At 39.1% G+C, this 72,089-nt stretch overlaps 1 protein-coding gene and 1 long non-coding RNA gene across 5 annotated transcripts; one reads left to right on the top strand and one right to left on the bottom strand.

Annotated features, from left to right (window-relative positions):
* Positions 1–38,758: 38,758 nt before the first annotated feature.
* On the bottom strand, positions 38,759–71,659 carry Ranbp16 (Ran-binding protein 16). 3 transcript variants are annotated; one of them, XM_064683918.1, is made up of 13 exons: positions 71,501–71,658; positions 70,468–70,863; positions 70,178–70,407; positions 41,580–41,679; positions 41,311–41,526; positions 41,111–41,257; positions 40,375–41,054; positions 40,028–40,320; positions 39,818–39,971; positions 39,326–39,731; positions 39,120–39,258; positions 38,987–39,064; positions 38,759–38,928 (listed from the first exon to the last, which is right to left on the bottom strand). In XM_064683918.1, exons 1-13 carry the CDS (start codon positions 71,501–71,503, stop codon positions 38,774–38,776), a joined length of 2,997 nt encoding a protein of 998 aa, XP_064539988.1. In that variant the 5' UTR covers positions 71,504–71,658; the 3' UTR covers positions 38,759–38,773. The 3 variants fall into 3 exon arrangements, with proteins under 3 accessions (XP_064539988.1, XP_064539997.1, XP_064540005.1); XM_064683927.1 differs by lacking the exons at positions 41,311–41,526; positions 41,580–41,679; positions 70,178–70,407; positions 70,468–70,863; positions 71,501–71,658 and having other exon boundaries at positions 40,375–41,031; positions 41,111–41,251; XM_064683935.1 differs by lacking the exons at positions 38,759–38,928; positions 38,987–39,064; positions 39,120–39,258; ... (1 more) ...; positions 39,818–39,971; positions 40,028–40,320 and having other exon boundaries at positions 40,890–41,031; positions 71,501–71,659.
* On the top strand, positions 41,711–64,227 carry LOC135429600 (uncharacterized). 2 transcript variants are annotated; one of them, XR_010436430.1, is made up of 5 exons: positions 41,711–42,156; positions 61,557–62,151; positions 63,442–63,507; positions 63,575–64,022; positions 64,088–64,227. It is a non-coding gene; the product is annotated as an uncharacterized LOC135429600 (long non-coding RNA). The 2 variants fall into 2 exon arrangements; XR_010436431.1 differs by lacking the exon at positions 41,711–42,156 and adding an exon at positions 61,197–61,275.
* Positions 71,660–72,089: the final 430 nt, after the last annotated feature.

Genomic DNA, 72,089 nt, shown 5'->3' with positions numbered 1-72,089 from the left:
AGGCCAGTATCAGCTTACTCGGGATTGCTCAATGCAATACTCATGTAAGAAAGAAGATTCATACAGTGGTGGAGTCGCGAGTCAATTGCAGTGAGTTCTCGTTAGATTTGTGGATTTTGAAGACCATTTCTGGTTACCAGCCTGACCATACGGTCAATGTCAGTGGTTGGAAAATCCCTGAGAACTTGCAATTGGCTGATCCATATTTTCATAAGCCACAAAAGATCGACATGCTCATCGGAGCTGAGACGTTCTTTGAGCTTCTGTCTGTCGGTCAGATTAAACAAGGTCCGAATTGTCCGATTCTGCAAAAGACACTTGTTGGCTGGATTGTATCAGGGCGTTACACGCCGTTAAGTCATGAGAAGACTCATGCTGTTAATCTGAGTTGCCAAGAAGAGTCTTATACCTCGATAGACAAAACATTGCAGAAATTTTGGTCATTGGAAGAGTTGCCTTCAGCCAAAAAGGTCCGAACAGTTGAACAGCAGTTGTGAGAGCCACTTTCAAGATAATTTGGAAATACTGCCGTCAGGTAGATTTAAAGTAAGACTGCCATTTAAATCAGATCCCAATCAGCTTGGTAACTCCTTTGAGGTTGCTAAGCGTCGTTTTTTATCGCTTGAAAGACGCTTGCCTCGAGATCCCGAGCTTAAGCGCATGTACTTGGAATTCATGGAGGAATATTTAACTTTAGGTCACATGTCTGAAATAGATGATCAGATTCCAAGTACTCCACACTACTTCATTCCGCATTAGTGTGTTTTAAGACCACAAAGCACATCGACAAAGTTACGCGTTGTTTTCGAAGCGTCCTGTCGGACATCGTCTCAAATTGCGTTGAATGACCTTCTAATGGTTGGACCGACCATTCGAGAGAAGCTGTACTCGTCTCTGCTTCGATTTCGACTCCACAAATATGCGTTGACAGCTGACATCAAAAAGATGTATAGGCAGGTCATGGTGCACGAAGCGGATCGAGATTTCCAGCTCGTAGTGTGGAGAAAGCACCCATCTGACTCTTTGAGGTTCTTCAGGTTAAACACCGTAACTTACGGCACTGCGCCTGCCCGTTTACGGCAATACGGTGTTTAACAAAGCTAAGTGAGATGAGCGAGTCATCACACCCTAAAGCTGCTGACGTTATCAGGCACGACTTTTACGTCGATGATTTACTGACTGGTGCTGCATGCGTAGAGAATTTTCAGACAATTAAGTCTGCAGTGTCGCAAATACTCCAAAGCGCAGGTTTCTAACTAACCAAATGGTTTTCCAATTCCCCTGAGTTCTCCGCAACAAACGCAGCTAAGTCGATAACGACCTCAGAGTCTGACACAACCAAAACACTTGGCGTGTTGTGGTTGCCGAATGAAGATGCCTTTCAATTCAAGATGGACGATTCATTCATGGGTCTTAGAGCGACAAAACGGAACATTCTCTCGGTGACATCGCGGCTATTTGACACGCTTGGCTTGTTAAGCCCTCTGATAATCAAGGCAAAAATCCTACTCCAAGAGCTCTGGCTTCAGAAGTTAGACTGGGATGAATCTGTCCCTCAGAGTTCGGATAACTCGTGGCAGCAACAATCTAGTCTGATTCAGTTGCAACCAATAAAGATACCACGATACGTGTTTCCAGAGCCAACTTCACCGATCGAGATACATGGTTTTGCCGACGCCTCAATAAGAGCGTTTGGCGCATGCAGCCACACTGCAGAAGGTTGTCGATTGTAGAGATTGAACGGACGGTTCTTTGGTCTGATTCTGAAGTCACGCTTCATTGGATTCAGTCACATCCTTCGTCTTTGGCAACATTTGCGTCAAATCTAGTGGCTAAAATCCAAGAATGGACAGAGAAAGCTGAATGGCGCCATGTACCTACAAAGCAAAACCCAGCAGATATTGTTTCAAGAGGCTGCGATATCGATGAATTACTTGCGTCGATGTGGTTTGATGGCCCTTCATTTTTGAAGGAACCAAGAGAATCCTGGCCGGTTAACCAGCATCTGATGACAGATGAGATGCGAACTCTAGAAGTCCGCAAAATAGCTGTTGGACTAGCTGCTATGGTAGACCGACCAGATATCTTGGCAACTATCGATAGCTTTTCATCACATGCCAGGCTGCTGAGAGTGTTTGCTTATGTGTTCCGCTTTATTCAAAAATGTAAAAATCGAGAAGTACAATTTGAGAGTATCCCTACGGCGCTCGAAAGGAAAGAAGCTTTCGAGAAAATGGTTGAAGTCATCCAACGAGTTGAATTCGAAAGGGCACACGCGTGGGTCATAGCTTGCAGCGTCTTAATCCATTTATATATTAGTATAATGGATATTGGTGCTCCTTTTCGTTGTTGTGAGAAGGGGGACGATTTGTAAATGCCCCTATTTCATATGAAGCCAAGTTTCCGTTACTTTTAAAAAAAAGCTCACAATTCGCTAGAAGCTTTATTAGATACCTGCATTTGACGAATTGTCATGCTGGCCCAAGAGCACTCGTGAGTCTTCTTCGTGAGCGACTTTGGCTAATCAACGCTCAAGAGGTGAGATCATGTATCCGTTGCTTTAAATGCAAACCTCGTCTGCTAACACAAATTATGGGAAATTTATCAGCAGATTGACTCCGAGCTCTCCGCCCATTTTCGATCTGTGGCGTCGGTTTTTTGTGGCGCAATTAGCACGACTTTTCGAATGCGTGGAAAGCCTACGTATAAGTCGTACATAGCACTGTTTGTTTGCTTCGCCTCCAAAGCGGTTCACTTAGAACTAGTATCTGACTTATCCACTAATACATTTTTAATGGCTTTTCAAGCAAGTCGCCAGTTCCTGGAGTTGCGAGCTCGAATCGAGGAAGAGGCGGACGCAATTCGCGAGGTCTGTGGGAGGCAGGTGTGAAGTCTGCAAAGCACCTACTCCTACGGACGGTAGGCAGCCTGCTGCTTACGGCCGAGGAGCTGCAGACGACTCTTGTCGCAGTGGAAGCCGTCCTCAATTCCAGGCCCCTGGGAGCAATCAGCGAGGACCCAAGCGATGGCGAGGCTCTAACGCCAGGCCACCTACTGGTGGGAGGCCCATTGAGGGCTCTGCCAGCTGAGGGGACCCCGGACCAGCAGGGTCTCACCTGCTTGAATCGATGGCGAGCTGTCTCGTTGCTCAAGCAACAGTTTTGGCGGCGATGGTCACAGGAGTATGTGCTCGGACTCTAAGTGCGGAGCAAGTGGCACCGTCGCCTGCCAAACATCGTCGTGGGAGAGCTGGTGGTCGTCGCCGAGGACAATCTGCAGCCCCAGCAGCTGATCGGCAGAGTGACGGCAGTGCACGCAGGAGAGGACGGCGTCGTTAGAGAGGACAGGAGTGCGCCGCCTCCTGTCGAAGAACCGCAAGCCCAAAAAAATGTTCATCAGCTCGCAGCATCCAGTCGACAAGACCAACTGGCACAGGGCAGACCATCACCGCAAGGAGGCGTTACGCTCACACCTTGCAGCCTTCTTTGACAATATGCTCGTCAACATGGATTCGATGCCTCTTTCTCGCTGTGGAAAGCAACCCGAAGTGCTAAACGCCAGCCGATCCGGCAGGCCCCACTGAAAGACGCCGACAGCAGATGGTGTCGTTCAGACGACGAACAGGCCAACACCTTTGCTGCTCACCTCGCCGACCGTTTCAAGACTCATTAAATGGCCTCACCAAACGATATGAGAGACATTAGGACTCTGCTTTCCGCTCCATTTCAGTTGAACCTTCTCATCTCATTATTTACCTCGGCGAAAGTCTCTAATACATTAATTAAGTTATTTACGTGATTAATTAGTATACAAAAAAATAATATAAAAACTAAAATGAACGGAGTGCTAACTTCGAAGGCCATCGACTCGACAGTTAAATTATATATATTACTAGCGGGTATAACCCGGCCTTGCCCGTGGCACATATGTTATAAAATCAATGTTTTCAAAAAGCTTTGAAAATGATTTTGAAACTGATCGGACGGGAATCAAACAACTTTTATGCAAATCCGACAAAACTTAAAATTCACCAAAAAAATCTTTGAAATGCATTTTCCACCGAAGGAGTTTAAATTTTGCGACAAATATGAAACACGTCTCAAATGATTTTTCTTATAGATCTTTGGAAATAAATTTGAACACAAAACGTCACCCACCAAATCTTCGACCCCTATTTGCACCAAGGAGGGATGGATTTTTCAAAAAGTGTGAAGAACCCCTCAAATGAATTTGAACATAGATCTTTGAAAATGAGTTTAGGGCCGATCGGATGGTAAACAAAAAACTTTCATACAACCGTTTTCCGCCAATTTACCACTGTTGCGGGTGGAATTTCCCAAATCGCTGAAACCCGTATTCATTAAGTTCTTATGTAGAGCTTTGAAAACATGTTTGAAGCGAATCGGACACAGCTTAAAACTTCGCACAAAAAATCTTTGAGTCGCATTCCACCCGAAAAAGTTTGGATTCTGCGAAAAGTGTGAAACACGTCTCAAATGATTTTTCTTATAGATCTTTGGAAACGAATTTGAGCGCGAAACGTCACACACCAAATCTTTGACCTCCATTTCCACCAAGGAGGAACGGATTTTTCGAAAAGTGTGAAACACCCCTCAAATGAATTTGAACAACGATCTTTGAAAATAAGTTTGGGGCTGATCGGATCGTAAACAAAAAACTTTCATACAACCGTTTTCCGCCAATTTACAACTGCGGGTGGAATTTGCCGATCGCTAAAATACGTAGTTATTAAGTTCTTATGTAGAGCTTTGTAAATATGTTTGAAACAAATCGGACACAACTTTAAACTTCCCCCAAAAAATCTTAAAATCGCATTCCCCCCGAACAAGTTTTAATTCTGCGAAAAGTGTAAAACATGTCCCAATCTTATAGATTTGCTTAAAGGTTAGGAATAGTAAATTTGTATTTTTGCAGTTGCTGAAGATAATGGCATCATCAGCCTAAACAGAGAGTTGTATTTTGTTGTGCTTTAGTATTATATTATTGAGAGAATGGAAGGCAATCATGAACAATACCAGAGAGTGGAGACCCTTGTGGAATGCCGTTGTGTAATTTATAACAATAAGTTAAGGTGTTATTAACTCTAAAACGGATGGAAGGCAATCATGAACAATACCAGAGAGTGGAGACCCTTGTGGAATGCCGTTGTGTAATTTATAACAATAAGTTAAGGTGTTATTAACTCTAAAACGGATGGATCGCTTGGTCATGAAAGCCTTCACGAGGTCTTAGGACCTACCCCCCACCGGGAAAGTTATTCCAGTTTAGTGTGCACTCCAACGCGGTCAAAAGCCCTTTCGAAATCAGTAGCCAGGATGGTTACATGATTTCTGGTTGAAGGGCATCTGATGCGTAATGATGGATATGCAATAGGAAGTTCATGGTACTGTGCCGTTGTTTGAATGTAGTTTGGTTGGGGCTGATAAGTTTATTTTTGGTTATAAACCACAAGATCCTTTTGGCAAGAATTTTTTCCAGTGTTTTGCTTAAGCAGGAGAGTAGGGATTTGGGACGAAGTGCTGATAATTCGTGGGAAGGTTTGCTTGGCTTAAGGATTGGGATTATTGTAGCCGTTCTCCAAGTATGCGGATTAGCTATCCGCATCTAACATTTTGTTGTACATTTCTAGCATTCTTTGCTTTACTTCTATTGGTATGTTTAAAATGAATAGTGTACAAGATTCGGTCATAACCAGGAGTTTGTCCTTTAGCGTGCTGCAGGGCTGATTCTAGTTCAATCAATGTGATCTGGGATTCAAGGTGCTTAGAATCTGAGGATATGTGGTTAGGCAAATATGCCAGAGAGAGAAAGTTATCATTCCTGGAATAATTGGACCACATAGCTGCAAATGCATTGCCAATGTCTTCCGAATTTTGGAGCTCTACATTATTGTCTCTGATGGATTTAAGAGGCCCTGGGAAAATCCCAACTAAATTTTTGGTATCGGCCCATTTTTTGGTTGTGAAAAGTGGGCTTATGTTAGAGGTGAAATTGCCAAAAGATTTTCGTTTTGCACTTATAGCTTCTCTTTTAAACAAGGCTCTCGCTTTTTTGTAAGCTACTAAATTGGCACAGTTTTGAGAGGATTTATAGTTGTGTCAGAGAGCCTGCTTTTGTTTTCTCAGATCCTGGAGCCTTGGGCTGAATCAAACAGGGTTTCTTATCTGTTTTTTAGGATTAGTTTGTGGAATGGCTACGTTGGCTGCTGTTTTCATGTTTTTCGTAATTCTGGCAGTGAAGAGGTTCAGATCGTTGGTCGAGGAAAAAGTGCTTTTTGCAAACAGATTGGAAGGTATTCCAGTTGGCATGGTCAGTTTTGAACCTAATTATAGGTGGCAATTTTACAGGTTTAATATGTGTGAGAAGGTTAATAGTAATAGGGAAATGATCGCTCCCGTGTAAGTTTTGGACAATGGTTTATAGTAATAGGGAAATGATCGCTCCCGTGTAAGTTTTGGCCAATGGACCATTTAATGTATGGCACCATACTCAGGTCGATGTTAGTAAAGGAGTTGTCGGTAGAATGGTGGGTGGCAGAGCCGTCATTTAAAATAGCTAAGTTGTTCTGACTATGAGATCTTCAACTTGATAACCTTTGGAATTGCGAGAGCAGGACACCCAAAGCGGAATCCAAGCGTTAAAGTCCCCGACAAAAACAATAGCATTTTGAGCTGACTACAATATTTATTAAATCTGTAGCTAATAGTCTTTGCTTGGGGGGTATATAAGAGTTAAATATTATTATATTCGGATGGGATAAAAGCTCAATGCCCATGGAGCAAGTGGCTGAGATCAAATTGATAGTTTTGTGTGGGATGTTTTGCCGTATAAGTATATCAACGCCATGCTTCGCATGGAGAATGGAAGGATTATTGAAAAAATAACCAAAAAATTGTTTGGGAGTTGCAACTTAAGTAGTATTACATTTGACATTAGTCTCTTGTAGGCATATAAAATCCGGATTATCTTGTTTAATTGATAATAAAAGTTCAATGTATAATTGTATAATTACAAGGGTCATTCTTTGAAGAGATAAAGTGGATATTATATGCAAAGGAAAAAAGTTTAGTTCTATTTATATATCAGAATCATCCATAGAATCAGCTGATATGGTGTTATATTAATTTTGTTTTAAATAGGTAGAAGTAGTTTGGAGGTTAGAGTTAGAAATACTTTTAGTTTTGTTGGGTTTAAGTTCTTTTAAAAATTGAGTAGTTTTAGGCGAGAGGCCAAGACTCTCATAGTCATCATCGACTGTTTCGTTTGTGTTATTTTCGTGTTGATTTTACCGATAAGTCAGCGGTGTAGAGGAGGTGTTCAATGATGTTGTTGTTGTTTCTTTATTTGAATCAGTAATTGCCCTATCTTTGCTTAGTTTGTATGGACTTGGGCTTCTGTTGTTGTCTTTTTGTTCGGATGTTTTTACGTTACTATACTGTCCAGCATTTGTTACTGCAGCGTAGGAAGAAGGGCTGGATTGCTTTGTTGTTGTTGCATTGAATAGTAGCTTAGCTTCGCGCATTGTGCATTTTGTTGTTGTCGTGATTCTCAGTATTTCTCTTTGCGGCCGATATTTGGGGCATTAGCGAGAGGAGGATGGGTGTTCTTCTGAGCAGTTAACGCATTTCGATTGTGTACAGGTGTCAGGCGAATGGAGAGGTAAAGCGCAATTAACCATACGTGGTTCGTTTTTGCAGTGTTTGGCTGTGTGGCCAAGCAGCTGGCAAGATTTGCACCTCATTGGGTTTGGTATGTACCCCCGTACCTTAACCGAATGCCATGCAAAATCGATTTTTCTGGGTAGGTGGTAGATCAAAAGTGACCAGAATTACTCCAGAGGGTTTAGTGCCAGTGCCCGTGGTTTTGGTGAACTTGAATATATCACTGACTTTTTGGGATCGCAGTTCTTCTATAATTTCTTCGTTGGGGATATCGGAGAGATATGGAGCGTATATTGCCTTTTATTTGATTTAGAGTTTCATGCATCTTGCATGTGATCTCGCAAATGCCTGGTAAAGAATGTGAGTTGATGAATTTGTCAGCCTCGCTTTGATTTTTAGCTAGCATCAGCAAGTTGCCGTCACGCAAGCTGAGATGGAGGTGGTGTTTTTAGATATTAGACGTAGAGCGTTGTAAACGGCAACACAGAAGAAATCTGAGATTTTTTCTCGTTGTTTTTGGATGCAATTACAATGTATTTGGGGTTTTCGAGAGTTATTGTTGGAAGATCGGGGAATGTCATGACGTCTTTTTGTCTCTTTTTTTTCACGGGGGGCTTTCAGAAAGCAACGAAAACTGATTGGCCCTCAGATTAGGGGCCCGAGGGGGAGGCCCAATAGTCAGATGAATAAAGCTTTAGTTATGAGAGCAAAAACTTAACTGCACTAGCGAAAGAATGTGAGAAAAGCAATCAATGATAGACCGCGTGGGTCACAAAATAAATACACCGATTAGACTCTGCTGATAAGAAAACTGACATCTGCCCGCAACGAGAGCTAGCCGAAGACTGGTCTTTAATATAATAAAGAAGCTTAGTTTCAAAAAAGCCCCGGGACAAGACTTGCTCTGCAACAGGAAATGATCGCTCCCGTGTAAGTTTTGGCCAATGGATTATAGTAATAGGGAAATGATCGCTCCCGTGTAAGTTTTGGCCAATGGACCATTTAATGTATGGCACCATACTCAGGTCGATGTTAGTAAAGGAGTTGTCGGTAGAATGGTGGGTGGCAGAGCCGTCATTTAAAATAGCTAAGTTGTTCTGACTATGAGATCTTCAACTTGATAACCTTTGGAATTGCGAGAGCAGGACACCCAAAGCGGACTCCAAGCGTTAAAGTCCCCGACAAAAACTATAGGTTTTTGAGCTGACTACAATATTTATTAAATCTGTAGCTAATAGTCTTTGCTTGGGGGGTATATAAGAGTTAAATATTATTATATTCGGATGGGATAAAAGCTCAATGCCCATGGAGCAAGTGGCTGAGATCAAATTGATAGTTTTGTGTGGGATGTTTTGCCGTATAAGTATATCAACGCCATGCTTCGCATGGAGAATGGAAGGATTATTGAAAAAATAACCAAAAAATTGTTTGGGAGTTGCAACTTAAGTAGTATTACATTTGACATTAGTCTCTTGTAGGCATATAAAATCCGGATTATCTTGTTTAATTGATAATAAAAGTTCAATGTATAATTGTATAATTACAAGGGTCATTCTTGGAAGAGATAAAGTGGATATTATATGCAAAGGAAAAAAGTTTAGTTCTATTTATATATCAGAATCATCCATAGAATCAGCTGATATGGTGTTATATTAATTTTGTTTTAAATAGGTAGAAGTAGTTTGGAGGTTAGAGTTAGAAATACTTTTAGTTTTGTTGGGTTTAAGTTCTTTTAAAAATTGAGTAGTTTTAGGCGAGAGGCCAAGACTCTCATAGTCATCATCGACTGTTTCGTTTGTGTTATTTTCGTGTTGATTTTACCGATAAGTCAGCGGTGTAGAGGAGGTGTTCAATGATGTTGTTGTTGTTTCTTTATTTGAATCAGTAATTGCCCTATCTTTGCTTAGTTTGTATGGACTTGGGCTTCTGTTGTTGTCTTTTTGTTCGGATGTTTTTACGTTACTATACTGTCCAGCATTTGTTACTGCAGCGTAGGAAGAAGGGCTGGATTGCTTTGTTGTTGTTGCATTGAATAGTAGCTTAGCTTCGCGCATTGTGCATTTTATTGTTGTCGTGATTCTCAGTATTTCTCTTTGCGGCCGATATTTAGGGCATTAGCGAGAGGACGATGGGTGTTCTTCTGAGCAGTTAACGCATTTCGATTGTGTACAGGTGTCAGGCGAATGGAGAGGTAAAGCGCAATTAACCATACGTGGTTCGTTTTTGCAGTGTTTGGCTGTGTGGCCAAGCAGCTGGCAAGATTTGCACCTCATTGGGTTTGGTATGTACCCCCGTACCTTAACCGAATGCCATGCAAAATCGATTTTTCTGGGTAGGTGGTAGATCAAAAGTGACCAGAATTACTCCAGAGGGTTTAGTGCCAGTGCCCGTGGTTTTGGTGAACTTGAATATATCACTGACTTTTTGGGATCGCAGTTCTTCTATAATTTCTTCGTTGGGGATATCGGAGAGATATGGAGCGTATATTGCCTTTTATTTGATTTAGAGTTTCATGCATCTTGCATGTGATCTCGCAAATGCCTGGTAAAGAATGTGAGTTGATGAATTTGTCAGCCTCGCTTTGATTTTTAGCTAGCATCAGCAAGTTGCCGTCACGCAAGCTGAGATGGAGGTGGTGTTTTTAGATATTAGACGTAGAGCGTTGTAAACGGCAACACAGAAGAAATCTGAGATTTTTTCTCGTTGTTTTTGGATGCAATTACAATGTATTTGGGGTTTTCGAGAGTTATTGTTGGAAGATCGGGGAATGTCATGACGTCTTTTTGTCTCTTTTTTTTCACGGGGGGCTTTCAGAAAGCAACGAAAACTGATTGGCCCTCAGATTAGGGGCCCGAGGGGGAGGCCCAATAGTCAGATGAATAAAGCTTTAGTTATGAGAGCAAAAACTTAACTGCACTAGCGAAAGAATGTGAGAAAAGCAATCAATGATAGACCGCGTGGGTCACAAAATAAATACACCGATTAGACTCTGCTGATAAGAAAACTGACATCTGCCCGCAACGAGAGCTAGCCGAAGACTGGTCTTTAATATAATAAAGAAGCTTAGTTTCAAAAAAGCCCCGGGACAAGACTTGCTCTGCAACAGGAAATGATCGCTCCCGTGTAAGTTTTGGCCAATGGATTATAGTAATAGGGAAATGATCGCTCCCGTGTAAGTTTTGGCCAATGGACCATTTAATGTATGGCACCATACTCAGGTCGATGTTAGTAAAGGAGTTGTCGGTAGAATGGTGGGTGGCAGAGCCGTCATTTAAAATAGCTAAGTTGTTCTGACTATGAGATCTTCAACTTGATAACCTTTGGAATTGCGAGAGCAGGACACCCAAAGCGGACTCCAAGCGTTAAAGTCCCCGACAAAAACTATAGGTTTTTGAGCTGACTACAATATTTATTAAATCTGTAGCTAATAGTCTTTGCTTGGGGGGTATATAAGAGTTAAATATTATTATATTCGGATGGGATAAAAGCTCAATGCCCATGGAGCAAGTGGCTGAGATCAAATTGATAGTTTTGTGTGGGATGTTTTGCCGTATAAGTATATCAACGCCATGCTTCGCATGGAGAATGGAAGGATTATTGAAAAAATAACCAAAAAATTGTTTGGGAGTTGCAACTTAAGTAGTATTACATTTGACATTAGTCTCTTGTAGGCATATAAAATCCGGATTATCTTGTTTAATTGATAATAAAAGTTCAATGTATAATTGTATAATTACAAGGGTCATTCTTGGAAGAGATAAAGTGGATATTATATGCAAAGGAAAAAAGTTTAGTTCTATTTATATATCAGAATCATCCATAGAATCAGCTGATATGGTGTTATATTAATTTTGTTTTAAATAGGTAGAAGTAGTTTGGAGGTTAGAGTTAGAAATACTTTTAGTTTTGTTGGGTTTAAGTTCTTTTAAAAATTGAGTAGTTTTAGGCGAGAGGCCAAGACTCTCATAGTCATCATCGACTGTTTCGTTTGTGTTATTTTCGTGTTGATTTTACCGATAAGTCAGCGGTGTAGAGGAGGTGTTCAATGATGTTGTTGTTGTTTCTTTATTTGAATCAGTAATTGCCCTATCTTTGCTTAGTTTGTATGGACTTGGGCTTCTGTTGTTGTCTTTTTGTTCGGATGTTTTTACGTTACTATACTGTCCAGCATTTGTTACTGCAGCGTAGGAAGAAGGGCTGGATTGCTTTGTTGTTGTTGCATTGAATAGTAGCTTAGCTTCGCGCATTGTGCATTTTATTGTTGTCGTGATTCTCAGTATTTCTCTTTGCGGCCGATATTTAGGGCATTAGCGAGAGGAGGATGGGTGTTCTTCTGAGCAGTTAACGCATTTCGATTGTGTACAGGTGTCAGGCGAATGGAGAGGTAAAGCGCAATTAACCATACGTGGTTCGTTTTTGCAGTGTTTGGCTGTGTGGCCAAGCAGCTGGCAAGATTTGCACCTCATTGGGTTTGGTATGTACCCCCGTACCTTAACCGAATGCCATGCAAAATCGATTTTTCTGGGTAGGTGGTAGATCAAAAGTGACCAGAATTACTCCAGAGGGTTTAGTGCCAGTGCCCGTGGTTTTGGTGAACTTGAATATATCACTGACTTTTTGGGATCGCAGTTCTTCTATAATTTCTTCGTTGGGGATATCGGAGAAATATGAAGCGTATATTGCCTTTTATTTAATTTAGAGTTTCATGCATCTTGCATGTGATCTCGCAAATGCCCGGTAAAGAATGTGAGTTGATGAATTTGTCAGCCTCGCTTTGATTTTTAGCTAGCATCAGCAAGTTGCCGTCACGCAAGCTGAGATGGAGGTGGTGTTTTTAGATATTAGACGTAGAGCGTTGTAAACGGCAACACAGAAGAAATCTGAGATTTTTTCTCGTTGTTTTTGGATGCAATTACAATGTATTTGGGTTTTTCGAGAGTTATTGTGGGAAGATCGGGGAATGTCATGTCGTCTTTTTGTCTCTTTTTTTTCACGGGGGGCTTTCAGAAAGCAACGAAAACTGATTGGCCCTCAGATTAGGGGCCCGAGGGGGAGGCCCAATAGTCAGATGAATAAAGCTTTAGTTATGAGAGCAAAAACTTAACTGCACTCGCGAAAGAATGTGAGAAAAGCAATCAATGATAGACCGCGTGGGTCACAAAATAAATACACCGATTAGACTCTGCTGATAAGAAAACTGACATCTGCCCGCAACGAGAGCTAGCCGAAGACTGGTCTTTAATATAATAAAGAAGCTTAGTTTCAAAAAAGCCCCGGGACAAGACTTGCTCTGCAACAGGACATTGAAGGCTCTTCCTGAGAACGCGCTGATCTTCCTTGCGATGATCTTCAACGCGGATTTAAGAGTGCAATACTTCCCGTCTTCGTGAAAGATTGCCATTGTATCGATCAATGCAGTCATTGTATCGATCAATGCAGTCTTCGTCGACATAGAGCGGGCCTTTGACCGGGCATGGCACCTGGGGCTCCTGGCCAAAATCTTGTCTACCCTGACCCTACTTCGAACTCATGAAATCCTACCTGGAGGGTCGATTATTCAGTGTCAAAGCGCGAATGGGACTATCAGCCATCTATCCAGTTATGGCAGGAGTACCCCAAGGTAGCGTTATCGGCCCTATCCTGTTTTTATTATTTACAGCAGACATACCGGTCCCTGACGCGGACGAGTTAGGCATCGATCCACACAAAATGATGATTGCCACCTACACTGACGACGTTGAAATCTTTTTTAGCTCCCACTGCGAGTACAAAGCTGCAGACGAAATTCAGGAGTTCTTTCACCTTCTACACAACTGGGCCAAAAGGCGGAATATTAAAATAAACAGCTCCAAATGCATAAACGAGTGCTTCACCCTGAGAAAAAGTGTTCCTTCAGCTGTGCAGCTCTGCGGGGGCACCGTCCCACACAGCAATCAAGTTAAATATCTAGGATTGCTCTTCGACCAGCGACTAACTTTTAGACTTCACATCACGTCAGTGGTTAATAGTTGCCAAACTAAAATCGCCAGCTTATATTGGCTACTGAACAAACAGTGCAAGGTTTCTCTCAACAATAAGCGCACAGTGTACTTGCAGATTATTGCCCCCGTATGGATGTACGGCATTCCGATCTAGGGCATTGCTGCCAAGTCTCAACGTAAGAGAGTGCAAGTCATGCACATAAAGCATTACGCCCAATCACGGACTTGAATCTGGTGGTCGCCGAGGACCAGATCGCCTTCCACTCAAGGCGATACAACGATCGACTGTTGGTTCACAGCAATCGCTTGGCCAGACCCCTGGCTAAAGCTACACCTATCCTGCTGCTCAAAAGGCACCACTTTGACCTTTTCCCACGAGGGAGTTCACGGCGCAGGAGGTGTCCAGGAGGTCACATAAGGTCACAATTCATTACGACTTATAACTTAGATTTTATATATCTAATTACTCTTAATACTGTTTATTGTACAAAAATGACGACACCTAACTTGATTCTAAGCGCATTATAGGACACTCTGAGTACTTGTTAAAATAAAACTTTATATAACTTTTTTGTTGTTTATTTTGCAGGATAGGGAGACGGTATCGAAAAAAAAATATACTCTGTGTATACAGTACGTATGTGTATTCTGTTTAGTACAGTACTAAGTGTCAAATTTGGCGACTCTAGCTCTTATCACTTAAGAGATTTGCGCAAAAACAGGAATCCCTGATGGTTTTTTAAGAATTGAGTTTTCAAGCAACTTTTCAGTGATTGAAAACAAACTCATTCTGTGTTTAAGATTTTAAATCTCTAGCTCTTAAAGGTTCTGACACCGACAAGTTCATTCATACGGACAGACGGACGGACGGACGGACGGACGGGCGGACATGCTGACAGATAGGAGGGCAGTAGGAAGGCCACACGCGCTCTTGCAAATCAAAATAATATCTGTCGTGCAATTTTAAATGTTCCTATATATATTTATACATTATGAGTAAGAATTTTATATTCACTTATCCTATAATATGTTTTTAATATCCTAAAATCATTAAAAATGGGTAAAAAGAGAATAATGATTTTGTGCAAATGAATGTAACAGGCAGTGTCGATCTGGCCATGTTCTTTGTCTGTCTCTCAGACTGCCTGTATGTATGAACGCGACTATCTCTGAATTCCTAATATCTAGTCTAAAAATTTTGAATTTAGGTTTTGAATTTTGTACAGATATCGAAGACTTCCCTATTTTGGTAACGCACTTCTTTCCCCACAAAATATAACTATAGCAACATTTTTAGATATATGGTCCGTTAAGATCGCACAATAAACAAAAATATAAATTGCGAAAGAATTTCCCATAGTGTGTGACTAGGAAAAGAACCAGCGCAGCCGCAGTTTGACGTGAGGTTCAGGAAATCTCAAAGTGGGCTACTCCCGACTAGAACACTCTTACATGTTTGTAATATATTTGAAAGTTCTTGAATTAAAAAAAAAATTTTAAGTCAAAATAGCAAACGACAAAATGCTTGTCCATTTATTAGTTCCTATAACTAATTGTGAAGATTCTGCTCATAGAAGTATTACACACAATACAGGAACGTTATCGGTAATGTTTACCAACGACGTGGATGCGACTCCAGGGAATTTACTCACGACATTGTCGCGGTTAACGACCTTGGTGGCATTTACCAACACTGTGTGGTCGAAGGAAAGTGCCCGCATCAGTTTGCTCTGTGCCATCGTCGAAGCATTTAGCGGGGCGATTGTTGACGATGATCACCCCGTCTTCGAAAATCGTAATGTGTTCCAGGTGGGTGCGCTGATATTGGGAATGGGCGACGCGTTCTTTATGTAAGCCACGAGCGCAGGTGTCGCGTGGCGCAGTTCGCTAAACGTCGAATAGGTTGTTGGGACGCAATTTGTGACAGCTAGGGTATTACCCTAATGACACTCCGCTAAGATGCTATTTGAGATTTGGTAATTGTGATTGAGTTCTATGGGGAATATTTGGATTTGTTTGCATATGAACTTAGTTTCAGGGACATCTTTGAGTTGTTCATTTAGAATAGACTTCAAATCAGCGTGATCTAAGATGGTTGGAGCGTGAGGTTCTGAACTTCGGCAATTGGCATTCTGCTCTAGGGCAAAAATCTTTTGGTGCTAATCACCACCTGCCTATTATTTGACTCTTTGAGTTTTGACTCGGAGCACATAATTTTTTCGAAATCGGAGACATCAAAGGTGCCTGCCACGATTTTTAGTGTTGTGCCCAAAAAGTCTAAGCTTCTCGCCAACCTGTTGTAACGTGGAGAATAAGTTTGTTATGAGTTCGATATCTGTGTCTAAGAGTTTTCGCATATGAGACTGTGAAAACAAGTCTGACAAGTCTCATCCGCGCCTTACAAAATCATGTTGGCTCCAAGCTAATAAATCGCCGTCTACTATCGGAATGTAATCGGAGTGTGAATAGTCGGTAATACGAGCATTATTAACTGCGAGAAATATAAGTACTACAGGTATAAGGGTATTCCATTAGTGCGTTAAATGAGACCATTAAAGGATGAATGGAAATGCAAACAAATGCTAAGCATGCAACCCCAAATTATGGATTTCGTCAACGCGCGTAATCAACAATAAACTCTCTTAAGATAATATTTATCAGCTAAACCCGACTACTTTGGAACTCGACTTCTAAACTTCATGGATATTGCACTTACCCTGCCAATCATCCAACCGCCACTCATGGCAAATGTGGTATTGCCTCATTAAAACCAACATACAGCATTTTCCTACCCGACCAGTCTGCAAAAATTAGGTACAAATGGCCTTAGCTATAGTCACTACGGGCCTCGGCAATATAGAGGTGTGTTCTATTTACTGCCCTCCAACCTAGACTTGGCTGAGTGGCGACTTTGCAGACCTGTTAAGACATCTAGTCCGTATATTCCTTATCGATTGGAACGCCATCACAGGCTCTGGGGAGACCAGCGGTGCAACCAAATATGTAAGGAGATTGCGACATTTGCCCTATCCTTAAATGTGGACGTGTTAGGCTGTCCCACAAGATACCCATGCAGAGCTAATAACAACCCATGCTGTCTGGACTTCGACATAGACAAGCGATTTGACATGAGTTGGGATCATCTCCCATTTATTGTCACACTCAACTCCGCTGCAACATACTTTTTCCAGAGAGGCAGCACGGCTCATCGATTGCAACACAAATTCATAAGAGTTTACGCGGTGCTTGAATGACTAGATTTACCCCGACATGGAGCTGAATTCTTGTACAGACATAGACGATGCTTTAGACATATTCACAAGCAAAGTTCGCAGAGCCGCTTTTGAAGCTCGCCACACCGTCTCCAGGCCTCCTAAACACATTAATGGCACACTCGCGCTTCCCTCTGAACTGCGCCGTCTCCTGTCGAAGAACCGCAAGCTCCAAAAAATGTTCATCAGCTCGCAGCATCTAGTCGACAAGACCAACTGGCACAGGGCAGACCATCACCTCAAGGAGGCGTTACGCTCACACCTTGCAGCCTTCTTTGACAATATGCTCGTCAACATGGATTCGATGCCTCTTTCTCGCTGTGGAAAGCAACCCGAAGTGCTAAACGCCAGCCGATCCGGCAGGCCCCACTGAAAGACGCCGACAGCAGATGGTATCGTTCAGACGACGAACAGGCCAACACCTTTGCTGCTCACCTCGCCGACCGCTTCAAGACTCATAAAATGGCCTCACCAAACGATGTGAGAGACATTAGGACTCTGCTTTCCGCTCCATTTCAGTTGGACCTCCTCATCTCATTATTTACCTCGGCGAAAGTCTCTAATACATTTATTTAGTTATTTACGTGATTAATTAATATACAAAAAAATAATATAAAAACTAAAATGAAGGGAGTGCTAGCTTCGAAGGCCATCGACTCGACAGTTAAATTATATATATTACTAGCGGGTATAACCCGGCCTTGCCCGTGGCACATATGTTATAAAATCAATGTTTTCAAAAAGCTTTGAAAATGATTTTGAAACTGATCGGACGGGAATCAAACAACTTTTATGCAAATCCGACAAAACTTAAAATTCACCAAAAAAATCTTTGAAATGCATTTTCCACCGAAGGAGTTTAAATTTTGCGACAAATGTGAAACACGTCTCAAATGATTTTTCTTATAGATCTTTGGAAATAAATTTGAACACAAAACGTCACCCACCAAATCTTCGACCCCCATTTGCACCAAGGAGGGATGGATTTTTCAAAAAGTGTGAAGAACCCCTCAAATGAATTTGAACATAGATCTTTGAAAATGAGTTTGGGGCCGATCGGATCGTAAACAAAAAACTTTCATACAACCGTTTTCCGCCAATTTACAACTGCGGGTGGAATTTCCCGATCGCTAATATACGTAGTTATTAAGTTCTTATGTAAAGCTTTGTAAATATGTTTGAAACAAATCGGACACAACTTTAAACTTCCCCCAAAAAATCTTAAAATCGCATTCCCCCCGAACAAGTTTTAATTCTGCGAAAAGTGTGAAACACGTCCCAAATGATTTTTCTTATAGATCTCTGGAAATGAATTTGAGCGCGAAACGTCGCCCACCAAATCTAGTGTTGCTTAAACGTAAGTCTTCTGTCGAAGGTTATGCCAAGAACTTTAAGACTAAATGTATTTTAAATTGTTATGTTATTTACAGTTAAAGTTCGATATGTACAACGATGTTTTTTACAAATATGGAATAGTTTACATTTGTTTAAAGCAAGAGTGGCTCCTGAGAATTTGCCCCATTCTACGGTATCATTAAGTGTTTGCTTAAAGGTTAGGAATAGTAAATTTTTATTTTTGCAGTTGCTGAAGATAATGGCATCATCAGCCTAAACAGAGAGTTGTATTTTTATTGTGCTTTAGTATTATATTATTGAGAGAATGGAAGCCAATCATGAACAATACCAGAGAGTGGAGACCCTTGTGGAACGCCGTTGTGTAATTTATACAAAAAGTTAAGGTGTTATTAACTCTAACACGGATGGATCGCTTGGTCATGAAAGCCTTCACGAGGTCTTAGGACCTACCCCCCACCGGGAAAGTTATTCCAGTTCAGTGTGCACTTCAACGCGGTCAAAAGCCCTTTCGAAATCAGTAGCCAGGATGGTTACATGATTTCTGGTTGAAGGGCATCTGATGCGTAATGATGGATATGCAATAGGAAGTTCATGGTACTGTGCTGTTGTTTGAATGTAGTTTGGTTGGGGCTGATAAGTTTATTTTTGGTTATAAACCACAAGATCCTTTTGGCAAGAATTTTTTCCAGTGTTTTGCTCAAGCAGGAGAGTAGGGATTTGGGACGAAGTGCTGATAATTCGTGGGAAGGTTTGCTTGGCTTAAGGATTGGGATTATTGTAGCCGTTCTCCAAGTATGCGGATTAGCTATCCGCATCTAACATTTTGTTGTACATTTCTAGCATTCTTTGCTTTACTTCTATTGGTATGTTTAAAATGAATAGTGTACAAGATTCGGTCATAACCAGGAGTTTTCCCTTTAGCGTGCTGCAGGGCTGATTCTAGTTCAATCAATGTGATCTGGGATTCAAGGTGCTTAGAATCTGAGGATATGTGGTTAGGCAAATATGCCAGAGAGAGAAAGTTATCATTCCTGGAATAATTGGACCACATAGCTGCAAATGCATTGCCAATGTCTTCCGAATTTTGGAGCTCTACATTATTGTCTCTGATGGATTTAAGAGGCCCTGGGAAAATCCCAACTAAATTTTTGGTATCGGCCCATTTTTTTTTTGGTTGTGAAAAGTGGGCTTATGTTAGAGGTGAAATTGCCAAAAGATTTTCGTTTTGCACTTATAGCTTCTCTTTTAAACAAGGCTCTCGCTTTTTTGTAAGCTACTAAATTGGCACAGTTTTGAGAGGATTTATAGTTGTGTCAGAGAGCCTGCTTTTGTTTTCTCAGATCCTGGAGCCTTGGGCTGAATCAAACAGGGTTTCTTATCTGTTTTTTAGGATTAGTTTGTGGAATGGCTACGTTGGCTGCTGTTTTCATGTTTTTCGTAATTCTGGCAGTGAAGAGGTTCAGATCGTTGGTCGAGGAAAAAGTGCTTTTTGCAAACAGATTGGAAGGTATTCCAGTTGGCATGGTCAGTTTTGAACCTAATTATAGGTGGCAATTTTACAGGTTTAATATGTGTGAGAAGGTTAATAGTAATAGGGAAATGATCGCTCCCGTGTAAGTTTTGGACAATGGTTTATAGTAATAGGGAAATGATCGCTCCCGTGTAAGTTTTGGCCAATGGACCATTTAATGTATGGCACCATACTCAGGTCGATGTTAGTAAAGGAGTTGTCGGTAGAATGGTGGGTGGCAGAGCCGTCATTTAAAATAGCTAAGTTTGTTCTGACTATGAGATCTTCAACTTGATAACCTTTGGACTTGCGAGAGCAGGACACCCAAAGCGGACTCCAAGCGTTAAAGTCCCCGACAAAAACTATAGGTTTTTGAGCTGACTACAATATTTATTAAATCTGTAGCTAATAGTCTTTGCTTGGGGGGTATATAAGAGTTAAATATTATTATATTCGGATGGGATAAAAGCTCAATGCCCATGGAGCAAGTGGCTGAGATCAAATTGATAGTTTTGTGTGGGATGTTTTGCCGTATAAGTATATCAACGCCATGCTTCGCATGGAGAATGGAAGGATTATTGAAAAAATAACCAAAAAATTGTTTGGGAGTTGCAACTTAAGTAGTATTACATTTGACATTAGTCTCTTGTAGGCATATTAAATCCCGATTGGCTTGTTCAATTGATAATAAAAGTTCAATGTATAATTGTATAATTACAAGGGTCATTCTTGGAAGAGATAAAGTGGATATTATATGCAAAGGAAAAAAGTTTAGTTCTATTTATATATCAGAATCATCCATAGAATCAGCTGATATGGTGTTATATTAATTTTGTTTTAAATAGGTAGAAGTAGTTTGGAGGTTAGAGTTAGAAATACTTTTAGTTTTGTTGGGTTTAAGTTCTTTTAAAAATTGAGTAGTTTTAGGCGAGAGGCCAAGACTCTCATAGTCATCATCGACTGTTTCGTTTGTGTTATTTTCGTGTTGATTTTACCGATAAGTCAGCGGCGTAGAGGAGGTGTTCAATGATGTTGTTGTTGTTTCTTTATTTGAATCAGTAATTGCTCTATCTTTGCTTAGTTTGTATGGACTTGGGCTTCTGTTGTTGTCTTTTTGTTCGGATGTTTTTACGTTACTATACTGTCCAGCATTTGTTACTGCAGCGTAGGAAGAAGGGCTGGATTGCTTTGTTGTTGTTGCATTGAATAGTAGCTTAGCTTCGCGCATTGTGCATTTTGTTGTTGTCGTGATTCTCAGTATTTCTCTTTGCGGCCGATATTTAGGGCATTAGCGAGAGGAGGATGGGTGTTCTTCTGAGCAGTTAACGCATTTCGATTGTGTACAGGTGTCAGGCGAATGGAGAGGTAAAGCGCAATTAACCATACGTGGTTCGTTTTTGCAGTGTTTGGCTGTGTGGCCAAGCAGCTGGCAAGATTTGCACCTCATTGGGTTTGGTATGTACCCCCGTACCTTAATCGAATGCCATGCAAAATCGATTTTTCTGGGTAGGTGGTAGATCAAAAGTGACCAGAATTACTCCAGAGGGTTTAGTGCCAGTGCCCGTGGTTTTGGTGAACTTGAATATATCACTGACTTTTTGGGATCGCAGTTCTTCTATAATTTCTTCGTTAGGGATATCGGAGAGATATGAAGCGTATATTGCCTTTTATTTGATTTAGAGTTTCATGCATCTTGCATGTGATCTCGCAAATGCCCGGTAAAGAATGTGAGTTGATGAATTTGTCAGCCTCGCTTTGATTTTTAGCTAGCATCAGCAAGTTGCCGTCACGCAAGCTGAGATGGAGGTGGTGTTTTTAGATATTAGACGTAGAGCGTTGTAAACGGCAACACAGAAGAAATCTGAGATTTTTTCTCGTTGTTTTTGGATGCAATTACAATGTATTTGGGGTTTTCGAGAGTTATTGTTGGAAGATCGGGGAATGTCATGTCGTCTTTTTGTCTCTTTTTTTTCACGGGGGGCTTTCAGAAAGCAACGAAAACTGATTGGCCTTCAGATTAGGGGCCCGAGGGGGAGGCCCAATAGTCAGATGAATAAAGCTTTAGTTATGAGAGCAAAAACTTAACTGCACTCGCGAAAGAATGTGAGAAAAGCAATCAATGATAGACCACGTGGGTCACAAAAGAAATACACCGATTAGACTCTGCTGATAAGAAAACTGACATCTGCCCGCAACGAGAGCTAGCCGAAGACTGGTCTTTAATATAATAAAGAAGCTTAGTTTCAAAAAAGCCCCGGGACAAGACTTGCTCTGCAACAGGACATTGAAGGCTCTTCCTGAGAACGCGCTGATCTTCCTTGCGATGATCTTCAACGCGGATTTAAGAGTGCAATACTTCCCGTCTTCGTGAAAGATTGCCATTGTATCGATCAATGCAGTCATTGTATCGATCAATGCAGTCTTCGTCGACATAGAGCGGGCCTTTGACCGGGCATGGCACCTGGGGCTCCTGGCCAAAATCTTGTCTACCCTGACCCTACTTCGAACTCATGAAATCCTACCTGGAGGGTCGATTATTCAGTGTCAAAGCGCGAATGGGACTATCAGCCATCTATCCAGTTATGGCAGGAGTACCCCAAGGTAGCGTTATCGGCCCTATCCTGTTTTTATTATTTACAGTAGACATACCGGTCCCTGACGCGGACGAGTTAGGCATCGATCCACACAAAATGATGATTGCCACCTACACTGACGACGTTGAAATCTTTTTCAGCTCCCACTGCGAGTACAAAGCTGCAGACGAAATTCAGGAGTTCTTTCACCTTCTACACAACTGGGCCAAAAGGCGGAATATTAAAATAAACAGCTCCAAATGCATAAACGAGTGCTTCACCCTGAGAAAAAGTGTTCCTTCAGCTGTGCAGCTCTGCGGGGGCACCGTCCCACAGAGCAATCAAGTTAAATATCTAGGATTGCTCTTCGACCAGCGACTAACTTTTAGACTTCACATCACGTCAGTGGTTAATAGTTGCCAAACTAAAATCGCCAGCTTATATTGGCTACTGAACAAACAGTGCAAGGTTTCTCTCAACAATAAGCGCACAGTGTACTTGCAGATTATTGCCCCCGTATGGATGTACGGCATTCCGATCTAGGGAATTGCTGCCAAGTCTCAACGTAAGAGAGTGCAAGTCATGCACATAAAGCATTACGCCTAATCACGGACTTGAATCTGGTGGTCGCCGAGGACCACTCAAGGCGATACAACGATCGACTGTTGGTTCACAGCAATCGCTTGGCCAGACCCCTGGCTAAAGCTACACCTATCCTGCTGCTCAAAAGGCACCACTTTGACCTTTTCCCACGAGGGAGATCACGGCGCAGGAGGTGTCCAGGAGGTCACATAAGGTCACAATTCATTACGACTTATAACTTAGATTTTATATATCTAATTACTCTTAATACTGTTTATTGTACAAAAATGACGACACCTAACTTGATTCTAAGCGCATTATAGGACACGCTGAGTATTTGTTAAAATAAAACTTTATATAACTTTTTTGTTGTTTATTTTGCAGGATAGGGAGACGGTATCGAAAAAAAAATATACTCTGTGTATACAGTACGTATGTGTATTCTGTTTAGTACAGTTCTAAGTGTCAAATTTGGCGACTCTAGCTCTTATCACTTAAGAGATTTGCGCAAAAACAGGAATCCCTGATGGTTTTTTAAGAATTGAGTTTGCAAGCAACTGTTCAGTGATTGAAAACAAACTCATTCTGTGTTTAAGATTTTAAATCTCTAGCTCTTAAAGGTTCTGACACCGACAAGTTCATTCATACGGACAGAAGGACGGACGGACGGGCGGACGGGCGGACATGCTGACAGATAGGAGGGCAGTAGGAAGGCCACACGCGCTCTTGCAAATCAAAATATTATCTGTCGTGCAATTTTAAATGTTCCTGTATATATTTACTAGCGGGTATAACCCGGTCTTGCCCGTGGCACGTATGTTATAAAATCAATGTTTTCAAAAAGCTTTGAAAATGATTTTGAAACTGATCGGACGGGATTCCCACAAACTTAAAATTCACCAAAAAAAACTTTGAAATGCATTTTTCACCGAAGGAGTTTGGATTTTGCGAAAATGTGAAACACGTCTCAAATGATTTTTCTTATAGATCTTTGGAAATAAATTTGAACACAATACGTCATCCACCAAATCTTCGGCCCCCATTTGCACCAAGGAGGGATGGATTTATCAAAAAGTGTGAAACACCCTTCAAATGAATTTGAACATAGATCATTGAAAATGAGTTTGGGGCCGATCGAAAGGTAAACAAAAAACTTTCATACAACCGTTTTCCGCCAATTTAGTACTGTTGCGGGTGGAATTTCCCAATTCGCTGAAACACTTATTCATTACATTCTTACGGAGAGCTTTGAATATAAGCTTAAAGCAAATCGGACATAACTTAAAACTTCGCACAAAAAATCTTTGAGTCGCATTCCACCCGAAAAAGTTTGGATTCTGCGAAAAGTGTGATACACGTCTCAGATGATTTTTCTTATAGATCTTTGGAAACGAATTTGAGCGCGAAACATCACCCACCAAATCTTTGACCTCCATTCCCACCAAGGAGGAACGGTTTTTCCGAAAAGTGTGAAACAGTTACATACAAACGTTTTTCGCGATTTTTCCACACTTGCGGGTGGAATTTCCCGAAACCCCGTCTTAACGTGCACCTACATCACATAAGGTAACTACATTGAAAATTTCAGCTTCCTAGCTCTTACGGTTTGGATTGTGCGTTGATCACCAATCAGTCAGTCAGTCAGTCAGTCAGGACAAACAGTTTTATATATAGAGATACATTATGAGTAAGAGTTTTATATTCACTTATCCTATAATATGTTTTTAATATCCTAAAATCATTGAAAATGGGTAAAAGAGAATAATGATTTTGTAAAATCATTGCAAATGGGTAAAAAGAGAATAATGATTTTGTGCAAATGAATGTAACAGGCAGCAAGAATCCCCTCACCAGTGTCGATCTGGCCATGTTCTTTGTCTGTCTCTCAGACTGCCTGTATGTTTGAACGCGACTATCTCTGAATTCCTAATATTTAGACTAAAATTTTGAATTTAGGTTTTGAATTTTGTACAGATATCGAATACTTCCCTCTTTTGGTAACGCACTTCGTTCCCCACAAAATATAAATATAGCAACATTTTTAGATATATGGTCCGTTAAGATCGCACAATAAACAAAAATATAAATGGCGAAAGAATTTCCCATAGTGTGTGACTAGGAAAAGAACCAGCGCAGCCGCAGTTCGCCTTGAGGTTCAGGGAATCTCAAAGTGGGCTACTCCCGACTAGAGCACTCTTACATGTTTGTAATATATTTAAAAGTTCTTGAAAAAAAAAAAAAATTGTATGTCAAAATAAAAAAAGTCTAAGCTTCTCGCCAACCTGTTGTAACGCGGAGAACAAGTTTGTTATGAGTTCGATATCTGTGTCTAAGAGTTTTCGCATATGAGACTGTGAAAACAAGTCTGACAAGTCTCATCCGCGCCTTACAAAATCATGTTGGCTCCAAGCTAATAAATCGCCGTCTACTATTGGAATGTAATCGGAGTGTGCATAGTCGGTAATACGAGCATTATTAACTGAGAGAAATATAAGTACCACAGGTATAAGGGTATTTATCTCAATATGTTTATGTGGACCACTCTCCAGTTAATTAAGACTGCGGACCACGTATGCCGCGACTTTTTGTTGATTAACTTTGTCATTTTGGGAAAATAGTAAATGGGAAAATAATAGTAATGATAATGACCTGGGTCACATTCTCTTGAGCGTTGTGAGAAAATCACGCAACTCGCTATTTTCGAAAATGTCCGACACGATGTTTTTACTGTGGCCAGTGGCCAGAAGGTCACAATGAAGTGCGCTTACCATATTTGGGTTAACCACTGCTTTTACTTCATTTAGCACTGGCTCTTTGTCACTGAACTATATTATATGGTGTGTCTTGTTGCGGAACAGAATGAAGTTGCGGTTGAAGGGAGAAACGGGCTTCTTCTAAAATTATTTGATTTCTGAAACATCTCAACGGCTTTTCCGTTGTTCCGACCGTATAGGTCACTGTGGATAGTGGCTGCATCAGAAGTTTCACACTGGTTTTCTAACACGATGACGTTTTGTAACGACAAGGCACCAACGACATGATTTTTCTTCCTTGTAGAAAATCTTAGCATTGAACTTATCAACACAAGCTTTCCAACGATTAATTTTTGCGTTGGCGTTCTTTTCTGAGACAACAAATGTCAAGGATTGATGGTCAGTTTTAACTTTTATATTTTTTCTTTAATGACGAAGCTTTGCTAAGGCCCAAACGATAGCTAATAGTTCTCTCTTATTGGTTGCTTATTTCGTTTCACTGTCCTTTAATGTTCCAGATATCATGGTAACAGGGAAATTATTTTCAGAAAGATCGAGCGGATATGTTACGAATGTATGACGTTGGGGTTCATTGAATTCTATGAGAATTCGTTTAGATCGGTGTTTACAAACTAGCCCGTTTTTTACCTTGAGGATACTAGAGAGCGGTTTTGCAATGGAAGCGAAGTCGAAGAATTCAACGCTAGTCTAAAAAAAACTTCGACTTTTCTTGAGCCACTCTCATGTTTGCAACGATTTGGCATTTTAAGAATCGATTTGCTCGCGCAGAACGACAGCAATAGCCCTCCTTTGTTTTTGAGTCCAAATGAAAGTCGACAGAACTCATACTTCCCTCCGTTAACGGAAAATTGGGTCTTCTTTCTATCGCATTCTGCTAGCAGATGATAGCCGAATTTTAAATCCAGCGTTGTGAAACATCTGCCTTTCCCTAGACTTTCTAAAATAATAGTAATATCTGGCTCGGTTACTTCTCTTTAATAGTCTTTACTTTTAGTTTACGAAAGTCTATAACCATCCGCTTTTTGTTATTACCCAGCTCACCCTTTCGCTTTTTGTCGACCACCCATATTGGATTATTATAGGGGAATCGTGACTATCTGAAATGCCGCTCGTTAGAAAGTCTTCCATTTCAGGAGTTTCGAAGTCGGCTACTCCCAGGGATATAGCTATCAGTATGAATATTAACTTTGCTAAAGCGTACATTTTTGCATCTTCGGTATTGTATCTTATCTGATACATTTCCAAATTTGATTTCGATTATCTTTAAGCTGATATAGAGACTACAGAGACTAAGTTGATAAGGCCTGGGGAAGACAGCAGGGACCTTCCACTGAAAAATTAATATCATCACTTTCATACTCGGACTCATCTTTTATTTCGTGTGCTATTTCTTCTGCCAGATTGTCGTAAGCCGTGGACGCTTGAGCTTCTTCTTGACCGACAAGGTTTACCCTTTTGCCTTCTTTTCCCGGAGACCCGCTCAAAAGTAGTCACTCTTTTTCCTGACCGTGGACTGTCTCCCCGAACCTTGTTGTAGATGGTGTCACGTGTCTTGTTTTGGGACTGCTCGGCATGGCGCCATGTTGTCTATTGAAGGAAGGGCTCTTACCCTCTCCGTAATGGACTCTGTTCTTTTGTTCGTACTAATTAGGCTTATTTTTTTCAAAATATGTTCATTGTAATGAAATATGTTTTCTTTATGCTATGTTGAGAAAATCACACACATGTATTTCTTAGAATTACAAAAGTTCTAACAGACTGGACGGGGAAGAGTCTCCGGTTATCCTCTCGGGATTTCGGTTGTCGACGACTACTTGATTTGCCCTCGCAGTTCCTTTGGTTTCGTCTCCGCTATCCGAGGAGCTCTTTTGGCTTCGGTGTTATGTGTTCTCTGCACTTGTTGCCGCGTTCAGCGAGGTTTTTGTAGTTCTTTAATTATTGTTTGATTGTTTGACAAATTATTTGTGCGCTGTCACTGATAGCATTTTATATGATGTTTCCCAGTTTTGGCACTTTCTTGGATTTTTTATACCATTGTAAATAGGTAAAAGGGGTATAATAATTTTGTACAAATGTATGTAACAGGCAGAAGGAAGCATATCCGACCCCATAATGTATATATATTCTTGATCATCATCAATAAGTCGATTTAGCCATGTTGGCGTCTATCTGTCCGTCCGTATGTATGAACGCAGGGATCTATAAGAGAAATTTTGAACGTAGGTCGTCCTAGTGCCCGCGCAGAACGCGTGCGTTTCCGATAGTCGATAACTTGACGGTTACCAAGCAATCGATAAAAGTCGATATTCAAATCCTGTTTTTTGATCAAATCAAAATTAAGAGCTAGAGCCACCTAAATTGGATTGTATCTTTTATTTTATAGCCATCGCCATTGAATTTTGTCAATTTGTTCAACAGCATTGCAATTGCAATTGTTATGTATTGTATTCTGTGCTGTGTATACTTGCTGATATTATAATTAGTTTTTTCTCTTCCAAAATGAATTGTTGTTACGGTTGTCAAGTAGAGGTACTGGCAAGTGGTGTGGTATGTTACGAGATCGAGTCTTATTGAGGGAACTATTTTTTTAAAAGTTATTTTAATTATTGCTAAATCGAACGAACGCGTAGCGCGAGCTGCATTTGGTGTTGGTAGAATAGGGTTCAGCGTATTATTTTTAAATTTATTTGCTTTAAATTTACGGCATTGATTAGTTGGTAGTTCCAATTGATTTATTTATTTAAGTTATTACTATGGGTTGACGGCGGGGGTGACGAAAGGTGGGGGCGGGGGTGTCATGTTTGATGACTCTAGCTCTTAGAACCTAAGATATTTGCGTAAAAAACAAAATTTGATACCGATTCTTATCGACTCATAGTGCGCGGGTAAGAGGAGAATCTACGTTCAAAATAGATTCTGAGATCGACGCGTACATACATACGGACAGACGGGCTGACAGACGGACATAGCAGCTATTTTAGTTCGGTTTTTATTTAATTAAAAATAAATTCTTGGTATGGCTTTAAGGTATATGGCGATGGCAATCGGTTGAAGGTTGTTGTGAGTTTAATACCGGCAGAGAGAACTAAAAAGTTTTTTCTTATACATTTATTAATGCTAGTATATCCCAATACCTATGAACCTTTTTTTCTTCTACAAAACAGCTTGCGCCCGCCCTCGCTTACCTAAGCTGGGGGTGGCGGTAGCTTAAAAGTTAACAATAATTATTCTGTATATATATACTATACTAGAGCCTATGTATGAAATTTAGTGGCTCTAGCTCTTCAAACCAAAGAGATGCTCAAACATTTTGACATCCATTTTGGCACTCCCTGGCACTCCCGACTAGATCTCTATCACTTGTTTTTATGTAAGACCATTCCAACTATTTACCATAAGGCTATTAGCGACAATAAATGACGTGTTGTCACTGCAACTGATGAAAAACCAATACAGAGAGCACATAAAAGTTTTTTATTTACATATGAAATCCTGTTGGTCTTTCTCATCTACATAATGAAAGATAAGAAAAATGGAGTCCCCGACGAACGTCGGAACCCGTCCAGCGAAGCAACCAATTCACAGTCAGAACAAAATTAAGCGTTCGATTTTGCCGCATACAGTTATGCTTCAATGTTGGACAAAAATTTTTTTTTTTTAGCTTCTAGGTTAAGACAATTTTATTAGTTCGAAGCGCAATCGTGTAAAGTACAATATTGTGAAGTACAAAAACGAATATAAGGTAACACTACTGCGTAACACCAAGACTTGAATAAGGAAGGCCGAAGTAAGACGATACCAGCACCTCCCAGGCGCCCGCCTTGCACGTACGTATCTCGCTCAGGTCCAAAAGATGCGATAGGTGCTCCACGGAGAATACAGGCTAGCGAGCAGCAATCGCGGTCAACTGAAACTCTCCCTTTTTCTGCTGGCTGACCGCCTGTGATGCCAATGCGCATCACATGATATGGGGAGCCTGTGATGCCAATGCGCATCACATGATATGAGGAGTCTGTGATTCCAATGCGCATCACATGATATGGGGAGCTACAACCAAATAGGTTAGTGCCTTCACACTACATTAATAGTAATAACATTAGCTTGCTAGATCGATGTCTGCTCTATTGGTCCAATTTATAAAAATAGTGGATTAGAGTAGGCTCATAAGCTTTATGATAACATTGAACTAGCCTTCTATGAAAGTTTAGCACAAATTATCCGCAACTTTAAGAGAGTTGTCTTCTGATGGAATTACTTTCTCGAAAACCTAAGACGGGCAGCAAGAAAGCTGCTCAACAACGAAAAGGTGGTAAGGTTCCTTGGCTCACATACAAATCTGCCTAAATCCTCTCAGAGAGGAGTGAGAGATGAGGATAAATAATTGTGTTAGTGGAACGACCACTGTAGAAAAATCACAAGTCTTCTAGAGGCCATTGGTGTACAAAAGACTATTGAAGAAGATCATATCAATCACAAGGCAAACCAGCAGATCAGGAACCTCACTTCCCAGTGTGTGTGGCCATAGAAAGTTGTAACCTATGCGTACGACCATGCTTTTTGCTTAGTCATATAGGTAAATGCGTTCGAGTTGTGTTTAGCATATCGGCATATGTTCCCGGCTAGCATATCAGTGAGATTATTTTTAAGCGAAACCTAAGACTGCTATATATGTGCCAACGACCACGCTCGCGAAGGCCTTTAGCGCTCAACAGATTGCAGTGGCAGCCTTCATCGCCACATTCGGTGCCTTTGACAATTTAAAACTATTTGTGCAGTCTTGATACGACCATTTCGGAGCGAATGCTACAATCCTCAAATTTAGCTCATTGATGGTGTAATGAATAAAAGATTACCACGTAACCCCACCAAACTACATTAATTTGTTCCACTAGGAAGAGGTCTCTGTCTCTACTGAAACCTCACTTAAATGACCCTACTGTAACATTTTCACATCAGGTTAGATATTACAAACCATACTTAAACCATGCCTGTGGATGCTTATTTGAACATGGGGACTCCTTCCAAAAATGATTTACTGATCCTTTAATACTCTGATTATGCTTGTCTTCAGCGAACTGCGTAATCGGAGCAATATAAAATACAAAACCTCACAAACTAAAAGATGCCCTAGCTGAAGTATTTGGCACACCAATCAAACCGATGTTTAAAGGGGAGGCGTGCCTGGTAGCGTAGTTGCTTTATAATGGTTCCGATCTTAAAAGTTGTTGCCTTAATGGGCATCTTATGATTTGAGCCTTTATTAAAGAACCCTGCGCGTTTTTGACTACCAGAAACTTCTGTGCACATATTAACAGTAGAAATCTCTGAAGGACAACTGGGCTCTTTAAACTCACCATAGAATATATAGACTGGACAACTGGAGTAAAAGAATGGTACCATATATTTTAGTCGACTGGTCCAAACTAGCTTCGTTTTTGATCGGGTCCGAGAATCGCCCACTTGCTCAGTGAGCAAGAGAGTAAGAAATACATATGATTTGTGTGGTAGAACGGCATCGCTGTATTTTATCTCCTACTATATGAAATTGCCTTGGCTTACGCTCATCAATATGATTTTTGCGATAGAACGGCACCGCTGTCCCTCTCACTACAGGAAACTGCTTTGGCTTACTTATAGTGCTTTCAATGCTCTCTCATTATGTCTACGGATCGTTTAAATGTATGTGTGTGTATGCTTCCGTACGAGCAACAAATCGCATAAATTCAATTTTTCTTAAATGTCGGAGGCCCTTTGAAGGGACGATTAATTTGAAATAATGAAAGGGTTTGCCATGTCGATGCGAAATTCATGCATTTTAGTTCGTTATTGTTGGTAAGGGTACCGAAGCGTTGGCATGTGTGCTTATAAAATATTTTGGTCTTGCTATACACGCATACGCATATACTTTTGTATATGAACAGAAGCATTTATGCATTTGTGTGCCTGATGGTTGCCTGATGATTGCAGTTTTAAGCCAATATTTGCAGTGTTTGGGATTTCTGAATTTCGAGCACTACACATATACACACACACACACACACAAATGTGTGTGATTGAGCAATGTGTGTAATGCTAGTATCAAAATTCAGAGAGGATCCTGAACGGTTCATTCACGGCAAAGTAAGTTGTGAAAAATTTAAGACATAGAGGTTTATAGCTACGTGTTAGTCTAGAAAATCGGGGAAATATATTTGGCTAGTTGGCTCAGTTTTATCGATTTCACCTTGAATAAGCTTATGAATAAATATTACACTCAGCATAATTCTTCGACACACACAACATTATCCCAGTTTAAGCCTCGGAGGGCAGATAACAAGAATCGTTTCTGTACAGATTATATTTGGTCTGGATGAACCAATTTATTTCGACTTAAAAGATTAACTTGACACCAAGACTGAAAGGAATCAACATTAGCTTGTAATAGATTACAGGATGACATATCTTTATATGCAAAGCACAACTATAGCTCATTAACATACTATAATAGTTGAAAGTGAGACAATATCGAGGGAAGGTCGTTGATAAAAATAATAATTACGAGATTACTACCGGTTGCGTGTACCTCGTATTTAAGCCGGTACTGTGCATTATTTATGGCCCCATCCTAGTGGAAGAGGATGCTTCAAAAGGGGGTACATTGTGCGAAACGCGGCGGAACATCGCCCTACATGTCAAAATGCCAACGCACATTCGGCTCCACAAAATCTTGGGTAGCTTAAAAGCCGATTTCGTGATCGGCCAAGGAGTCAGAGATCCAGCGGTTGTCATCGTTTCCGGCTCCTAAGTGATGGCAGCCTGCACCCGTCCGAATGTAATACCACATGCAGTCCACTATGGCCTTGAAGAGATTGACCTTAGGGTGAGCTAGCACACCGGTTTAAGCAGCCAGTCCATTTTAGCCAGCTTTGCCTTAGCTGAACTGCAGACCCTGATAACGTCGTCTTTCCACGTCGGTAGGTAACGTTTTCAGAGTGATTGATTCTCCTCCCGTACAGCCACAGCCGGCGCAAGTGATCACGCCGCAGCTCAAACCTAGCGTGCCCAGTCTTCTCGAAATTGAGGCTGATATTTGATCGTGAGGCCAATCACAAGCTCGATCCAAAACTTTCGAAGCCCACCAGCCCGAATGGTGCGCTTTCGAACGGTGCGAACTTCCTGCGTTCCAGGAACGACGCTGGACCTGCTTAACTGCATTATAACGTCCTCGAAACCCAACTCAAAAAATATCCACAGCCAGAACATAACCGAATTCTAGCCAAGATTTAAAGAAGCAGGCTAATGGACTTGTAGGAGCTTGGGCAGAATGGGTCCTTTTATTTATTAGACACAACCAGGTGTCGCTTCAATGAAGCCAGAAAGTGGACAAGTGGAAATTGAGGAACACACTTTCTGGCAATTGGTGAAATAAAATTGTATATATCATGCCACAAAATCCTCTTCAAAACCTTCGGAAATAGTATTATTCGAACGGACCCACGACCCTCGCTGTAGCGTAGAGGGGATGCGGGTGCACCGCCAGAGCTTCAATCCGCGGCTCATTTTCGGATCTCTGGCACAAAATGTCCTCAAAGAATTCAGATTTAGTAGCGTATAGGAGTCGCTTGTGCCCTGCTACGGCAATTTTTCACCTGGAAAGATCGAACGGATGTTGCGTCCTCATCCAGACGCGCTGCAGAGAGCGATGAAGTTCTGAAAAGAACCTTTTATGTTCTGTTACTAAGGTATTTCGGCAAGAACTTTCCATATGTTTCTTGTGTGACTTTCTGAGTTAACCTGCGATAAGAACAACTCATGAAGCCCGTCAACAGCGCCATGTGACTTGCAAGACAATAACAAGCTTAAATCCATTGATAAGGATCAAGCAACGTCAAAAAGAATGAAGTCACCAAGAACGGCTATCAGGTCATCATCATTGTAAGAAGGAGATGTATTTAATATCAGAATAATAACTTAGGTAAATCGATTTCTTGGACAGTGAACCGTACAAACATATTGCCGAAATCACCAAAAATACTTTTACACATACAAACTCTGTTGGCAAGAGGGGAGGCTAAGCGAACTCCAATGAAAGAGGTCAAATTTTGCACTGTGGTTGTTGCTCTTGGACACACTCTAGTTAATATATAATCCTCCAACAAAGAACAAAGGCCTAACATGTTTTTCATAGATCTTTAGCCAGCTACGAATAATGTCAGGACTGATGACAAAAAAAACCCTATTGTCCGGAGCATATTAAGTGTGCCAAGCGCGTTGACAACCAGAACGTCTGGACAGCTTGAACTTTTACATCGGCACATTTTTCGGAATTGGAGCGCTATCTACGCAGCAATGCTATTCATGGTATGCTGTTAAGCGAACACAATCGCTTTATCTTCAATATTTTTGGCGAGGATCGTCTGGTACAGTAGTAGTAGGTAGAGCTGTTATATTAATCCGCAAAAACCTGCATCGACACCACATTTAAGTCTCAGACAGTCGCAGTCAGTCTCTAGATACATTTTGGGAATGTGGTTCTGGGCTCTAAATATTTCCCTCCTGCTTAATAATGGGTAAATGGGTAAGTGAATTTGCTAATTTCTTATATCACCGAAAATTTAGTTGCTGCTGTCGGCTGGTATAAGGGACCTTCTAGCCGTCTAGCTCGCAAGTGATAGCCACCGCCGACCTCACGCACTCCCAACGGCCACTGATTTTGATTACCATGATTGTGTTCCGCCACGGTTTCTGGACATCATTAAAAGTGCAGAACTAACTTGGAAACAACCGCGTTCAAAAATTTTCCGTGTGCTGCAAGCTACCATGCCGATACTTCTTCCACGAAGCTCATACCCAAATATATAAGGAGAAACCCGCTTCCCTCATACGTGTTAACAATCCTCAAGTTTATTTCTCTGCTTAAAATGTTGAAGTGGCCGCTGAGGATCTCATTTTGTTGAATGTCCACATTAAATGTACTAGATGTCTCATCTATATGTTGTTTGGTTAGTGATAATACTATGTCCACCTTAAAAAGTATTATATATTAGCTGAAATCCCTTAAAGGAGTGTTTAAGCACCTATGTTGAATAACATCTGTACATATGATCTATATATTTTGTGTTGCCGAAAGACCTTTTCTGCAACTTATGCTATTGACACGGTATACGGGATAAAACATTACAGTTGAAACCAATGATAAAACAATCTTGTTGACCTATGCTATACGAAACCTATGCTATAATAATAAGAGGTTCTAGTCGGGAGCTCCTGACTAGGGGATACCCTGAACTCTCTTATAGCCTCTGCCCACTGGCTTAAGAAATGTCACATTTTCAAATTTCACATATTGGTGTCCCACCGGTTGTCGGTAACATGTGAGTGGCAAAAGTACCGCCTATTTAAAAAAAACAGCTGATCGAGTAGCTTTAATTTACATAAGCGCCGCACAGATTTTCTTCTAAAAGTCAAATAATACGGCCCCGAAGTAGGGGCTCCATTTAATAGACTCTTTGCGGGATTTGGCCAACATTAAATGTTAAAATCTGTGGGACAATTAAAATTTAAAATTATAATTTAGAGTTACCGCTTGCCTTCGTTGCAATATCAGCAGTTTATGGTAATGAACACATTCACATTTTTCACAACATCGATAGAAATCTCAATTAATCATCGCAAAATACACGAAATGTTCGGGGCGAATTTACACATTTTTTAAAAATTTCACATTTTTAAAAAATGTGTGAAATGTGTTTTCTTATGGGGAAACGTACAGGCCGCATTTTACACATTTTGCAAAAATGTGTTATTTACAGAAATGTGTAAGAAATGTATTCAGTGGGCAGAGGCTATTATTCTTATATACACCAAATGCAGATAGAATTCAAAGAAGACGCGCATAAATGTGTGTGTGAACATGTATACAGAAATTCTTGAAATTTGAGCTTGCTGCTGCACGTGTTTGCAAGCTAAAACACATTTTCTTTCGTCTTTCTTAACCGATCTTGATGAAATTTTCAAAAAAAATAGGATTTCGATATCGATTTTTATCGATTACTTGGAAACGGAGCAAGTTATCGATTATCGAAAACAAACTCGATCTGCGCATGGACTAGGGGGACCTACAGCTAAAATTTCAAGTCTCTAGCTATTATAGGTTCTGATATCCTTGCGTTCATACATACGGACAGACGGATAGACGGACAGACAGACGGACATGGCTAGATCGACTCGGCTGTTGATGCTGATCAAGAATATATATACTTTATGGGGTCGGAGATGCTTCCTTCTGCCTGTTACATACATTTGCAGAAATACATAATACCCTTTTTGCCCATTTTCAATGGGTTCAGGGTATAAAAACGATTTTATTATTATCCAAAATGGAACAGCAGATGGATGCGTGGTCGAGGAGTTGCTCGCTCGTCATTTTGCCAATTCTGCTTTCCTGTCGTGCCCTTTAAAATACTTGTGGGATTCCAATATGAATGCAACTTTTTCATTATTAAAAGATAAACTAGACGCTGGCAAAGCATTCTACCAGCCTTCAACATGTACGATTAGCGAGCACCGTATCTGCCCTACCAAACACTCTATAGCCATTAAGGCAGTCCCAGAAAAGCCACCACCCATTTACGTGCATGGTTAGACGACACACTCGATTCAGCTTTAAATCTTGTGCGCGGACAAGTATTTGAGATTATGTTCTCAGACTCTGGAGCCTAATCCACGTCGGTTGAGCGTAATGGCGCACACAGCGTTTATCTTCCAGAGATCTGGAATGAGGACTGCACGCGGTTAGCTCTTGTGACTATATCAAACCGTTGAGTTCAGTCTAGTTTTGTTCAAATCAATTCAAATCATATGATGTGGTCAGCGGAATTAACTTTTACCGATTATGGCGGTAATACCTGGTGCCGCTTTAGTAGGACTTCACTTGTACTAAAATCGGCCATTTAAAGTTTTCCTTATATACAAAACCACCAGACCCCATCTTTAACTTGACTCTTATCCATCCCACAATTTTTTTAAGATCATTAAACGGGGCAATAAATAAACCCGGCAAAGGAACGGATGTATGCCCGTCTGAATGATAATAGAGCATGTTAATAAATATGTGATTTTTGCTGCCGCAGGCACAACAGAGTCTACCAAAAGAAGGAGGCAGCGTCAACCTATTTATCAAAATATTTTTGGCTCGCGACAAACTAATTTTCGACTTGTGCGCACATCCACACAATACATACATATGTATATTTGTAGATCTCGGGGCTGTTTGCAAAGCTATGAAGGTAGAACGAGATGCACAAGAGTGCACATAGTAAAAAGTGAGAGCGAGACACACTCTGCACATGCATACACTCATGTCTCTAGGCTACAGCCTACAGGAATCCATAACTAGCATATATTTTGAAAGAACATCAGGCACAGATATGTTCTGCATTCACTTATTCCATAGCTTGAAGCCTCTTCATATTGTTTGCTTTGCGCTTGTATACATTTGCAGATATGTGCGAATAGTAAAGCTCGTAAATGATGAGTTTGAGGAAAATATCTTGGAAAACAGAATAATAACTTTAAATGTCGAGTTAGGTCAAGATATCTTGAAGCACAAAAAAGGTTCGTACAAGTAATTAATTTGCGACCGATCGTTCTTATAGCAGCTATATAATATAGTCCGATTCGGCCGTTGCCAACATATATACTGCCTGAAACAGAAATATGGACCTATACAAAGTTTCATAGTCTTAAAACTCAGAGACTACAAGGGTATTTAATTATTAGATCAGACAAACAAGCATTTCAACTGAGAGTGATAGAAAAAAACCGATGGCTCACACACACAAGACGGACAGATGCGGATGTAATCCCCAACCCTAACAAGATTCGCACCCTTCAAAGCCCCTTGGGGCTATCAGATCTTCCCGTTCGTCATGCAACACTGTATCGAGATTTTTATATTTATCACTTAATCCACTTACTTAGAGTGATCTTCACTTGGAGATGCATTCCATTCTTCTTGAAGAGTCAATTTTGCTATTAACTGTCCTATTAATCGTCCTTTAGATTAACCCAAATCCTAACGATCTCTCCTATTTTCTCTTAAGGACAGGTCAAAGGCTGCCTCTGGGAAGAGTTCTCGTCTCCTTTACTCATCAGAGCATTTTGGAGCTATCATCTTTTAATCTGAGATTCGTGCCATTGAGGTTTTTATCAGTTTAAATGTTGGAAAAGGTCGATGAACCATGAAATTAGCAGATTGCTGAAACTGTCTGTAACAGCTTCTGACACACAAGACAGTAACATGTTGCTGGGATCTTGGTCAATCCAGGTTAATCTAGCGGACGAGCTCGCCAGGGTAAGGATCACTTTTTTTTGCCCAAAGGCTTTCTGTGGGATCCCGTGAGCTTTCAGATAAAATCATAAAAGACCCGACACTCTAACAAAGAACTTAGCCAAGCTAAGACGCTTATTAATCCTTCACTAGTTCATGGATTCATGATTTAGACTTGTGATAGGAGAGACCATCTGAAGAAGAGTTTGCCAGCCCCACAGAGCCGCTTTATGACACTCTCTCTGCATTATTATTATTTGAAAGTTAGGACAAAATAGGGTATATGCTTATAATTAAATGTCAGTTTTACATTCTTAAGGTGTGTAGTAATTTAAAAAATTTGTAGTTGGTATATGTAAAATCAAGTACAAAATGTTAAAATTACGAGCGTCTTCAACAAGTGCATTTATACTTTTTCTATTGGATGATATACATGCGGCATGTTTTGAAATAAGAGAGAGCCATTCTATGGGAGCTACATATTTGGTATAATACGTCAATATTATCAGATTTTAAAGCTCAGTTAATTTCTAATAATAACATAGCTTGTAAAACAAAAAAATAGTTTTTGCGTAATCTTAACTTTTGACCGAATGTGTTTTTATATGTTGGAAATTAGACCTCGTGATAGTTGTGTTACAATGACTTGGTGGTTGACATTGATCCATTATTTTCTTAATCTATATATATTTATATAGAATATTTTGCTGTATTAATAAAGATTTCCCACTTACTAGTATTTTGCTGATAGTTGATTTTCATTTATACAGGGATTATTCAGAAAGACAAATAAAAAATAGTAGTAGGCACAGAAAAATAAACAGACCTTAAGAAATTGTGAATTTTCCCGTGTCAAACTTCGTAGCTTCTTGTTTGGGAATGTTGAAACTGTAACGAAAAAGAAGAAATAAGAAGTGTGTAACGACATAGTTTTGTTCAGATATACTTTTTAATTGAAGCTGCTTAAAGATGTACGATACAATGCTATCTAAAATAGTGCAACAGCTGATATAAATTGCCGAATCTGTAATAAAGAGAAGTTTTACACTGTACATATATGTTGAGGAAATTATATATACCTAGTGCGGCAAGGCCCTTTGTCAGACTTTCCAATACATATACAAATGCGCGTGGTTCTAAAGTGGCAAGATATGTCACATGATCCTGAGATAGACAGTTTAATAAATTGTAATAAGCCGAGGCCAATTTCGGGTATTCCTATTTATTTTGTACATTTCCAAGTTTGTTATTTATATTTTTGTATAGCTTATGAAATTTAAATTACCAATAAATCACTTTGTCGTATTGAAAGAATAAGCTTGGCGACAATATCAAGAACATTATGTAATGTATCATCACCATATAATTTAAACACACCACAGTTGACATAGTTCCCTCCAAGCGCATTTTTTAGAATCAAGAAGCAGATTGATATTCCCTTTAGTTTCATTGGGTAAAGTTGATCAGTTGACACCTCCAGATGCAGAATACGATTGCCATATATGCAAATAAGTTTTGATGCCTCGCGAAACAACAAAATACCCATAGGACTAGATACGTTTCCGGCTAAACGCTGTGTGCGGCAATGTACTAATTCAGCAAATAGCTTTAAGACAGGAGTAGTAATAGCAGGTTCATGCGCCCACAATTCCACCGCACGAAGCAATATGGGTAAGTAATCAGTGTAGTAACTACAAAAAATAAAATATTAAAAGCTAGTCAACTCAGAAAAAAATATATAAAAAATATATTAAATATCGCTGGTTGTTACACGCACAGCCATTCAAAAAGCATAGTGTATTGAATACGAGCATTAAGCGGCAATGCTAGACCACGCAAGTCGCGGGCTAACCCAATAATCGCTTTCTTGACCTCTTCATTTGGAAAACTTTTTGTATCCATTAGCACATTTCCAAGTGTTTCAAACTGATCTAAAGAAATACATGAAAGAATACATTCTTAAACATTTTTTAAGGGATCGATTTACTTGTAAGTGGTGTAAGAAAATTGTAGAAACGTTCTTCATCCTCGCCCAAATCAAACATTAATAAACGACTTAAGGCTGTGTAAAACATTGTCCGACAACGCATTTCGTTCAAAGATGAGCTCGTACCAAGAAAAGGAAAATGTTCGCTTGTGTGATGTGTCAACATGAATTGAACTTCCTCTAAGCGAGCTAATTTGCGCACTGAATTAAAGTGCACTGACAGATCGGATAATAACACTAAAGTTTTTGTAATTATTTGCTCAGAACGACCCCAAAACTTTAGGTTAGTTATGCTAAAAAAAAAAGAAAACGTTATTTATTTGAAATTTAGGAAAGAAAATACATACATTTTACGGTTTATAAAACTTAGCAACATTTGCTCATCATTTAGTCCAAAAACTTCATTAAGCCGCTTGTAAACAGTTGCTTTTTGTGCCTGGTCACTGCTATGCATTTTACGAACCTGATCTAAAAAGCTCAAAATGGCCAGTTCCAGCTTCTCACAACCAGTTTGAGGAAGACGTGAGTCGGTTAAACTCATAAGTTGCAGTACACGAATAACAAGCTCTGCATCCATATTGTCATGTTCATCGCTGGTGGTCACAGAAAGTCTCCCCACAATGGCCGAACCAATTATATAAACCAACCAAGTCAATTGCAACTCATGGACCGTAATATCTATAGGGTTCGCATTGAGGGTCTGTATGAGATTTTCGTACTCACGTGCCTTTTGATCAAAATGTTGTACAAGAAGGTTGCAAGTCTTATTGTACTCGCAACGCTCGATTACTGATAACTGTTCAAGCTGTTGTTGTACCATACAAAGATCGTCTAAGGGATCCTCCATATTATCACGTACAATTAAAGGTACAGCATCTAGACGGGACTCAATGTATGCCTTTATCACTTCAGGTGTATATGTGCCCAGTAAATGTGGATCCGGCGATTTGACGTACGGTACTGAAGCAACCATACGCTGCCATAGAGTAAGTAAGTAGTGCACGCTATTTGGAGCAAAGAGCCACATCTGCAGACGTGAACAATGTCCATTTTTTTTTAACCTTTTACCGAAAATATACTCACATGTAACGATTGTACCGTAAACTTCGCGATTAATTCTATGGCTTCGGGGTAGCAAGGAACAGCAATAAGTTCCCCCAGTTGATAATTGGATTTCAGACGCGCTAACAAACGACAAAATTCATGGTAATTATCTGGATCGCTAAGACCCTAAAAAAAATTTTTAAGACATTGGTATTAAAATGCAGCAGTTACGAACTTACATGCAAGTTTCTGAGTATATTTTTTACTCCTTCAACCAAGTTGGTCAGAAATTTCGTTCGCTCTGAGTTACTAAACAGAGATCGACGTACAGATGTCATTTGTACTAGGCACGAAAGTGAGTAACTGGCTAAACCATTCGGTAAAATTTGATATAAATCGAAAAATAATTTTAATGTGTTTGTGTCAAGAAAAGCAGGACGCCAAGCTGTTGGTATCTAAGGAGCATCGAAAATTATTTAAAGGATTTGTTTTTTAAAATGTAACCTACCTGGACATTGTTCATATCATCAGCTGACTCATCAGTGGAACTACCAATAAAGTCAAAGCTCAGGCAGTTTTTTGTTAATCGTAAGACTTGGGATATTAGTCTGCACAAAAACCAAAATAAATATACAAGCAAAATGACATAAAATTCGATATTATTTTCATAAATTAATTTTATTAGACAATTTAAAATATGTTACTTATCAATCCAGTATAAAACAACTTTAATTTGCTAATAAATGGTCAGACATACAGAAGAGAGAACATGCGTGGCGCCAATTACCCGGATAAATTAGATAAAATACAAGCACTTAAAAAAAAAGTTTAAAACATAGTCTTCTTTGCGGTAACATATTTGTTTTTTTACATTATTGTTTCATTTAGGCCGACAAAAAAGGAAAATATTGTTGTTTCTAAAGTAAAATTTTCGTAAACGTCTTTTCGCTAATATGTATCAACATAACCATACCTTTAAAAAAAGCTGTGAAATTAACAATAAGCATACAATGGCTTGTATCTGGTTTGATAGAACGCCTTTCCGAGCTATCACAATTACCCAAGAAATGGAGTTAAATTAACAGGTACGCCTCTATAGTAAGCTATACTAGTAGCTTAAAAGAAAATTTTAGAGATCACACCAAAACTAACAGTTCTACAAACAAAACGAGCCCAAGGGTGACAAAAATAAAAAGTTGCAGAGAAAACCCCACACTACTAGTTTAGTTTATTTAAATCCGGTACTTTTAATATGAAGACAAAATATATATACTGTTAAAAGGAGTAATCGAAGGCATAATAATGGAAGAGCTGTTGGACAACATTACTAAAAACATTGACAATAAAACCAAGACTTTTGACGAAATATGTAAACGACGTTTTTGCCTTAACGGACAAAACAGAAGTAACATTCTGAAAGAACTGAACTCCTTTCATAAACACATTAAATGTACAAGTGAACTGGCAAAAATTCCAATGATGGACAAAAGTTATGTTTTTATAAAATACCATGTTGCGGCAACAACAACAATAATTACAATAGCGGGTACATCGGCACATCAAAATCAAAACTAAAAACAAGTAAGAGGTTCTAGTCGGAAGCTCCCGACTAGGGGATTCCCTGAACCCTCTTATTTCAACACCAACGCGCTCGTCCACTTTAGTAGTAATAAAGATAAATTTACAAAAAAAAGTTCCCTTGGCAGGGTTTAAATTTGCAGCAGACCGCACTTCTTGCCGCCGCCTCTACCCAACAGCCACACCAATAATTGAATATTTATGAGTAAAAAACGAATTAAAATAGCAGCACAGTAAACAATACAATCGCAATTGCAATGCTGTTGATATAATTCAAAGCAGAAGTGCATGAATGTGTGTGTGTACATGTATACAGAAATTCTAGAATTTTGCGCTTGCTACTGATACAAGGAAAGTCAAAACAGGTTTTCTTTAATAATTGCGTTTCTTAACCGATCTTGATGAAATTTTCTACAGTACATCTTATTGTGTTATACAGTATAATTTGCTTTGCTGCCTCGATACTTAGCTGCATCGGTACGATAGCTGCCTGAAATTATCTTTTCGCTGTATGAAATTAATTACGTTAAGGGCATCTAACTTAACAGCCTTATGCACTTAAGCGCCTCCTATCGGCAGTATTTTTTTTGCCAATTTCTATGAATATCATGTAAGTAACCTGCGCCGTCTATGCTCAAATTTTGCAAATTTTGTTTTTTGCATTTGGTTTTCTTATGTATACAATAAACTGTATTGAAGTTGAATTAAATTTAATTAAAATACATTAAGTTTATAAAATTCAAATCATATCAAATATCAAATTGATTTATTTACCTTAGTACTGTTAAATAGAATTCAGTGCAACTTAAAAATAAATAGAGGTTACTATGAAATCGATTCACTTTTAGGAAAAACATAAATTAAGTTAACTGCCCTTTAAGGATAGCTGCCTCTAATGTCTGTGCAAAGTACTCGAGGCAGCTAAGCAAATTATACTGCATTTATTTGTGGCTTATATTGGTGGGCAATACTAATTGGAGTTTTTACTTGATTTATAGCTATGTGGTGATATTGGGGTGGTGGCGATAGCTATAAAATGAAAGATGCTTGATATATATAAGTTAACACAAGGTAATGCGACCGGGTTTGACCCCAGCACAGGTGCTGACTCAGCTCTGGGCCTGACTCAGCTCCCGCGCTCGCTACCAAGTCGCTTAGCCGATGATTTCAATCAAAAACATTCTAATATTTTGTTAGAAGAAAATCAACTTAACAAGAAGTCGGCCATCAAACATTGAGGCACTTTTATTCGATACAACCGAAAAAAAATCAGTGCCGTATTCACAGCCTTCGACGTAACGTGAACCTGTGATCAAATTCGACAGTGCAGTGTACCTGACGTACATCAACTAGGTCAGCTGAAGCTGCTGGAGCTCTTCGGGCAGCGGTGTGTCACCAGTATAGCAGGCAAGCTTATCTGGACAGCAACAAAAATTTTGTTGTTCCCAGCTTCAGCGAGTGAGACAGTAATATAAAATTAGAAACACCCCATAACCCCGTAAGAAACCATGTAAGTGAGCCATTCATTTATAACAGGTTTTAAGTACTGCGTGAGGAAATCAAAAATTAAATAATTCACTATACTGTATTGTGCTATTTTGTCTGTCGGTCAGTTTGTTCTGCAAATCCAATGGACCATTGAATGTTCTATCAGCAAATCTGATTCTGTGCCTAGTTGTCATTTCCTATAGCAACTGTATTCGAAAAATATAGGGACCCCAGCTCGAGAAATTTTGACTCGGTGGTCTCAGATAGCGACGACATTAGGGTAAACCCATACGCAGAAGACTTTCAGCAAAACCCAGTGCATTAAAACAAAACAGATATGGATCCCCAGAAACTTAGGGCTTTAGTCGAGTCAGCGGTTTCAGCTGCCCTTGATGCACAGGCAAGGGCATTCAATGGAAGAGATGCAGCTTTTAAGGAGAACTTCAACCGGCAATTGCTAAGTTAACAGAAAAAGTAACAGATCTGAAGGTCCCAGCTCCCCCAATGGATGTGTTCGAAGAAATATAAATCGTAGACAGCATTCGCTGCGACGAGCCTTTGGATGCGGTCAAGTGTCTGGCAGATTTAACAGGGTCGTAAGAAACTTATGTTTCTTGGCGGCAAGCTCTCGCCATTACCAGGCAGTCATAATTATCAGAAGCAAAATAAGGAGTTCGGCCGACGCGGGTTTGTCTTCGTTTGCCACAATACTTAATTTTAATGCCATCATCAACCGTTTAGATTTCACTTACAGTGATAAGAGGCCAGTTCATGTTATCGAACAAGAAATGGGCACCCTCAGACAAGGGCAACTCACCTTGCCTCAATATTTTGACGATGTTGAGAAGAAACTCACTTTACTCATAAACAAGAAGAAACTCACTTTAGTCATAAACAAAGTCAACATGACGTATGACGCAGCACTAGCAAAAGGCATGTGCGAGAAGCTTAGAGGTGATGCCTTGCGCATATTTATCTCTGGCCTTAGGCGCAGTCACTCCGATGTTCTATTTGCGGCACATCCGCTCGATCTTACCTCTGCTTTAGCACTCGCACAGGAAATCGAAGATAATCACGACAGATACACTTTTGCAACCAACTATGCCAGAAGCATTGTGGATAGGGCTCGGAAACCCAACCAAAAGCCTCAATCCCAGCATCTACAAAGGGCCCAGATGCAGTCGAGGCACAGCCTGCCCTTGCGAAAAACCTACATAACACACGGCAACAAAAGCCCCAACAGCCCCAACAACCCAAACAGACCGACCAGCGTAGTAGTAGGCAAAGCAACGGCAGCAATGATCAGCAACCAATGGACGTTGACCCTTCAATGTCAAAGTTCTGATGCCATCCCAGGCGCCAGCGTACGTCAACTCGGACACACAACTCAGAGCCAAGAATGTGGATCTGAGGAGTATGCAGCAGCAGCAAAAAATGCTAAGGCGCATATAGCTGACGATTCGGACGGGGACTCTGACGCCCTCAATTTTTAAGGGGTAGGTCCCTGCTGCTCTTCATCATTCGGGAAGTAGAGGGGACTCAGATGAAGTTCCTCTTCGACCCGGGTGCGGCAAAAAATTACATTCGTCCGCATCATGGCCTGAAAGGAGTCCGTCCAGTCGATAATCCATTTTCCACCCACTCTTTTTTCCTTCTCTTAGAACTTTCAACATTTGATGGGACTATAGGCCTCGACCTGTTAACACAAGTAAGGGCAGAGCTTTGCCTAAGCTCCAGCCAACTCAAGTTTGGCAATAATTCCGAACCAATATTGTATCTTAGATGTGTGGATGTCAATTTCACTAACGTAGATTGCGCAGACGCACCTCCCCTGATAACAGAACAATTTTTAAAAATAGGAAAAAGACTTTCGCGGTAGTAGCCACTATTAGAACTGTTGACGAACAACCTATCTATGCTAAACTGTACCCATATCCTATGGGCGCAGCTGAATTCGTCAATAAAGAGATTCAAAATCTTTTGAAAAATGGTATAATTCAGAAATCCGTTTCTCCCTATAACAATCCCATTTGGGTGGTTGACAAAAAGGGCACAGATGAAATGGGTAACCGAAATATGCGTTTCGGAAACTAAATGAAAGAACCATAGCGGACAGATACCCCATGCCCAATATCTCTATGATTCTGGGAAATTTGGGTAAAGCCAAGTACTTTTCGACGCTGGATCTTAAGTCTGGCCATCACCAAATCACGCTTGCAGAGCGCGAACGGAGGGTATGAATTCTGTCAACTTCCTTTCGGCCTAAAAAACGCCGCCAGCATTTTCCAAAGGGCGATTGATGACATACTGCGAGAACAGATCGGCAAGTCATGTTACGTCTATGTCGATGAAGTCATCGTTTTCTCGAAAGATGAAAAATCTCATGACAGACATGTCGACTGGGTGTTGAAAGGCTTGTATGAAGCAAATATGAGGGTATCTGAGGAAAAATCTCCCTTTTTTAAGAAGAGTGTACATTTCCTTGGATTTGTTGTCACTAGTAAAGGTGCCACAACGGACCCCGACAAGGTTAAGGCCATTCAGGACTTCCCAGAGCCCAAGACAGTTTTTGAAGTCAGATCGTTCATGGGACTCGCAAGTTATTATAGATACTTTATTAAAGATTTTGACATCCTAAAGGGTGAAAATGGGTCAGTCAGCAAACATAGATCACGAAAAATTTCAGTCGAATTTTCTGATCACCAACGCAGTGCTTTTTAGAAACTGCCGAACATATTGGCATCCAAGGATGTCATGGTTCGATACCCTGACTTTAAGAAGCCGTTTGATCTAACGACCGACGCTTCGGGATATGTCGTTGGAGCAGTACTTTCCCAAGAAGGGCGACCCATCACAATGACCTCTAGGACATTAAAAAGTCCAGAAGTTAACTACGCCACGAACGAAAGAGAGCTTCTAACCATTGTTTGGGTCATTTGCAAGTTGCGTCACTACTTATACGGTGTAAAAGACATCAACATTTTCACAGACCACCAGCCACTGGCCTTCGCCGTGTCTGATTCCAACCCAAACGCTTAAATTAAGCGGTGGAAAGCACGCATTGACGAGTCTAACGTTCGCATATTCTACAAACCAGGAAAAAAAAATCTAGTTGCCTATGCCTTGTCCAGGCAACAGGTCAACGATTTAAGCCAGCAAGATGCTGACTTATGCATCGCAACAGCTCATAGTGAGCTCTCCTTGACTTACACCATTGAGTCCAAAGATAAACCCTTGGACTGTTTCCGGAACCAGATAATTCTTGAAGAGGCACGTTTCCCACTAAAGCGTATCTTTATCCTGTTTGGAAACAAGAGGCGACACTCCCTAAGTTTTACCTGCAGAGAATCACTTCTCGAGGAAGTAGTCAAACCTAATGTGGTAAATGCGCTACACTGCGATTTACACTTTACACTTTGGCGCTGGTGCAGGACGATTTGGTTCGGAATTTTCCAACTACCAAGTTCTGGCACTGTACAAATCGTGTTGTGGACATTTTCAGTGTTAGTGAGAGAAGAGAAATTCTCATCACAGAACACAACAGAGACCACAGAGCAGCTCAAGAGAATGAACTCTCAGAGTACTATTTCCCAAAAACGGCTAAAATGGCCAACGAAATTGTACAAAACTGCAAGACCTGCGCTAGGCTAAATACGACAGACGCCCTAAGAAACAAGAAATTGGTGAGACACCGATTCCGTCACATGCAGGGGAAATGTTACATGTTTTTTCTGACTTGTATTGACAAGTTTTCGACATTTGCCATAGTTCAACCAATCCCTTCTAGAACGATAGAGAACTTGAAAGACAATCCATACGGTCACTGATAAACGGCCAGTTGACGTCGTCCGTTCGCTCCCAGGCGAATCTCAGACGGAGATTCAAAATAAGCTTAAAAGGGCACAGGGCACAGGACACACTCAGAGCTGGAGAGAATGATTTCCGGCGAAACAGGGTCTTTGAGGTTGGCGAGAAAGTGTTGGTAAAATCCAATCGCAGGCTTGGAAACATACTCACGCCTTTGTGTGAAGAAAGAGCCGTGGAAGCTGACCTGGGAACCACAGTTCTCATTAAGTGGAGGGTGGTCCACAAGGACAACCTTAGGTAAGCCCATTTTACTTTTTATTTTATTGTGCCATTTGTTATTTTTTTTTTTTATATTAAGTTGCTAGAGATGTAAGTATAAGCCACTCGGCACCCCACTCTAGAAAAGTTCGGTGATGGGTTGTTCAATGTTTTTTTTTCTTTTTCGTCTTCTTCTTCTTCAAAAAAAAAGATTAATTTTCACTCCTCAGGTTTGGGTTTCTGGTATTGCTTATCCTCACGACGACTTCGGCACGTGTCATCGACTACTCACACGCTAGATACATTCCGATCGTCGACGACCAGGGCTTTGTATGGGATGAGTTCGCTTTCGTCCGACATTCAGCAAAAATATCTTAATATGAGCGCATGGTAGACGAGACGGCGAGGCTGTGTGACCTGTTTCCACAGTCACATGTGAAAAAACTTCTGAATGTGGATGCAGAACATCTCAGGGAGGCCCTGGGTGATGAAATGGACGCAATTTGGAGACAATACAAGAAGTCAGAGACGAAATTGGCAATATCAGCTTGACCATATTGTTGCTTCTTCTTGGAGCAGCCTGTGGCACAGCCATCTGCATCGGCCTTACTTTCATCGATGAAATGAACGCAATTTGGTGACAAAACAAGAAGTCAGAGACGAAATTGGCAATATCAGCTTGACCATATTGTTGCTTCTTCTTGGAGCAGCCTGTGGCACAGTCATCTGCATCAGCCTCACCTATCCGCGGATCATCAGGAAGAAAGCTGCGGCCCAAAGGATGAACGAGACGATCGCTGAAAAGGGTCGGCCGAGGGCGGCCTTAACTTGAGAGGGAAGTAGTTAACACAAGTTAACGCGACCGGGTTTGACCCTAGAACAGACGCTGACTCAGCTCTGCACGGATGTCTTTGCATATCAGGTAACGCACGGGGCGCAAGCTAAGCGTTATATTGATTCTTTGTAGCTTGATAAGTGATTTTATATTGTCTTAAGTTAAGTTCACCTTTTAATGCTTTGCGACACCACGTCTAAGGTTAATAACTCATTCGTAATCCGGGCGGCTTTTTTTTTTAAAATCAATTATTAAATAAAAAATAAAACGAATAACTAACGTTTATCCAATTTATATATTATTCTAGAAACTACATGTCAAGTTTGGTGAATCTAGATCTTATTATTTACCTCAATTTGCCCAAAAAACAGGATTTCGATATCGATTATTATCGATTACTTGGAAACGGGGCAAGTTATCGAATATCGGAAACAAACTCGATCTGCGCGGGCACTCGGAGGACCTACAGCTAATTTTTCTCTAGCTCTTATAGGTTCTGAGATCCTTGCGTTCATACATACGGACGGACGGACAGACAGACGGACATGGCTAGAACGACTCGGCTATGGATGCTGATCAAGAATATATATACTTTTTGAGGTCCGAGATTCTTCCTTCTGCCTGTTACATACATTCGCAAAAAAAACATTATACCCGTTTTACCCATTTTCAATGGGTTGAGGGTATAAAAACAGTTCCCTCAATAGGACTCGAACTCGTAACAGACCACACTACTTGGCACTGTCTCTACTCAACGGCCATACCAATTTATCGCTTATGAAATTAAAACGAATTAAAATAACAACACATACGCACAGCCCAGAATAGAATACAATTGCAATTGCAATGCTGCTAGTAGAATTCAATAAAGACACGCATTGAATAAATTGTGTGTTTTTTAGCCGATCTTCATGAAATTTTCAACATTATATCTTTTTGCGTATTCGCGTATTTTGAAAATTTCATTAACATTGTGGCTTAAATTGGTGGGCAATACAAATTACTTGATTTTATTGATGCTGTGGTAGCGGGCTGGTGGCGATAACTAAAAAATGAAAGATAGTAAAATAATTAGGTATGGCTAAATAAAATGATTACCATAATTTGCATGAAAAATATTACTACTTTCAAAATTATAGAATGTGTTTTCCTTTAAATCTCAATATTGATTAACAATAACACTTGCAATTGCATATAACCACGCTATATGAATCCGGTATTTTTCATTAATTTGGGTCTCTGTAACCTAAAACCCCAACTAAAAACCAATCGTTGAATGGATAACTTTTATATTTTTGAAATTATTTTAATCAAAGTCAACAGTTTTTAGTTTAAATAATATCAACATAATACGTCAACTTTAAAAAATATCGGAAATCGGAATTATATAGATGTCATAGTGTTGCTAAAAACTGCCCTTTTCCCAAAAAATTCAAAAAAGGGGTTTTAAAATTTCGTTTGATCTTAGTTCGGTATCTAAAAACATTGAAATTCTAATGTCAATTGAAGCTTAATTATCTATGGGCATTCCATTGGTAATAGCATTTTTGAAATCGGTTGAGATTTACGATAGTTATTGCGAACCCCCAAAAATGGTAGACACAAAAATTTCCAAAGCTTATTTTACAGTTTATTAATGAATTATATTTAAATTGAACGGACCTTCAAAATCAAATTTGGCGGTGGACTGGCTGGTCGTCTTACATAGGATTTAAATGCGTGGCAAGCTTTGCGTGATGTTTCGCGTTTGATTATCTTATTTTACGAGTTTGATAGGCAAGTAGCCCTGAATGTTCTCCTAACGGAGGTATTAGGGAGCCGCAGTGAGGATAATTAGGATTTCGTGATGTGCTAAATGTATATCAACATTGTTCTGCTTTCGTTGCCTCATAGCTCGGTCCAGGTAGGTTACAGCAAGAATTTATGCAGAAGGACTACATAGGCCAAGCTAAGGTTAGAACAAGCGTTACCCATTAAAGGTTACTTCCTTCAAGTTTCAAATGCTTCTTGTCTTATTTGTTTATATGTGCTTGCGAGATGTAAGTAGCACGGGGGTGCTCTCGGTGTTCAGGACCAGAGGAAGGCCACCTTGTAAGTAAGGAGTAAAAGTAACTTGCTTGCATTTTTGTTTACTCGAATGCGCCAATTCTCATGCCATATCCACATCCAAGTCCATAAGGACGTCTGCCATGGTCTGGACGTAGAGGATTTGTCCGAAACATGGAGCAACTCCAGCTGCGATTGTAGATTGGAGTGAGATGTTTGTGTTTCATCCCAGTGCACAAATTCTTTGATAGAACGTCCAGCAAGACTCGGTCTAATGGTCAAGAAATATTGCACGGAACCACATTGCAACACGTTGTTCAAACGCAGCACCAATTTCTGGTATATTAAGATTAACTTGCTCGACCGTTCCATAATTTTTCGAAAACCAAATTACTATAGTACTGTGTTGCTCGTTTTGAGGTATGAGCTGATATGCACCAGGAAGATTTTATCAACAAGTTTTAAGGTTAAAAGACAGGTTAAAAGACATTGGTTTGTATGGATATGGCTGCGTGTTATGTTTTCCCGGTTTTCGAATCATCTCTATCATCGACTTGCCTTTGCATTGAGGCGTCGGCAGACTTCCGCACACCAAAATCACATGATTTTCCGGACTTCAGTGGCTCGGCTCCTTGATAACTTTTACAATGACGTGATAACCGTATACGATGTATTCTAATGGCAAACCCAATCGCTTTTTCTCCGTCACTACGGAACCAGCAATCCGTGGGACTCCGTAGTGGCTTAACTGTTTCGATTGAAGCGCTAAGATTTCAGTCGGTTTTCTACAATGGATGCTTTGTGCTGATCGGAACGAGCTGCTCGATGTACTATCGTTGAACGGTTGCTTCCGCTAGTTTTTGCCCCTTGCGTGTAGAAACTTCCAGCCTATACTTGACAGTTAGTGCTCTTTTAGACTGCCACTTCCTTCGCAGTCGTCGCTTTTCAAACAACTGCAGTTCGGTGTTCTTGTCTTTGCATCTCTCTTGCGATATTAAGAAGTTTGCAGCTGTAGCTAGCACAGATGTAAGCGACTCTGGCGAATATCGCCGTCTGTAGGTATTATGGAATTTAGACATAAAGTACATATTTTTTATGCTGCAGTCAATTTGTTGTGATCCTATGGGACTATAAGCAGGAAATGCGGGAGATAAAGTAGGACTGATTGACCGGTCACAATGTTTGTCGTAATCTTTTTAGTCACTGAGAAATAGGTTAGACAGGGGCTTTTATTTAGTGTCTGCTGGTCAGTATATAGACCTACTCAGAAACACATAGACGAGCTTGTTGTGTGAATTAATGAGCGCGTTGTACAGCTGCTTTGGAGTTTTAAGACGTAACCCCCAATTCATGTTAGCAGTGAATTGGAGCCATAGTCTGCCTCTATTTGGGTCTGCATATTTCTTTCGTGAATATTATATATACTTTTTTTATTCCTGAGGGGGACATCTATTAGAATTGGGTGCCTAAGGTGTTTTTCTACCATCAAGAGTTCTGAGTTGCTCTGCATAGTTGTTTTTTTCCAGTTGAGAGTTGTTTTTTTAAAGATCAGTTTTATACTTCTTGTCGTCTTTATATTTATCTCTAAAGGCCGGCATGATTTCAACGGGTGTCGCTGTTAGTTTGATTTTACATACCAAAACTTTTAGACTTTAGCAGTTTCTTTAAAGTATTTGGTCGGCACACGGTGACATGTCTCTGTTTGAGTCTTAACTTTATTTTCATATGTATGTCATTTTTAGAGAAATTCTATGCATTTTTTTCATTCACTAATGCACTTGACGATACAAGCAATTTTATCAATATATTTTAATTTCGCATGAGTCTTGCATTGCAGTTTTCTTAAGCGTCATGAAGTCCTTCATGAGTTGCTATAGCGATAGTATCATTGCTTTGATTGTTGCTGGTCGTGGTGGCATATACTTGGCTATGTTCAACGAAGTTTCTACGTTCTTTTGTTTATGCGCTGACTATTTGCGCTATGATTTACATTTTTGTATTCGCCCTATCAATCACTAATTAATTAAATAACTAAAAGGTTCTAGCTTTAGCTTTAGATTTGGCCAAACACAAGCAAAAGCGATGTAATGAACCTTCTTCAACGAAAACCATAAGCAACTAATTAATAGGTATAGGATATAGCTAGCATTATTAAAAGTAAATTTAATTTAAAAATTTGCTCTGCTGGTTCCGAACTTGCCCCTTTTAACCCCTTCCAGCCATATTTTAATTTTTATGAAAAAAAAAAAAAAATGGAAGCACCACACAGCATACAATACAATCACAATTACATTTTCTTTTTTGTAGAATTCAAAGGACTTGCTAGTATAAAGTGACTGCAGTCGTTTCTCATTAAGTATATTTAACTATAACTGGATCAGAAGGCACTGATCGATCCCAGCGCATATTAAATAAAAAAAAAAACAAAAAGAATGTCAAACCGAATAATGATCATAGATAAATTACCAGGAGACTACTACAAAATTTGGTCACTTTAAAAGGTAGAGTTTGTTAACAAAATCAGATTACTCAAAATAAGTGGAAGTGTATTTAGGCTGAAAAACAAGTGCAGCCGAAAGGGCTGTGTGGACAAAATATGATATTATGATAAAGCCAAGATGAAATGCATTACTTTGTTGTAGCAATAGAATGTACAGATCAATTGCCAACTCTAGGTCAATTGAAGGCGAAAATATTAGAAAAGACCATAAAGAGCAGGGGACTCCAAATGGATCTGTCATCTGATCATCAAAGAAAATAAAAACACTAAGATGAGCAACGCCATACACAAAACCGAGAACGAAATCGAAATCGGTACGCTTGCGGTCTAACAGTTCAAAGAACGAAAACGCTACAAATAGATTGTACACTCAACTTCGAACTCATGAGGCAATTATGTTTGCATGTGTGTGTCAGTGGCTTTTGCCGACGAAGAAAATAATTTTATTTTCCTGCGCTTACTATGATCAATCCCAAATTTGTTTGTTTGATTCGGTAGAAAATCATTATCATTAAAGACAATGCTAAACATTTTTTTTTAAATTTAATTTATTATCACAGCAGCCAAGCAGCAAAAATCTCCATATTAAAATATATATTGTTATTGAATCATTGAGGTTATATTAGTTGGGAAATAATAATAATAAAATTTAATTAAAACAAAACCCGAAATCATAAAAAGAAAGGAAGGCGTTAGACGCGTGCCAACAATAAAATTTTCTTTTGAGCCCATGATCTGCAAATTCACACACATTTGTGTGTGTGTGTCTGTGTGTAGAGCTCGAAATTCAGAAATCACAAAAACTTAAAATCTTGTCAAATTTGCATCGGACAGGCAGGCAGGGACCAACAGGCACACAAGCGCAAAAATGCTTCTATATACATATATACAAAGTGTGCGTGCATGGCAAGTCCAAAATATTAAATATGCAGACATGACAACGCTTACCAACGATAACGAGCTTAAATGCAGGAATTTTGAATCGACGTGGCAAACCCTTTCATTATTTTTTATTACTCGTCCCTTCAAAACGGAAGAAATGCCTCCGACATTTGAGTAAAAATTGAATTTGTGGGCATTGTTGCTTGTGCGGACACATACAGACACATACATTTAAACGATCCCTAGATATAACGAGAGAGCATTGAAAGAAAGCCAAAGCAGTTTCCTGTAGCGGGAGCATGATAAAAGACAGCGATGCCGTCCTACCACACAAATTATATGTATTTCTTACTCTCTTCCTCCCTGAGCAAGTGAGCGCGTCTCGTACCCGAACAAAAACGAAGACGAGTTTGGACCAGATGTCAGCACGGCATTGGCACCGTTGCCAATTGTTTGAAGTCAACAAGTCGCTGCTGCTTTAGCTGTGAGTTAAGCTGATTAAGGCTATTAAGATTGAGTTTTACTTATTCAACTCTATCTAATACGTCAACATGTTTCGTCAGTTTATTTGGCGTATATTTAAGTTTTTCAAAAGTATTTTCGATAAGTTTTTTCCGTAAGTATATCTGCAACTACTAGTGATGCCGGTTAATCCAATGGGTAGTGTGGCCAGTAGACAGTAGGTAGGTGGACTAAGCCCACAACTCAACCCTGTCTGACGGTGTTGGCTTGGCAACAGGCCTCTTGTCTCCTGTTACACAGAAAGGGTGAGGCCAAGTCCACTTATTGATAAATCTAGTTCCCGAAGATCGGAACACTCACAGATCCACTAAGACAGTGCCTCATTGGAGCGGAGCGTATATGGTACCTACGGCACCGGCGAGATGGTGTCTGGCCGGAGAAAATCGTAATGAGATCACAAAGCCTTAACAATGTTGCAGTAGTAATGTAAATCATGTAAATAATGTAATCAGAGTAAATGGCGAGGCGGTGAAGCGACCTCTGCATTAAACATCTCACATTAAGAAGAAAACGGAACCGAAATAGCTCAAAAGAAGGAACACACGCTTGTGCTACTGCAGCACAACAGCAGGGACTTGAACGACCACTTTGTATAACTCTACTGACTTTTGCACAAAGAGCAGCAAGATGAAGATCCGGATTATTGGCAGCCAACCACAGGCAGTGGGAACAGATCATCCCAGAGGAAGGGGTTAACCCAGACACGATGTTAAAAGACATGTACGAAGGCCAAAATAGATACCATGGAGGCCGAGATATACAATGCTTCGCTTGAGACTGTCTGGCAGCTCTTTCAGACCACGTTGAATTTAAGCCTAAATAACCTTAATAACGGAACTCAATGACGCAATCTTAGATGCTATCCTTACAAATTGTAAAATTGACAGAGCTATCCATATCTCTTGGGTAGGGTAAAAAATACGCATTCTATACTCGTAAATGACCAGTTTGGTTGATATCTTGCAACTAAAAAATTTTCATAAAAGAACGTAATTTTTGGACTGAACATTTTATTGGCTATAAGGTGATGTAGGTCATCCATCCGGCTGCATCCGGTATAAGTACTGCCTTCATGCAAAAGACGGGACAAAGCAAAGTTTCGCGACGAAATCTTTAGATACTGGATATAAAATAATATATGTATATAAGCTATAATAGCTTATTAAGTAGGTAGAAGCCACCACAATTTTGTTGTGATAATTGCTAACAGATTATTCCGAAACTTAACCGAAGCCGGTCATCGGCCAAATAAATACTTGGGAAATGTATTCGAAGCAGTAACAAACTATTAATTAGCTATCTGCCCTTTAAGATTTGGGACCCCTTAAACTGAAATGCAATGTCAAAAGAGGATTTTTTTTAAATTTAGACTTTCTGTTTTAGCTATTTTTCTTGGTTTGTGTGACTATTTTCAGAAGAACTTTCGTAATTAATTAATTAAAATTTATTAATTAATTTATTAATTAGAAAAGTTCAATAGTTAGGGAAATAAACCATTTGTTTCTTCAAAATAAAGAAAACATTGACTAAAAATTAAAAAGAAAAAAATTAAATTTATTATATACATTCATATTGTTAATCAAAATACGTATATTGTGCGTCGGTTGCCATATAGAACTGGTATTATACGGGTATTATTACGAATTTAAAAAACTATTTCCTCAATTTTTTCATACAAGAAGGCCGGTTTGATTTTGAATCTTTATTGTATTAAATATACGAAATTTAAAACCAGGGAAGGCATTAGATACCGAAATTCAAATACGCTTAAAACGAAGTCATAGAAACAAAATAGATTAAAAGGTATTAATAGATGCAGTGCTTAGCTTAATATACAAAGCTACAGAACTCTTCCATCTTAAAGAACTAAATTTGTGATGACTATAAAAAAAATCCCATGAATTTTATTGAGACAGCATGTGTAAAGTAACGGGCAATTGGTTGTAGAGTTTGGTAAATTAACAGATTTCTTTTTTATATTTCTGGGACATCGATATAACTATGTCCGTTTGCTTGCCCGCGTGTATTGACATGTAGATCTCCCAAAATATAAGAGCTAGACACTTGAAATCTTGATTAACGGCTCTACTTATTCCCACGTAGATCAACTTTATTTCAAATGATCGGGTATTTGTCCAGAATCTACGGAACTGATAAAAATGTATATCAAACGAATATGAATATTTCGATTTTTAGATACTTCCTCCCAATCCTGAAAAATCAAAAAAATAAAAACTCCAATTGAAGCTACAACAATAATGTTAAGTTTCATTAAGACCGTTAAAAAAACATAGAAGATATTTACGTGCTGCTATTTTCATTTCGTTTATTTTTGGCAAAAATCCAAATATTATTATGGCGTCAAGGTACTAGACGATGGTATTTCATACTTTTTTCATGAATGCTTACCGAGGCAACAACAAAATTCCCTTCGAGGTATTGCTCTCTTCCAAAAAAGTTAGTTTTCTTAAGCGCAAATAACTTTAATTTATAAACGTTTGGAGACTTTACAAAATATGTAAGGCTTAGAAGGTCTAGACTTTCATAAAATGTTGTCCTGTTCCTACAGCTAAATAAAAACACTTGCTGGACGCAATTCAATCGTTGGATATTTAAAACGATAATTATGTCATTCCGCTCAATTTACTGGAGAAGAGATTTATTAAAAAGCGTTAAGTTCTTGAGGCACACATGTTTGAGATACTGGGGCTCAAAACTGTGGCCGATGGTTCACGTGTAGCTTTAAGTAAGTAGTCTGTCCAAGTCGCGTTAAAAAGCTTGCGAATTCCAAAAAGGATTGCTAGAAGCATCATCCATCATGCAGATTATTCTGAAAAAACTGGACTAAACCTCGCAAGCGAAGTGAGAAGAGAAGTTAGTGGATTCCACTTTCGTAAAAGGTATACCTTTGTGGAGTTACATAGCTACACATCTGGAACAGCGATGTCGGACGGTAAAAACTATTAATTTTGCTATGGCAATCTATCCACCAAGCTTGCAGATGAAAAGAATATAACACTTAAGCCAATTAGTAATATGCACAGTAGTGTTGTTCTGTTAGGTACCGCTAGGCTGATTGAAACACTTCGATACTTTAATTCCCTGTCGAGCATTTTTTAACTAAAGTTCAGTAACCACTCGATTTACTAACCGACTCTAACTTCGAAAAACCAAATCGCCAACTTCGGTTTGTAACTTGCATAGCTGCAGTCATTGCACAAACAATACCAGATAATATGCTTAGCTGTTCATTAAACACTGATAATTGTTCTGATTCGTCGAACAAAACTTTAGCTGACTTTTCAATTAACGTGTTTCAGCAGAGAGATTTGCTCATGGGAGCAGATCGTGTTCTTCATATTGCTCGATTGACAACCGTAGAATTTATAGTCCGTCTGCCCACTAAAAGCGGCAAGACTTATTGCGGCCTATGTTGCTACAAAACTGATGTGCGCACGAGATCTCCTCAAAAATGCTTCGTCAAGAAGTGCACGCATATTGCCTGTGCAATAGGCTATATTGGTGCTTTATATCACCGTTCACTCCATTTTGGCGGCCAATGAGGAGACGCTGTTAAGATGGCCAAAAATCACCGTTCAATTGATGCGGTCTTCTCAAGTTTTACTAGCCGCGCACGTTGGTTTATATAATATTGACCTCTTGTCTGCAATACAAAAAAATAGCAGTAATTGACGTCTTGACTTTAGTCAATTTCCTTACTTGACGATTCCGCAGCCAAACGTATCACTTCTATGTGGAGAAGCGTTTTTGGAGGTAGTGTCGCGTGGACTTCCTAATGCTTTTAAGCGTTTCAAGTGCCGTGTTCCACAGCCACATATACAAGAACACGAATCAAAGACAAGAATCTGTTTAAGCCCAATATTGTCACTCAATTGCTGTTCATTGCTAATTCACCTATTCGCCAATAACAGCTTATCATCTTTATCGATTTTGGTGCGACCCATTTATGCATTTCTGGGTTTATTGTAAAAATAAAAAAATTTTTAATTTCGCTGCATTTCAATATTGAAGATGTTAAATATAATCGAAAACATATTAATATAAAATATTTTGCATATTCAAAACACGACTAACAACTAATTCTACAACTAATTAAAAATTTTAATACCTCAACATTTGTTGACCCGGGCTTGACCTTTTTTTACTCTGCTCCCATTGAAAGTGGAAATATATATAAAAACTATATATATTGATGGCTCTTTCCATATTTCAATATTTATTTGTTGGCTGGCTCGAGGTCCGTGTTTGTTAAAACAAACAATGTTTCGAGCCAGCCAACAAATAAATATTAAAAACTATATATTTTAAACTTTTTAATATATATATATCTCTATATATAAAACTGTTTGTCCTGACTGACTGACTGACTGACTGACTGACTGACTGACTGATTGGTGATCAACGCACAGCCCAAACCGTAAGAGCTAGGAAGCTGAAATTTTCACTGTAGCTACCTTATGTGATGTAGGTGCACGTTAAGACGGGGTTTCGGGAAATTCCACTCGCAAGTGTGGAAAAATCGCGAAAAACGTTTGTATGTAACTTTTTTGTTTACCATCCGATCGGCCCCAAACTTATTTTCAAAGATCTTTGTTCAAATTCATTTGAGGGGTGTTTCGCACTTTTCGGAAAACCCATTCCTCCTTGGTGGAAATGGAGGTCAAAGATTTGGTGGGTGACGTTTCGCGCTCAAATTCATTTCCAGTGATCTATATGAAAAATCATTTGAGACGTGTTTCTCACTTTTCGCAGAATTCAAACTTCTTCGGGGGGAATGCGATTTAAAGATTTTTTGGGCGGCGTTTTAAGTTGTGTCCGATTTGCTTCAAACTTATTTTTAAAGCTCTTCATAAGAACTTAATAAGTACGTATTTCAGCGATTTGGAAAATTCCACCCGCAACAGTGGTAAATTGGCGGAAAAAGGTTGTATGAAAGTTTTTTGTTTATCATCCGATCGGCCCCAAATTCATATTTAAAGATCTATGCTTAAATTCATTTAAGGGGTGTGTCACACTTTTTGAAAAATCTATTCCTCCTTGGTGGAAATGGAGGTCAAAGATTTAGTGGGTGACGTTTCGCACTCAAATTCATTTCCAGAGATCTATTAGAAAAATCATTTGAGACGTGTTTCACACTTTTCGCAGAATTCAAACTTCTTCGTGGGGAATGCGATTTAAAGATTTTTTGTGCGAAGTTTTAAGTTGTGTCCGATTTGCTTCAAACTTATTTTCAAAGCTCTCAATAAGAACTTAATGAATACGTATTTCGACGATTTGGAAAATTCCACCCGCAACAGTAGTAAATTGGCGGAAAACGGTTGTATGAAAGTTTTTTGTTTACCATCCGATCGGCACCTAACTCATTTTCAAAGATCTATATTCAAATTCATTTGAGGGGTGTTTCACACTTTTTGAAAAATCCATCCCTCCTTGGTGCAAATGGGGGTCGAAGATTTGGTGGATGACGTTTTGTGTTTAAACTTATTTCCAAAGATCTATAAGAAAAATCATTAGAGACGTGTTTCACATTTCTCGCCAAATCTAAACTCCTTCGGTGGAAAATGCATTTCAAAGTTTTTTTTGGTGAATTTTAAGTTTGTTTGATTCCCGTCCGATCAGTTTCAAAATCATTTTCAAAGCTTTTAGAAAACTTTGATTTTATAACATACGTGCCACGGCAAGGCCGGGTTATACCCGCTAGTATATATATATATTCTTGGTCGAGAACAATAGCTGAGCTGAATCCATGTCTGGCTGTCCTTTTCTCCGTCAATCTGACCGCATTTACGAATGTAAGCCCTTCCAACTACTACATTATTTGACACACTAGGAACGATTGCAGTAAATTTCATCAAGATCGGTTAAGAAACACAGAAGTAATTATAGAACACTTTTTTTTCATATTGTCTGTGTACATGTGCACAAATACAATCATATGCCTGCGCTCCCTAGCGGACCGGCACACGAGCCTTTAGCTAAAAATGCTCACAAATGAGCTCGTATGTGAGCAGAGAACGAGTGGGATATTTTTGTATTGCAAAACACTCGCACACGAGTGTTGCAGTGAGATCTTTGCGATATAAATTCAAGTACAGTAGAGAGAATGGTGTGTTGTTTTTGTTTCAAATATTTAAAGCCGAAGATATGATAAAGCCGACGCGGAATTTGTCGTACGTGCTCAGAGTGTGCAACATCGTCAAGAGAGAGAGAGAGAGAAAAAATGACGCGGCATTCGGATACTGTGTTGTTTTTGCTTCCTACTCTTGTGTATGTCTTTTTTAAGTAATTAAAAAGTGTTTGTTAATAACTACACTATTTTGCGGCTTTTCACAATATTATTTAATATCTGCGCAACGAGCAATTAATAAATAAAAATAATAATAATTAAAACAATAAGGAAAGTTGTGAAAATGCGTTACAAAAGAAAAATCAGGCAATATACTATTTGCGAGGCGCAGCATGTAAAACAAGTCACAGAAAAAAATTGAGATTGTTAAAAATAAATGAGGTGAAAATAAAATTTTAATTGAATTCATTTTCATTTTCAGATACGGAACATTCCAGTTCAACCGAATTTAATAGTCGCTTAGCGCATTGGCTGTCCACTGCTAATAACTGTCTCACTGGCTGATAACATCGGCAAAAGGGAAGGCAATGATTTGCTTTTACTGTTGCGAAAAAACTCCTGGTACTTTAAAATGTACTCCACGTGGTAATGTAAAACGAATTATTGAGCTAGGTGAGTATGTTGACTATGGTTTAAAAGACGCGTTAACTAATTTCCTTACTAATTTTCAGAGGTCGCAAATAACAGTCAACACTTATTTTCAATGCGGTCAGCACTCAAATAAACAGAAAAAAAAGAAGCAGATTCGCTGTCCATCGAACACTTTATTTCGTTGCGCTTGTGTACTCTGTTCGTGCTTTTGCTTGAGGATTGCCGCTGTTATGTCCAACAGTAATATCTTAACAGGACACATTCGTTCGGTCGCACAGAAAATGTGTGTCTGTCGAAGAACAAAACGAAAAAAGTGGAAGCGAAAAGTGTCTTTTCTTGTTGTTGTCGTGTGACGATATCAATGAAAGCTAGAGTGAAAGAGAGAGAGAGAGAAAAAAATGACACGACATAATACAGTTATGCATGTAGGCAAGCTATTTTATATATGTGTTTTATTAAGTATTTAGCCTAACAACTAACAAGGCATGCAATTTGGCTAGACACACACAAGCACGCAAGTGCATACATGCATATCCACAAAAGACACTTTGGCAGCTATTTTTTCTGTTCAGTGTTCATGGAATAACATTGGTTACATGAATAAAACACGGAGTGATATTTCAAACACAAAATGAAGGCGCAGGCCGGCGCATCGCAAATAAATGCTCTAATTGATATTTGGAATTTTCTATCTTGAAATACCATGCCCTCTGTGATTAATTCTCCTAATTCGCAGACAAATTCTTCCAAATAAGTTGATTTATTAAATCAGAAGGGAAAAACTTTTAATAGGCGAGTACTTTTCAGAGGATTATGTAATACACCACGAACCAATGATAGCTTCCGAAAACGGCACTCGCTTCATCTCTTCTCTTAATAAACTGATGAATTTAAAAAAATATTTACCTAGAGAATTCAATAGAGAAGTTAGATCTTTAGATAATGTCGTTAGATTTTTTTTATATACTGGACCCATTGACTTGAAAGACATTATAGAATCAAGTTTATAAAATCATTTTATATTAGTTAGCTTAAGAATTACACTTCTTCTACACAGGGAGTTTTATGTTACACAAAACTCTCTTGCATCCAGTTTGTTAAATGACTTTGTAAGCCAAGTGCCTACTTTCTATATGTTTCCAATGCTTACATAAAATTTGCATTGCTTAAACATTTAAGCAAACAAACTTTAAATTATGGTTCTCTGACCATAAGGTCCTTTCTAATCGACAACTTTCTGAGCCGTCAAAAAAATGGGTAAAACGTTGGACTACTCCTTGGAGCAATTATACAACCGAACTGCAGAACGCAGTATTTTAAAAGTCGTCCTCAAAGAAAAAACTTTAAAAGTTAATGGGTTCAACGGTAAAATTTCATATAAGCACTGGTATTTTGATCTTAAAGATCGCGATAGCTTCTTTTCGTAAAGTATGGCAACACATATACATTATATAAAATTATTAAGATTGAAAATAAAATGTTGCATAGCCGATTAGTTGTTGACCTAGAACCATAAACTCCACCTTTTCTCTTCAAACCAATTCAATTTCAACTTGAAAGTAGTGCTACATAACGTTTATGAGTTCGTCGTACAGTTTTTTTCGCAGCGAAATTGGAGTGAGTTACACGTCCAAATTACAAACTTGCAGGTAACATATTGACATAATTTTACATTTTATATATAATTTATTCATTTTTATTTCATCTATTTTTAGACCTATCTAATATTCCATCAAAAACTCAAGGAAATATTATTTAAAAAATTCAATGCAATAACTTCGGTAATGTAATGAGACAATTTCGCATTGAATGCATATTTTATGTATTAAAAAAAAAATTTATTTGCAGAAATATTGAACCTATTAAGACAACGCATAGACAAAACAAATGAGATGATGACGAAAATTGATCGTCAAGGAGGAGAAATTATTTAATTAAGAAACGAAATTTATCTTATAAAGGGACGAGTTTGCCGAGAGGCACACAAGGCGAAATTGACGCTGCCAAGTGCACCGAACGCTACTATTGGAGACTTTGAGGCATTTGAAGAATGTCTCAAAGAAGAGAAATCCTCCAAGAATTTGGCAAAGAAGCTTTAAATTAAATAATTTCACTATTCGCTTATAAATCTGACATGTCCCTCAAGATCATTGAATTATTCGCAAGCTCTGAAAAACACGACATTTCCATCAGCAGCTCCTGGGGCCAGACGATGTTGCAAAACAATGCTCCTGGCGTGCGACGGAAAAACAAAAAATATGTGTTAGAGGCCTTCGAACCACATTAGCAAATCGGAGTAAGCATTACTTTTATAACCTGTATTTGTTCAAATTAAATTTTTTTGTTCTTGTCTACAAACAGAAGTTTGCGCTGGAAGACGGTGACTTTGACCGCGTAAAACAAACATTTTTTCAATACGCGCAGGAAAGAGTGTCGCGCTTAGTCAAGCCTGATGCCAAAAATAAGAAAATATATCTTTTAAGACTTTTTTAATATTGTTGCCGGTTTAAATAAAATATTATTTATAATGATATTTTGAATCATAAATGTATCACAGAAAATATTTTATCAGAACCTCTAGAAATATCAATAAGGCTCGCATAACATATTACCAAAGGCTCGCTAACCCTATTTCTTGCAACAATCGTAAATAAAACTTTCACTGCCACAAACTGAACGACATATGAATTATATTGCTATCGTTTCCCCGATTGGATTGCGTGAGTTTTGTTGGGTTAAGTCTCGAATTTCACCAGTATGCGATAACATTTGCAACAGTTTGGTCCGCTGGGTCTTTTTGACACTCTATAAATACAATTGCAAGTGGGATTGCAGTGTATGCTGTGACATAGCTGTTAGCTCACGGTTTCTCCTTAAATAGTCCAAAAATTAGTATTTCGTCGAGTTATGAGGCAATAAGTTCGGATGATAAGGGCGCGAATTGAAACGCAGCAGAGGGCATTTATTGTTTTTAAACCCTTGTAGAAGGCATTATAATCTTGTCATGAAATGTATAACGCATAGAAGGAGACATCTTCGACCCCATAAAGTAGATAGATTCTAGGTTAGTATCAGCAGCCGCGTTGATATAGCCATGTCCGCCTGTCTGTTTTTATGCAAACTAGTCTCTCAGTTTTAAAGCTATCGCCCTGAAACTTTACATAGGTCCGTCTCTCTTTTGCAGGCAGTACATATCATACTGCTGTCATAGGAACAATCGGTCCAAAAGTAGGTTCTTGTATGGAAAACTATTTTGATTATCAAGATATGTATTTCGACCAACCTCGGCATTTAGTAGTTTGACTATAACCCTGGTATGGAAAATTTGACCAAACCCCGGATATAATTGTACCACTATGAACCTCATATATATACGAAATCTTATCATCATCGCCATAGGAAAGATCGAACGAAATGTAGATTCTTGTATGGCAAAAATGATGTTTTCCAAGATATTTTCATCAAACTCAGCATTTCTGAGCTTCACTATTATAACATATTTGCAGAAGAGAAATGACTACAGAGATATTAAATCTTCGGCGTGCCAAAGATATTCTTACTTTCTCGTTTTAGCTTGTTTTAATAATACACATCAAATAGATAAAAATCAAATAAGTGAGTTTATCTTTTTTTGTGTATGAGTATGCATGTATCTGTTATATATAAGTATCTATTTATATATAAATGCGTGTCTCCAAAAGGCAGACGAACGAATGCCGAAGTCGCGCCTTGTGTCAGCATTAACACGAGCAAAGAATTTAGTCGCCAGCCTAGCTTCGGCAAAACTGGTCGATGGTGCTCCGCGTCGTTTCTTTTTCGAAGTACATTGAGCGGAAAGACTTTATAATTACGATCGACGCAAAGTACTTTTGCTTTATCCATGAAATGCGCTTTATTTAAATGATAAATTACCCTAGATACTAATGATAAATTTTACAGGCAATTTTAAAAGTAAAATAATTTGATCACAAAGCGCACCTTGTCCAATAACTATGTTTAGAAATTAGCACACGTAGATTGATTTTACTTTTGTTGTTAGACAGCATATACTGGAGAGAAGTTCTTGTCTCTTCCAATGGCGTGCAAGCACCTAGGTTTGTATGTATGAATTATGCATGCATGAGTACATCAAAATATGTAAATATGTGTTGTTATCCATTGCATTGGCTTTTCCTTGCAAAGAAATTGATGTTGCTAGTATTCTAGCGATGACTATGACCTATCCCAAATTTGTATTTACATATGAATGTATGAGGCTAGCTCGGTAGTATTTTAAAGTCGATGCAAATATTTGCATATATAATTTCTTTAAATTAAATTATTATATCCCAACTAATAGAACGTCATAGATAAAATGACAATAATGGCTTAAATAATTATTTTAAATAATAATATATTTATTGGACGAAATTATATTAGAATCGGCTTAAAATATATTGATTTTCTACCAAACCAACAAACATATGAAAATACAAATTTGGGATAGATCATGGTAAGCGCAGAAAACTAACAAAATTCGTTATTTCGGTAGCAAAAGCCATGAAATAACAACACATTCAAATATGCTGTTATGTCAACACACGTACAAACATAATTGCTTGCATGAGCCTTATAGAGCCGAAGCTGAGAGTACATGCTACGTTCAGCGTTTTCGCTCTTTCAGCTGTGAGAGCGCAATGGTACTGATTTCGTCTTCGCTCTCAATTTTTAAAAAATTAAGCTGCATGGTAGCATTTTGCTGTATGGCGTTACTCATCTTAGGGTTTATATTGTCTTTGGTATAATGGACCATTCTATGGTGCGCGCAGATCAGGTGGGCCTTAAATCATCGAAAGCTTGCCGAAAGCAGCATCTTGTATAAGGTTCACCATTTCTCCTTTCTGGGCACTTCCGACTACAGCTCTCTTGCTTGTATCAGCTGTTAATATATACACTTGTTAATATTGTTAGTAGCACATCCTGACACTTGCGTGTCTCGTGCGGGAGATATGTACTAGCAATCACCGCTCATTATGCAAAGCTGCTCTCGCACATAACTTTGCTTAACGCTTACAAAGGCAAGATCAAGAAACGCTGCAAAGTATTGGCAAACACTACAAAATGTGTTAAGCAATTCATCTCTTAGTTCTTTTTATGAATTCATTAGACTGATGCAAATCGAGAAGTTTTAGTTAACGATTCATTGACTCATAAATGCCCAAAAGAGCTATACTTTTGACTTAAGTGGTATCCAACTGAGTAAAGATTTAACGAGCTGACATGGCACCCACGCCATTTGTAATCAATTTGTTTTCGCTATTCGCAAAGTGAAGATGGTCGACATTCGCTGCAACTGCCACATACTATTTTGGCTTCGCATGTCTTACATATAATTTTAAATTGAAAAATATAATTTAAAATATATTCATTTAATTTTTTTGGGATATTTTTGAGTTCTTAATTGCTAATAGGGCGGCTGTTGAAGAATTTCAGAAGTCCAACAAAATTAAACCGACACAGAACGGAACTTAGAATCGAGGAAGCGATTCGCCAATGCCGCTGCACTATGATCATGTGCTTAATGCTTTACACGGACCGGTGGAATAAATAAAGAATTAATGAAATAAGATCAGTAACTAAACAGAAATTAACGTGAAAGATCATTTTGAACAAAACTAAGGTAAATATCCTAGTTCACATTAAAGAGAGACAGCTCAGTTTTCAATCACGCCCTATGTGGAGTAATACCGGTGCAGTAAATTCGGACTGTAGAGGCGAATCTTTTGTTAAAAATAATAGATGCTAGAAAATTGGAAACAAGTAAGAGATTCTAGTCGGGAGCTCCCGACTAGGGGATACCCTGAAAAAAAAATTTTCCCTTGGCAGGATTCAAACTAGCAACTAACCGCACCGCTTACCGCTGATCTTAACTGATCTTAATGAAATTTTCGACAGTACATCTTATTGTAGAATAGAATAAAGAATATTTGTGTATTCTCAAAAATTCAATTGCATATAAATTGTGGCTTATATTGATGCGCAATACAAGTTGGATAATTAACTTGATTTATAGCTTTAAGGTGGTAGCGGGGAGGTGGCGATAGGTATAAAATGAAAGATACTTGATGTATATATACTATTCTAGAAGCTACATGTCAAGTTTGGTGACTCTAGCTCATATTATTTGCCGAAATTGCTCAAAAAACAGGATTTCAATATCGATTTTTATCGATTACTTGCAAACGGGCAAGTTATCGAATATCGGAAACAAACTCAATCTGCGCGGGCATTAGGAGGACTTACAGCTAAAATTTCAAGTCTCTAGCTCTTATAGGTTCTGATATCCTTGCGTTCATACATACGGACAGACGGACGGACGTACAGACAGACAGACGGGTATGGCTAGATCGACTATGCTATTGATGCTGATCAAGAATATATATTCTTAATGGGGTCGGAGATGCTTCCTTCTGCCTGTTACATACATTTGCACAAAACAATATACCCTGTTTATCCATTTTTAATGGGTTCAGGGTATAAAAAGAGAGTTGTATGTTCCAAAGAGTTAATTTTGGTAATAAAGGCAGCCGTGCGCCCGGCACTCAGTAACCAGCCTGTACAAATAGAAATGTGATCGACAAAAAAATGGAAACTTTTAGAGAGCAGATTATCGACCTAAGAACTACAGTGCCAGAGGTCGAGCCTTATCAAAAGGAATAATTATAAAGCGTGTAATATGTGATGAAACATAGACATTGAAAAATATCTGGCAAACAAGAAGACTGTCTTGCATACCGCGCTGCATTAGCACTCACCTAGGAGGTTTTTTTTTTACAGTATAATTGCAGCTCCAAACCTGACCTTGTTCTTATTTAATACTGCCCTAAATTTTTAAAGGCATTATTGCCTAACTCAATTTAAACTATATCTTATTAATTGTTGGACAGAAAGGCAAGAACATTAAAATAACAATTTACATAAACTAATGGTTAAGATTATCAGTCTGCTACGGCAGAGGATGTACGACCTTGCACCTAGCTCTCGTACATCGCAAGCGAAGTAGTAGTGCTATTGTTGACCGAATTTTTAGTGCCGGTGGAAATCCATTTTAAAGGTTATTCCATCCAATCAATTTTTTATTTTGAAGGCCTCGATCTTACCTTCTGCTTTAAAAAAACTATGGAGACACAATATATATGGTGAAATGTAACGAAAAGCTTTCGAGGTCAATTTTAGTAGTTATTCAATTCGTCCGATGCTGACAAATTTACTGACTGAAATCTTTAAGCCTAGTGACTAGTTTGCACAAACAGGCAGACGCTGGCTATATCGACAAGTACAAAACAAAAATATTTTCTAATACTAGTCGGAAATACCCGCGTTCACACATAGGTCCTCCTAGTGCCACCGAAGTACAAGTTTGTTTCCGATAATCGATAACTTGCCCCGTTTCCAAGCAATTGATATTAAATACATTTTTTGAGTTAATCTCTTAGGCTTCAAGAGAAAGAGTCAGTAAAGTTGAATTTAGCTCCTTAAATATTATATATATCAAGTATATTTAATGTTATAACTTTTGAAACCCCCGCCACCCACCCGCCATACAAATAAAGAAACCAATTGGACTACCCACCAATTTAAGCCACAATTTTAATGCAATTTTCTTTTTGAGAACATAGGAATATTCTATAGCACAATGAGATCTACTGCTGTTAAATGAAAATTTCATCACGATCGGTTAAGAAACACAGAAGATATTAAAGAAGGCGTATGCTTATATTGCCACGGAATTTATTGAATTATATTAACATCATTGCAATTGCAATGATATCGTTTTCTGTGCTGTGTGTGTCGATTATCGGAAAGAAACTCAAACTGCGCTGGCACTAGAAAGACCTACGTTCAAAGTTCGATCTAGCTCTTATATATTATACGGAAGGACAGACGAACAGACAGAGGGACATGGCTAGATCGACTCCGCTATTGATGCTGATCAAAATTAATATACCTTTTGGAGTCGTAGATGCTTCTTTCTGCCTGTTACATACATTTGCACAAATTCATTATATCCAATTTTAATGGGTTCGGGGATAAAAGGAATGTATAATTTTTATCCTATTGGTTGAAAATGTTATACGTTTTTGGCGAAACCACGGACCACATGCGCCACAGAGAAATCGCTGGACAGCCGCTATTCTTCATTTAATCTTTATAAAACTTTATGTTTTTTAGACCTTAGACGATGTAAAATGAACCGTTCTTACTGTATTTGACTTTTTATAGGCGCGAGAGTGTCATAACCCTATATGCTGTGAGCCACTGTATATGGACACATTTAATTTCTTTTTGGTAAAACAAACATACACTTCTCAAAATGTTCGAGTTATAATATCGAATTTTGTCCATGTCTAACTTGACGACCCGGCCTCTAGACCAGTCTTACATAACGTCTGAAAGATTACATTAACTTACGCCTGTTGCGATTCGTCCAAAAAATTTAAATTCTTCCTATTGTCTCGTGCATTTATCAAAAGAGAGCAGGAGAGTAGAAAAGTATCGTACAGTTGCTGATCTCGGTAGGATGTAGCTATCTTCCGATTTTTTGAAAATGATAAGTTAGCATCTAATTCCACAATTGAATTCATTTCTGATACCAGCTGTGACAGGATTTGCACGCCGATCGTACAATGCTCAACTGAACCCTAAACATAGAAAACATCAGAATAAAAATGTTGATGTAAATACTTTAAATATTTACATACCTGTAAAAACTTTTTCACGTCCTCAAGTATGTTTTGAAATATAAATTCGCCCTTGTATGAATCAAACCACCCATATTTTGTGATTTTAGCTAGAAGTGTTACAAGCGCTTGGACTACAAAGTGCTGCAAATTAAGCCTGGTTGCCAAGTAGTTAAGGGCATAGCTGCGAATATCAATGCGTTGTCCAAGAGTTATCCCCTGTATAAGTTTTGTGAGGGTAGATGCGGCAAGTAGTTGTGCGTAGCTGGAGTCAGCTCGATCTAATAATAGCTGACACTTGGCTAAGGCGTCCTGGCTATTGACGAAAGACACAAGGCTCTTTTCAGCATCAGCGCGTATGCTTGCATCGGTTGCTTCGTACAGCTGCTTGCACAATGTTTCTAATTGTTGGATTTCCTACACAAATGAAATTCTTATATAAATGTTTATAATTGCAAATGAGTCCAAATATATGTATATTTACAAAAATAAGAAGAAAAATCAGTAATGTCCTCTAGTCGGGAATGCCCGACTGGTATATACCCCGTATTCAGTGACAGGAATCCGGTTCCAAATGTTCGAACTTCCTTCTATACATATGCACAAAATCCGATTGCTGCACAAAAATGCAGCAGTCTTAGCCCCACACTAGGGGAAATGCTATTTTAATTTTGAGGAAGCGGGGACTTTGCGAGAACCCACATACAAACTTGGATATCCCTAGCTCCAAGCACGACGCATTTATAGAATATCGGACAAACAGGGACGGACGTGGCTAAGTCAACACATGGATGCCGAACAAACATATACTTATGTATGTATATACTTTTTATGTTTGATGTTTCCCTCCACCTGTTCCATACATTTGCAAAAATCTCTGTCCATTTTCAAAGAGAACAGGGTACGTACATATGTACGTATGTAGATACTTATTAATATACCACATGTGTACACCACATTAGCTTGTAAGTAAAAAGCAGTGTTTTAAAAAATATTAAATACAGAAAACTTAATATGTATATGTATGTAAGTACATAAATGTGGAAGCTAATACCATAATGTTTTATATGTATGTTTGTATTTTGATGTCAACTTCTTTGTTTTATTATTATGTGCACACAAAGGCTCCAAGCTTTAAGAATTAAGAACTTGCAAGCGGTAATAGTATATTCAAATTCTAAACTAAGAATATAAACAAGAACTGAGCTAGGGAATATAAAGCAATTTAAACAGGAGTGTTGCCAATTTAGCTTTTTTTTGGTCAAATCTAGCCTTTTGAAAATGCAACGCTGACAACTATAATAATTTTTAATGTCTGCGAATAGCCAGAATATTTATAAATTATTCATGATCAGTTTCTGATTATTTTATAAAACAAATGTAATAAAATCGCTTAGTATTTTTTAAAATATTAAATTGGATAAAAGAATATCCACCGGACTTCGTGCTGGCTTAGTCAGAATGCATAAAGATACAGGGACTAAAGTGAACAGATAACATAAAGTTGTAGCCAGGTTAAAAAACTATCGCTAAAGTCAATTTGATTCTTACTACGTTTCGCGTCATATCCATCAGTAGCTTTGTTTTTAATATCCGCAAATTTTTATCAATTTTTACATTTAATGGGTTTTTATATTATGGGA

Source organism: Drosophila montana, unplaced genomic scaffold (genome assembly GCF_035044405.1).
Source record: "Drosophila montana isolate Dmon_TW-CO22-7 unplaced genomic scaffold, ASM3504440v1 contig_1411_1, whole genome shotgun sequence".
Taxonomy (NCBI): domain Eukaryota; kingdom Metazoa; phylum Arthropoda; class Insecta; order Diptera; family Drosophilidae; genus Drosophila; species Drosophila montana.
This window is presented reverse-complemented; position numbering and strand designations above follow the sequence as displayed.

What these genes read in the sequence shown, in the direction of transcription:
- Ranbp16 (XM_064683918.1), bottom strand. An exon ending in TTGGACGAATCGCAACAGGC is followed by an intron (nt 41,680 to 70,177) that starts GTAAGTTAATGT and finishes GTTTTTGTGCAG; the next exon opens with ACTAATATCCCAAGTCTTAC. An exon ending in TACGACAAAGTGATTTATTG is followed by an intron (nt 39,259 to 39,325) that starts GTAATTTAAATT and finishes CAAAATAAATAG; the next exon opens with GAATACCCGAAATTGGCCTC.